The sequence below is a fragment of the Papaver somniferum genome, chromosome 7 (genome assembly GCF_003573695.1).
Source record: "Papaver somniferum cultivar HN1 chromosome 7, ASM357369v1, whole genome shotgun sequence".
In the NCBI taxonomy this organism is placed as follows: Eukaryota; Viridiplantae; Streptophyta; class Magnoliopsida; order Ranunculales; family Papaveraceae; genus Papaver; species Papaver somniferum.
The window spans coordinates 23,714,493-23,786,581 of NC_039364.1; the positions used below are offsets into that span (position 1 = coordinate 23,714,493).

Consider the following 72,089-nt stretch of genomic DNA (forward strand, 5'->3'; position numbering starts at 1 on the left):
CGTCAGGCGTTGATTATACTTACGCCTCAAAACAGGCGTTGATTATACGTACGCCTGATACAGGCGTTGATTATACGTCCGCCCCACGTCAGGCGTTGATTATACGTACGCCTGATACATGCGTTGATTATACGTCCGCCCCACGTCAGGTGTTGATTATACGTACGCCTGATACAGGCGTTGATTATACGTCCGCCCCACGTCAGGCGTTGATTATACAAACGCTTCATTCAGGCGTTGATTATACGTTCGCCACACCAGGCGTAGATTATACAAACGCCCCTTCTCCGAGCGTGAAATATATGTACGCCCCACAACAAGCGTATTCTTTATCAACGCCCCACAAGCAGCGTTAATTATATCTCCGCCCGGCCCAAATGAAGATTATACCAACGCTCCACATGCAAGCGTGGATTATACATCCGCCCGACTAAATATACTCCACTGCCTTAACGTGACACTACAGACTAAACTCAAATTTGATCGTTTGTTTTGGTCTTTGATCTTTGGTTTTGATCGTACCACTGTGGACGCTCTTAGTTACTTACCTATTTTATTTTAATTAAAATGCTAGCAATAAAGACTATCCAAAATTGGTGTGAGAATTATAAATACGAAATATAAAAGAGAAATTTAAAAGATATTGAATTTAAGAAGTATAAATTTTATAAAGAATCTAATTTTTAGAGTTCAATGTATATTTTCTTAAAAGGAATGAAGGATATATTTGTTTCCTCAATTATACTAATTTCTTTAATATTTTAAGTTGGGTCACGTTAAAAATGAATTTATGAATATAAAAAATTCAAGGGTATATTAGAGAGTTCATTGAAAAAGTACGACTATAAACAGAGGCTGGACACAATTTTGAAACAGACGAAAAAGAAATAGAGGACGGTCTTTCAGAAATAGAGGGAGTATATTTTTTCTTTTTGGAGACAACTTGGGCTAGTTGCTTTCACTTTCGGAGACAACTTTGTGCTAGTTGCCTCCGATATGGACACAACTTCAACAAGTTGATTCCACATGGTGGTGGTGGACGCGGTGGTTGCTGGTGGTGATTGGCGGCGGCGGTGGACAGTGGTGGCGGTGGTGGTGGTTAGTGGTGCTTGTCGGTGGTGGTGGTGGCGGCGGAAAGTGGTGGTGGTCGGTGGCGGTAGCGGCCCAAAGTGGTGGTGGTCGGTGGCGGTGGAAGAAAGTGGTGGTGGTTGGCGACGGTGGCGGAAAATGGTGGTGGACGGGGCGGGGATGGACAGTGGTGGTGGTGGTTGGCGGTGGTGGACAGCAGAGGTTGTGTTTTTGAATAGTGTTGGTAGTTTTGTATATACACTATATAAAAGAGGGTATTTTAGTAATGTATTAAGCTTAGGGGTATTTGTAAAGTTCTATTTTTCAAGAGCCTCATAATAGGGGGTATATAGATAATGTTCCTTCATTTTAAGGTCAACGAAGATTAATCAAGTTCCTTTCCATGGCTATATTGACATTTATAGGTTATTTATAGGTTAATTAATCTTTAATCAAGTGATTAAATTTTCATATTGAAGCATTATTAACTGACTATGGGGCACCATTTTTGGAATTTTACTTCGGGGCAACGAATGTTCAAGGCCGGCTCTGACCAGAATGGTGTTTTACACAATCATTTGGGGTTAGATTTGTCAAACCACGTCTAAGATGGGTATAAAAAACGACTAGATGACAACTGATGATGACCGGTCCCATCGAACAGCCGCCCGCTGACCATGCCCGGTCCCGCTATTCCGGATTGGACATCATCGGTTAGGCGGGATGTATGTGGTAGGGGCGTCATCGGGGAAGTGGAATAGACCTAACAATTGCAATCGGTCTTAAAAACGAGACGGATAATTGCTGATAACAGACGAACCTCACGATAAGCGGAGTAACGAGACGGGAAAACCGAACTAATCATTCGGCATCGAGACAGGTTGAGCCGAAAAGTGTTCTTCTTGATCCCACCAAGGACGCTGAGGCGGTCAGGCCACGCCGGCGGGCTATGATGACCGCAGCACTCACGGTCGTTCCAGGTGGCATGCTCACCACCAGGGCGGATTAAAACCCCGCTCGAATATACCTTAAACCCAATGAAAATATGGGATCAAAAAGGTTTTATTATTCGGGTATAAACAACACCGCCATGTAATTTTGGGGATGACCTGTAATGCGTTAATTAAAGAAGGCCTTCTAAAACGCTGATGTTTCCTAATTGTAATGGGTTTCTTTTTACTGGAAAAACTTGAGAATCAAGTTGGGCATGCTTATAAATAAACACCTTGTCTTCAGTACACAAGACACCAAAGTCTATAAAATAAACTAGACTTTCTCAATTGTTTCGTCTCATTAACATGGCAGGACCATCAGTTCAGAAAGTCCAGAATGGTTCGTCTGGTCTTTCTCTCGGTAACCAGATGAGCAGCAATAGTGGTACTAATGGTGGTAGTGCTCGTGGTGATAAGAAAAATACAGGCATTGAAGTAATTGATAAGTCTAAGGATACGCATCATACCTACAAAGTGTTCTATTACACTGATACAATCTTCACCACCGTAACCCGTAGAGCATCTGTGGTCGATCAATGGATTGCGGATCTCTACAAGGATTACGACTTGGGTAAGTTGAATAATATTGTTGTGGGTCTTGATATCGAATGGAGACGAATAAGACGCGGCTACACCGGTACACGAAACAAAGTTGCTGTGTTGCAATTGTGTTTGGATAAACGTTGTCTTATATTTCAGTTCGCGCACTGTGATCAAGTTCCTAAATCACTCAAGGATTTTCTTGGTAATGACAAGTTTATCTTTGTTGGATCTGGGGTCGATGCCGATGCTTACAAGCTTATGGTCGATCACAATTTGATGGTTGCTAGAACTGAAGAAGTTGGCAGTTTGGCTGCTTTTAAGACTGGAGAGAGCCGACTTCACAGAGTTGGGTTGAAGAAATTGGTAAGGGAGTTTCTCCAACAAAATTTGCCAATGAGGAGATGCCTGTTAATCAACTGGGAGAGGGATGTATTAAGAGATGAACAGATTGAATATGCTTGTTTAGATGCTTTTGTTTCGTTTAAACTAGGTGTTGATTTGATGAGTCGAGCCACACAAGTACGCACTTATCAGAACAACAAGAACAACAACCGCCAGCCAGAGATGAATCTGAAAGATTCAGACTTTCCTGAACTTCAAAAGGATGTGGAATAGAAAACTAAGCGGGGGGTTCCTTTGAAGTCTAATGGAGGGAAGACCAACGAAACCAACTACTAATTGAGTACGTTTTTCAGGAATTAGGAATTAGGAGTAATAACATTTCAATTTATTTTTAGAAAATTTTTCTAATATACACCCATTTGATAAGCTGTTTACAAAACTACACCCGTTTTTTTCAATATTTCTAAAATACACCCGTCATCCATAAAACCGTTAAGGCCCACCATCTCGATATCCAACCGTACATCAAATAGTTTTGATCAACGGTTAAGGATCATAGCTATATCCGAAATTCCCGATGTACCCATACCACAATAAAATGGGTGTGAAGAACTCTTGGGTTTTATTTCTCCTCTCTTTCTCTTCGTTTCTTTCTATTTCTCTGGAAATCATTCGAGAACAACAACTGCATCGACATCAAGATTAACGAATACAATATTGTTTGATCTATGCTTATAACTGTAAATCTCTGTTTGGATGTTTGTTCTTTCATCCTCTCCCTCTCTGTGTGGTTATTTGATTTATAAGATTTTGATTTTGTAAATAAATTTGTGATTATGTTTTTTTTTGATCCAATTAAATGAAATCCTTGAATTTAGATCCATTTCGAAACTTGGGTTGCTATCAATTTTGTAAATTTGGGGGTTTTTATAGTGCTGTGGAAGTATTGTGTGGGTTTTAGGGTTTTTTTCGGGGGATTTTGGATTGGGAGTTTACGAAGCAGCAAGCTGCCATTAATTCAAGTTGGTTTTTCTAATGAGATTTTTTAATTGCGGGACAAGATTTTCTGCTGCCGTTAAATCAATTGCAGGTTGAAGGAGCTAATACCCGACTAATGCAACAAAAGGGGGTTATCTCTTCATTGCCCACACAAGTATTTGACAGAAGTCCTAAATGACTAAGGTCTGCCCTGATTTTCCATAGCTAGTAGTCGTGAATTCATGGTTTTGTTCCTAGCAAGGATTAGAAGTAATTTTGGAGCTCAAGACATAAAAGGAGCTGTTGATTGAAGTTTGTGACGGTTTGTGTTGTTTGAATGAGAAACCAACTAGAAAATCAAAAAAAAAGATGGAGTTGGTGATATTAGGGACATTGATGGAGTGTTGTGTTTGAGATAATTTGTGCTTGTTCGACATATTTTACCTGTTGGTGAGGTGAAACTGCGATTGAAGTGAAAGAAGCGGAAACTAGAAGATGGAACAGTCAAGGATGTTTCAGACCTTTTACATCTTAGTCAACTCAGTCAAATTGACCCGATTTAAAGACACCTGACTATTTAACGGCTGTTAGCCGTTTTATTCAAAAAAACGTACGGAATTATCAAAACGGGTGTATTTTAGAAATATGATAAAAAACGGGTGTATTTTAGAAAACACATTATCAAATGGGTGTATATCATGAAAAGCCCCATTGATTAGATTTTCCAACAAATAGTCATACATTGACCAATTATCCTGTGATAAAAACACTCGATCAACTCCCAACTTGTTTTGTGCCCTATGTTTTATGATTGACCAATCATCCCGTGATCTTTAGTGCCCTATGTTTTGTGATTTTTAGTGCCCTATGTTTGTGATTTTTCAATGACTATTAATACGACTGATTTTTCTCTTGCTAAACATCTTCTTATTTGGTTTGTAAACACAAATTGAAAACTTGACACACATACCACCTTTTCTTTTACAATTTTACTGCATAACGTTAAGGTCTAATTGGCCCAGACTTCAGGCATGTTGGCTACTGGTGAAGAGGTTTAGCCCACAGCCTTCGTGAAACCAGGTAAGTTAAGGGGGAAAAAAAGAACCATTTTTTAAGGACCATCGTTTTTTTGGGAGGACCATGATTTTATTTTGTGTAAAAATATTAGAAGTAAATCTAGATCGTCCCTTATCTAGATATTTATATTAATATCTAAATTACCCTCCTGATTAATTTTGGGTGATGATTAGTTAGTGTTAATAATAGTTAGTGTAATGATTAGTGAGATGATTAAGTTAAAGATAGTGAGATTAAAAAATCAGATGATTTTTTTTTTTTAAATAAGTAGAATTATTGAGAGAGTAAAGTTAGAGAAGATGAAAAAGGAAAACATGAAAATGATTGATTTTACCAACCACAACCGGAGGAAGGGTATTTGGGTACCCAGGTATGCTTCAAACTTAGATAATGTTGGTTGAATTGCTCCAAACTTTCAAAAAAAAATGAAAATTTTTATGTAGATTTGGGCCAGTTCGGTTACCATATGTCAAGAACATGTAACCGAACACATCTGAAAGTGTAGTTCGATTACGTTTTCCAAACACGCAGGTTACCGAACTCGCTCGTTAATGGACATTTTGGTCGTACAGTTTAATGTTCGGTTACCTAGGATAAAATGGTAGATAACCGAACTTTGAACTTAACAATTTATTTGGGTAGATCTTGTGTGTTCGGTTAGTTCGCAAACTTCAACGCAACCAAGTTCCCAACCGAACTGCAGGTTAAAAGTAACCTAGTGTTAGAAGTTCGGCTGGTTCGCAAACTTCAACATATTTTGCGAATCAACCGAACTGGGCTTATATATGCATATATGCAATTAGGCAAACGTTCGGTTACTACGAAATTGATTTCTTGGCGAATTAGGTAGAGTTCGGTTACGAAGTTTCAAAGGTAGAGTTCGGTTACAAAGAAAACTTAACATTTTTGCAAACAAACCGAACTTGTGGACTTCTCATTATTTTCGTAAACTAAAGTTCGATGATATCCTTATTTTGCGAAGGAACCGAACTTATGGACTGTGTTGTTCTAATACAAGGAGCTCGGTTAAAAGTATTTTTTTTTGCGAATCAACCGAACTCTGAGTTCGGTTAAGAAAAAATTAATTCGTGATAACCGAACTTTTCTCTGAAAAAAGAAAACCCTCCATTAAACCTCTCTGCAACTTCCATTTTCAACTCATTTTATTGATTACTTCTCATTTATTCAACCAAAAACGAATGACAAGTAATGGGTTTGTGAGAATATCTTTGTTAATGTTTTAAATTATATATATATATATATAGTGGTGGTGGTGATTGGTGGTGGTGGTAATCGGAGGTGGTGGTGGTACTCTGTGGTTGTTGGTGGTGGTGGTAATCGGTGGTTGGTGGTGGTGATAATCGGAGGAGGTGGTGGTGGTAATCGGTGATGGTGGGAGGTGGTGGTGGGAGGAGGTGGTGGTTATATATATATATATAGGTGGTTATTGGGTTGGTTTTAAATTAAATTAGGTTAAGGATAGGTTAGTCATTTCAATGCTTTAGGACACCCCTTATAACTATAGGGAAGGTGGCCTAATAAAACTATGTTCCCCTCTAAAAAATCATGGTCTCTAAAAAATTGTTCGAAAAAAATAAAAATAAAAACTCTTATTTGTTGTAGGGCTTGTAGCCCATGGATGTGCGACCCAATATATTATCTAGAGTCTTCTTCCTACTTGTATATAAAGGCATATATGGATATAACACAGTTGATTTCTAATCTGATAGAAACTTTCTCTGCCTCTTTATTTTCTCTATATTTCCACCGCAAAACGTTATCAGTCACGATTCTCTAACCGAACAACCATTTTTTTTCTTGATCAACTGTGCTCATGGGGAGCAAGAGCTCAGTCGTTGAATTAATTCTTAGTTGGATATTTTCTTCTCAATCAAGTGGAATACGATTGGATCATTGGAGCCTCGATTGTAATGAGTTTCGCCTCGATCGTGTCAATCGTGGAAGATATCTCAAGTATAATTCAACGAATCCCTACTTTTCTTTATGTGAGATCTCCATCATATTTGGTTGTCTTGATTGTTCTGTCATATGCCCCTTTTTGTTTTGACTGCCATGCTTTGATTTTTTTTTTTTTTTATCAATTAGATCTTTGATGTAAACATTGATGACCGTTTTCATTTGATGCCTACGGCCCTACGCATCCGTGGGCTCTTGATTTTGTATGTTTCGCGAGTTAGTTTATGCATTTTTTTGTAATTTGTATATAATTGATTGATTAACCATCACTAGGGATTATATTACTAGGGATTGCCTAGAAATTAATTAGCTACTCACCTATCACTACCAGTACCACATGTCATTGTCTCCATTATCATGAATATAATTTATAATTAGGTGATTCATTTTGTCCTTGTATAATTAGTTGATTAATATGCTTAATAATCATAGATTGCATCATATAATTTTTATGTCACCTGTTGTATCTGCACTTAGATGAATCACATGATGTTTTTCTAGATTTATATTAAAACGTTTTTTTATACTGTTAAATTTTGAAAAGTAGTATTAAAATAATTGATTCATATTTTGTCCTCTACTTTGTGTATGATCGAAATCCATGGTACAAATGTTACCATTTTCCCCCCTCATTTTTATTCGCCTAAACTGTTCTTCGTTGTAAAAGTTTGATAATGATAACTTTTAATGGGTTGGCCTGACGTTATTTGACGACCCACCACTAAGTATGTATGTAACTATAATCGGTGCTTGGACCTTGACTTGACCGGGCCACATGTGTTTATGTTTTGTCATCACATGCGTTTTCATATTTACGGTTACAGTTTCTTTTGCGTTGATTCTTTCTTGCGAATTTTTGTAACGTCCGTAACTGCTATAGTGGGTTATGAATATCATATCATTTTTAACGGTTGGTTGGCTAAGCATTATCCGGGATATGATATGATCATTGATTGATTTGATTGTGTATGTACTAATCTGACCGCGTGAGAGAATCTGCCCGCTGGCGATCCCCTTTCGAGGAGAAAGGAAATCTGGAATAACAAATCCCGTCCCAGATCAATCTATTTGATTCTGAACTATTTCGAACCAGCTCTGTCCGATTTGTTCCAACCAGGCCCGAACCTATCTTGTTCCGTTTTTGTGGTTGGTCCTGCACGTCCGCATGGGCTCCGGTTCTGTGTATGTTTAGATGGAACCAAAATACGAGATATGTAGCTAACGTGGGTTTTTACATTGAATATTTGGTAGGCTTATTCATCTATTTTTAGAACATGTCTAATTCTGTTTTTTTCCTTAAGATAAGCTCGTATTATATAGACAGTCAATTTAAATTATGATTGCTGACCTCGACCATTAAGAATTTTGGTTTTTTTGTTATTTTGTTCATTTGAAATGATGTTGGCTATGGTTGAATGATGTTTATCTTTTATTCAATTGGTTGTACCAACTCGATTCAAATATATTTATTTGGGGTTTAAAAGTACTTGAGCACCATTATTGTGTACTTGATATTTTCTGCCCAAATTTGAATGTTCTGTGGGATGTAATCCGCTTGCTCGACTATTAAAGAGTCGGTCGTTTCAAAAGATGCGTTCAAATAAAATCACATGTATTCCAATTTTTGTGGAAGAACTCACAAAAGATTATATGAGTCAGAAAATTTCCATTTATTTATTTCATCCATGATACTAACGAACCAGTACATGTTGAAGTATGACAACAAGAGAACTATCTTTAGTATATATTCAACCTAAAGTAAATGGTTGACATGTGTAGTGAGATTCTCTTGGCCTATTGAGATAAAGAAATTTCTCAAATTAAGCTAAAAATAGCAAAAATTAAAAATGGAAAGAACCTCGAAGTAATGAGGGTTATACGTACCGACTCATATAAATCATGTGAAAAGGGGCATAAGTATCATGAGACAAAGATGTACTTTTGTCTTTGGTAGTAATAACACCAATACACAAGTATCAATCGAGTATGGGATCAACTAAAATGTAATTGTAGCTCCCATCATAAATGAAAGAGTTGGAAATGCACATGATCATAGGTATTGGTATATACAATGTAATGTGTGTATCATAATAGCAACCAATTTTCACATCAACTTTAATGGCAACAAAGACTTTGCATGGCCAATTGACTATCTTATCAAGCGCAGCACAGCTCATTTTTTTTTCAAGATAGAAGAAAGACGTCGCAAAATCTCTAGATGTACCAAGAGATAAGTACACCTTGTTAAATTCCCAAGTAATCCGTGAAAATGGATATCATGTGGAACATCAAAATGATGAGAATGTAATTGATTGCATCTTTTATAGTCTCTAATACATTTGGAAGGAAATATATTTTAGGGAAACTAATGAGTCAATCTAGTGCAATGTAATTCACTATAATATTTGGATTATTGAATCCATATTGACTCTGACTATGAAATGTTGGAAACTGACTCATACAGGCTTTGGGTATAACCATAAAGAAACTTTGGTTGTGAAATGATGATTGTTTTGAAAGAACTCATACAAATATCACTTTATTTGAGTGAACGAAAATGGGAAAAATATTGACAGAATGCAAAGTGACGGCATATCTCTCAATAAGTGTTTTCTAAATTACTAGATGCACAACCCCCTTCCCATTATGCTTTTAGGTAAGAAAGCATATCACTCATTTTTACAAAGTCTTCAGTAAAACAGGATCGAGACCATCCTATGATGCAAATGGTAAAAATTCCATATTACAAAGAAAACAAGGTGAAATTTAGAAAAATATTCATGCAGAATGCGGACCATTAAAGTGACTGATGGATCTGGTGAATGTTTTGACATTTTGGACTGGTTATAGTTCCCAAGAAATTTGCGTTTTTAAAACTCCTAGCACATATTACGTACACAATGCAAAGTGCAAAGGTGAAGCACCCTTTTTAATGCTAGATAATTTACATCAAAAAGACTTGATGAATATTGCATGTTTAATAAGATCAATATAGAGCATCTTATACCCAATGGTCTCGCAGAGGCTACCATCAAAGGTCACAGATGGTGTCTAAGGAATAGGTTATGCGTACCAACCTATCTTTTATTGCTTTGGGGATATGCAATATTACCCGCATCTTACTTAATTCGTTTTTGAAACCCAATATTAGTCAGCCTTTTTTGCGTACCAGTTGGTAACTGGATTTAAGCCTGACATTCGTGTTCTTACGCATTTTTTTGTACTATATATGTGCCATTACGACTCCACATCGTACTATAATAGGTCTTCAAAACTGTTAAGTAGTCATGTTGGAAATGAGTTCCCAACAATAATCCTCATTTTTAAAACCTTTGGCAGGAGATCTCTTACCGCGATTTGCGGGTTGTGATTTTAATAAGACAGTTTTATCGTCATTAGGGGGAGATAAGAAAACGTATTTTCTAAGGGAACAACATGAATTGTCATGGTGTGTTCCCACTGTGTATCATATTGATTCTTGTACTCCACAAATGTAAATGTGAAGTGACAAAAAATAATCGATTATCAGAATGTACACTGATGTCGCTAAAGTGACAAGTTCACACATACCGGCTGCAAATATTCCTGCAAGGTTAGAAATCCCCAGTATGGGGTACACCATAGACTAAGGTGTTGCAACTGCACTTGGTGGAAGTGTAGTTCAGGCCGTGGATCCATAAAGGAAGATGGAGAGACCACCAGTTTCGATCAATGCTCACCTAGAAAGGAAGTAGATGAGTAAGGCACAACCTAATTTGTATCATTAATGAAATCATCTCATTTAATTGTCTCTGACTATGTCCATGAATCAATACTGGAGGACGCTCCGAAGTTTTAAATGATTCTAGAGAACAATGAAATTCTGACGGATTATGAGAATGCACATGAGTCATGGAAGGATCATGCGTGCACAATGATGATATAATCCACAAATAGTTGCTCCAGAAGCAGAGCACAATGAGATCGAATGATGCTTTATTTTGATTAATTTCAAATAAATAACATATTTGGCCTATACAATCTAGGTAGAACTTGGTTCTTTGACTAATATACAGGTATTTGGTGTGGTAGTGCTAACCAACCAAGTGTAAAGCCTATTGGATATACATGATTAATTTTTCACAAAGCATAATGAGAAGAAAGCAGTCTTAAAGTATAAAGACTCTCCTTGTGGCGCGAGGTTTCTCACAAAGCCCTGGAATTCTTCTCTCGTAATGAACTTTATAGTCCACAACTTAGTTAGCTTGGTAATTTCAAAATGACTTGAAATGCAGCACATGTATGTGGTTGTTGCGTATCTCTGAAAGAATCAAGAGATAGAAGATATTTACAAAAGTACTTGATAGCCTTTTGTTTTCCAATCAAGTGACTCTAAACCACATAGTGCGTTTACAGTTAGATAGAACGCTCACTTTTAGATTGAAGCAATTAGGCGGATGTGGTATACCCGCCTAAGTGACTATTTGATTTGGAGGGGATAGACAAGTAAGTTATTTTTCCTTGCGTATTCACAAGAAAGTTCCTGATTTGGAATTGTAGCTATCTATATCGATGGTAAAGAGGTAATGGGTACTCTTGATGTAATAAGAGACCCTAAAAGCTATTTTAAATCCGAATTTGAGATGAAAAATATGGGGAAAAATCGACTGAATACTGAGCTTGTGGTATATTATTCCACTAGTTTGCATATGTCTAAAGTTCTCAGGCAATTTAACAAAGACATGCATCCTGATAGCACTCCCACGATTAGTCGAGGTTCAAATGTAAGTAAGTCACCATTTCATCTTAAGGAAGATGACGAAGATGTATTGGGAGATGAAATTCCCATATCTATGTACAATATACGCATTTTTGTACTTAGTATAGTACTATACTCGATTAAATTTTACACCCTCATGGAACTTGTTAGCTAGATATAGTTCGGCGCTAACGCAGCGTCTTTAGAATGTACAGTGAATGTAATCATGTACTTAAAATTAACCATTGACATGATTTTGTTTTATCCCTGCAAAGACATAAAAATGATTGCCAAAGGAACTGCAATCCAAAGGTTGTTGATTATGAAGGAACAATAATATCTTCTCCAATGAAATTAATCAAGGGGAGATATGGTAGACTATTTTCTAAGTCATTATCGATATTCAGTTTCAAAAATTACATGACTAAAGGAACTGTGTGGAACAACCCTGAAAGTAATCAGGGTGAGATGCCGACATCAGGGGGAGGATCCAAGGATATGATGTCGACATATTTTACTTCGAAATTGAAGCTGTGTTGTACTCTTTTTCCCTTCGATCGAGAATTTTTTTTCCTAAAGGGTTTTGTTACTCGACAAGGTTTTTAGCGAGACAACACTGAAAACATTAAGTATGTTGAACGTTGAAGACATAAAGATCGTGTTGATATTACTGAAAATATCTGAATCAAAGAAATGAAACGCGATAGTACGATAAGCAACATAACTTCCAAAATCAACAACATGGTCTTATAAACATTCGAGTCACCAAAGTAAAGTGTGATAAACTCCTTTTGACTGCATTAGACTAATGAAAATTGTCTGACATCAGGAGGAGCATCTAATGGTTTGTTGAATAATTTTCCTTCACCGAGGTTGCTTTTCCCCAGAGGGTTTTGTTACTTGGCAAGGTTTTTAATGAGACAACAACAAACACCGGGAATGTAATTTCCCATCTAAGTCTATTGTCTTTCCCACGAGGATTTTGTGCCTTAAGAGTTGTGAAGCAACTAGTCAATTTCAACAGAGCAAAGTGATCATCTGCAACGGATCACCTTTACTTGCATATGTCAAGTTGTACTCTTTTACCTTCATCAAGGTTTTATCCCACTGGGTTTTCCTTGTCAAGGTTTTAATGAGGCAACATATTCGAGTCCAACTATGTTATAGGTTTGCTTAATATTGTACTCTTTTTCTCTAGTTCATGTTTTGTCCCTCTGGGTTTTTCCTGACGAAGTTTTAACGAGGGAATTAACTTAGACTAGTCGGTCCTTGAAGATCGTATTCATGTGATGAACTACATGTAAAGTACAAGATAACATGTGAAGTATCACATGTGAAGAGTTGTACCAAGGTTTTATCCCACTAGGTTTTTCCTTGTCAAAGTTTTAATGAGGCAATTGATTTCGGCACAAGTCATCAAGCTGAGGACGACATTTGAAGAACTATATTCAAAGCACTAAATGTGAAGCCCCGCATATGAAGTTCTACTGGACCGCACAAGGGGAAGTGTTGTAGGGCTTGTAGCCCATGGATGTGCGGCCCAATATATTATCTAGGGTCTTCTTTCTACTTATATATAAAGGTATATATGGATGTAACACAGTTGATTTCTAATCTAATAGAAAATTTCTCTGCCTCTTTATCTTCTCTATATTTCCACCGTAAAATTATTCAATTTTTGGCCCTCTTTGATAGCTTTATGGGATTTTTTATGTTCTTTTGTTAGGCTGGGCATGGATAGTTAAACTTATTTCGGAGATGAAGGAGTAACCTCATTACACCATTATTTACCAAATTTGTACATCGCAACTGACAAGAATTCAAGTCTCTTTCTACACAGACACGCGAAGAGTTGAACGAAGATGATGGCAATGGGAGTGGTTGCAAATCACGTATCTCGAGGAACAAAAGGAGGAGTTGGAAGAGCGAAACTTTTTCTGATCTGCAAGAAAAATAAATATGTTAGATGACGGTAATTTTTGTAAAAGAAAAAAGACAGATTAGCTTGTAGGAAACAGAGTGACAACCTAAAATAACTGATGTGGCATACCAGAATGGTGTTTTATACAATCATTTGCCTTTCCAACGCTTTTGCAAGCCAGCACAATCCGAGCAATACCACTTCCCTCTGGGGTGTTCCCTCAAGCCAACACAACCGAAGTGAAACCATTCTATCTTGCACTAAGAATATTGAATGAAAAAGGATTTAGAATCAAGAGAATTTAAAACGAAAAAGGGGTTAGATTCTGTCTATGATGGGGGTATAAACAACACCGCCATGTAACTTTGGGTATGACCAATCATTGTTCTTCTTAACCCACGTTAGACTTGTCAACAAATTTGATTAAAAGTAAAAACAAATATCAAGGAAAATAGTATTACATACATCTGGGTTGTCACGTGCAACCATCCTCTCCGAAACTAACTTGTTTTTTTTTTTTACTCGGTCAAAAATGGATTGAGCAAAAAGCTAAAAAGCAAAACAGGGGGAGTTCAGACTAGCACTCAGCCGAAAACAAGCTAACCGCCAGAAAGAACTAATTGAAACGAAAATAACTTTGGCCAGTCCATTCTACAGGCAGAATGAAGCCCGGACGACCCTCATAGAATTCAAAGATATCTTCAGCCAGCAAACAAGCTCGCTTGGCTAAAGCATCAGCAGAAAAATTTATCTCTCTATAGCTATGGATATAACGAATATTGGAGAAAAACTTCTTGGCCACTCTCCATTTCTGTCTCAGCTGCCAGGGCAATTCATCCTTCTCAAGGGCTTGGATACAACTCATCGAATCAGAACGAATGCAAATGTTGGTGGCCTTCCAGATCTTAGCTAACAACGCACCATAAATGATTGCACAAGCCTCTGCATAGAAGTTGGTTTGCCAGCCTAGACCAACACAAAGAACGCCAAGCACCGTTGAATTAGCATCCCGAAACATAACCCCCGCACCAGCTTGACCCGGATTACCCATTGACGCACCATCGCAGCAAATCATTATCTCATCCGGATTTGGAGGAAACCATCTAATCTCAAGAGGGATAGAGATCTTGCAAGACCTGTGTTGAACCCGAAAATAGTTCAAATCCTCAAATCTTCTACAGTGTTGAACATATGACCCTTCATTCTAATTGAGTTGTCGCGGATCATTTGGTAAACCCGACCCTTAAAACCAAGCCAATGAATTGGTGCATTCTCAAAGTATGCCTTGTTACGAGTCTTCCACAGCTCCGTGACAATGGCAAGATTTGTGACCAACCACAAATCCTTAATCATCCTACTACGACCTTTTGCATCCTGGTAAGAACTCACTAGATCCTCGTTCGGCTGGATACTGAAGATACCAGCAGCCCAAACCCAGATCCTCCTAGAAAAACCACAGTGCCAAGTAATATGGCTTAAGGTCTCACAATTCTTGCGGCATAAGCGTCACATTGAGGCCAAACTTCTCCCAGTATTCTTAATGATGTTGTCATCAGTTGCACATCATTGCTTGGTCCATATCTTCCAGTACTGCACACCCAAAGAAGGATGCACCACCTTTCTCGAGAACAGAGCTGCACAGGGATGGATATCAGTTGGGGAGTTGATAGCTGCCTTAGCAGATTTGACCGAAAAAACACCTTTTTTATCCAGGTCCCAAATCTTATAATCATCACCCCCAGCAATAATTGGCAAGTTATCCTCATAAATGTTACAACGAAGCATCAAATTTCTTGTAGCTTGAGAGATTGCCCAAATACCATCGGCAATAATATTGCACACTTTTGCCTGAAAATCCTTAGGCCCTTTGGAAGAAATGCCAAGCTTCTTGGCAATCGAAAAATCACCACACCAACTATCAAAGAAAAGGGAAGGGTTCTCACCATTGCCTATGATTGATCTTGTGTGTTTTTGCACAAAATTGAAAACCAATCTAATACCTGGAAAGACAGACGAACCCAGCTTGTAGTCAATCAAATTGCCATTACTCTTGAAGTATTTAGCTTCCAGAAACCTTGCCCAAATCTTGTCAGAATCTCTTATAGAGACCCAAATCTTCATCAGCATTGCTTTGTTGACATCTAACAGCTTTTTGATACCAAGCCCTCCTTTCACTCTTCTTGCAACACAAGCTGTCATAACGAACTGTGAAGTATTTACGCTTCTCCGCATCTCCAGACCAAAGGAAATTTCTAATGGCCTTCTCAACTTGCTTGATGGCCATACGTGGCCATTTATAAACAGCCATGGAATGAATAATATAGCTCGAAATCACATCCTTAATCAGCACCAGTCTAGCTTGAAAAGAGAGGAGCTGACCTTTCCAACCCACAAGCTTGTCCCTGATCTTCTCCACCACATGAAGAACATGAATGATCCTAACAATGCCAGGATTTAGCTGAATACCAAGGTATCTGTCAGGGAAGTAGGCTCTCCTCATTCCCAAAAAATTTGAAATTGCCACAGCTCTCGATTTAGATCCACCTCCATAGTAAAATTGACTCTTGGAAAAATTCACACACTGGCCAGAGGCCCTTTTGTACATGCCCAAAATAGTAACCAGATTTTGAAGACTTTGCAGATTTCCCCTGCAGAAAATAAGAATGTCATACTCAAAAAGCAGATGGGAAGGAGCAATACCTTTCTTTCTGACCATATAGTGCATACTACGACGAGCAAAGAGCTTGGACAGATTACGGCTCAGAACATCTTCAATAAGAACAAAAATCAGAGGATAAAGAGGATCACCTTTCCTTAAACCTCTAGAGATGCTAAAGAAACCTTTCGGGCTACCATTCACCATGATCTAAATTTTGGCTGAGTTGAGAATGCTAAGAATCCAAGCACACCAGTTGTCAGAAAAACCATATTGGCGAAAAACTTCAGCAATAAACTCCCAACTCACTGTGTCAAAAGCTTGAGCAATATCAAGTTTGAGGCCAATATTACCATACCTTCTGCTACTACTAATCTTATTGATCATCTCGGAAGCCAAAGCAATGTTTTCATGAATGTTTCTACCTTTCATAAAAGCCACTTGCTCCTCCGAAATCAAATTGTTAAGCACAAAGCTCAGCCTTGAAGCCATTATCTTCGTGATGATTTTGAAAAAGAAATTGCTCAAGCCAATTGGCCTAAAGTCTTTAACAACATCAGATTTGCTATTCTTAGGGATGAGCACAATGAAACTTGAGTTAATTCCATTGGGAATTTTCCGCATCTCCCAGAAATTGACAATAGCCTAGCAAAGGTCTGCAGAAATTGTATCCCAGCAAATTCTGTAGAAATTCCCAGAGAATCCATCAGGGCCAGGCAGAGTCAGCACCCAAATCGAACACAACAACTCTAATCTCTTCCAAATTTGGGATGGCATCCATGAGAATACTCTCCTGAGAAGAAATACGCTCATGATAAAAATCAAACAACTTTGAATCGATACAAGTATCCCCACCATTGAACTTATCCTTGTAATGATTGACAAGAAAATCTTTAATGTTATCCTGCAAAAACAAAGTAGAGTTAATAGAAACTTTGAGATCCGAGATAGTGTTTTGGCTTCTCCTCATGCGAATGCTATTGTGAAAAAATCTAGTGTTTTGGTCCCCTTCTTCCAGCCAAGTAACTCTCGACTTCATACGAAGCATAGAAGTCAGGTCCATCCTCACATCATCAGCTGCTTTCTTGGCATCGTCCACCCTAGTGAATTGTAATTCATCAGCTGGATCACAATCAAGCAGGTCCATTTCTGCGTCCAGCTTAAGCTCTGCTTGTTTCAATCTAAACTGAACATCTCCAAACACCGTTCTGTTCCAAACTTTCAACACATCTTTAAGTCTTCTAAGCTTGCTGGAAAATACAAAAGGAGGGGCACCAACCATACTCAAATTCCAGGTATCTTTAACCAAGTTCATAAAACTTGGATGCGACATCCACATTTTCTGAATTCTAAAAGGAGCTCTTTTCGGTCTTGGACTTTGAAAAGCAAAACCAATAAGAGGAGAATGATCAGAGCAGATTCTAGGCAAAGCCTTACATCTCCAATTATCATATTTGAAGAACCAAGCATCATTGACCACGGCTCTATCATGTTTGGAAACAATTCTTCTACTACCTTTCTGGCGGTTAGACCAGGTGTATTTCTTGCCCAAAGAGTCTACCTCCACCAAACTATTATCTGAAATCCAACTTGTGAATTCATTCATATAAACCTCTTTGATTGGAATTCCACCCTTCTTTTCTTCCATGCGTAACACACAGTTGAAATCTCCCAAAACCAGCCAAGGAAGCGAAGTAGAGCCCAAATCCAATTGACGCCACATCATTTTCCTTGTGACTGGGTTGTAAGAAGCATGAACTGCTGTAATAATATTACCCTCCACTTCAATGGTAATAACCTGTTTGGAAGAAGAAAGAATGACCGGTCTTGTTAACGAAGTCTTCCACATAACCCAAATATTGTCTTTATCATCACCAGACTCACTCGTAACAACATCCTCAGAGAAGTCGACCAATCTCAAAGATCTGACAAAACGAGCAGTGCAGAAAACCTGCGCCTCTGCAATACAAATAATATCTGGTTTGTGCAAATTCTGAAGCTCTTTTAACTTGGCCTTTGCACCATCTTTAGCCAAGCCTTGAGCATTCCAAAAGAAGACACGCATTAAATAACCAAGTTTGTAGAAGGGATTGCCGAACCCTTTTCCTCCCCCTTGCCAGAATTGTTAGCTTGCTTGCTAGTTTTTTTCTTCGTTACAGCTTTGTTTGGCTTCTTGTTAGCCATATTTGCTAACTTCTTTTTCCCTGCCAGATCTTTTTTGACTCTATCTTCCTCATCTTTGGCAGCCCCCCACTCCAAAACTGCAGTCTCATCTTCCACCAAGCTGGTCGCACTACTAGATTGTAGAACAGGTTGTAAGGTATCAGAATCAATTGTCACCACATCAGCACCAATCAAGAAATTATTAGAAACCACAAGAGGCTCGGCAGGTTTGATAGGAGAAACCCTTCTAGCTGTTTTAGCAAGGGAGCTAAAACCTACACCTTCAATATGCTCTTTCAGAGAATCTGTATCTGCTGTGACTGCAATCTCAGTAGCTGGAACAACAACGTCTTGTATTTCAGAACTCCTTGGCTCAGGATGGTGATTCTTCTCAGTGATTGATCTTCTCACGTTCTGAAGCTTAGCTAAATCCAAACCCTGCTCTGTTTTAGCTAACTCTGCAGCTCTTGCCAAGTTAATCGCCTTCCTCTTCTGTTCCTCATAGAAGACAAAGAGTAATTCTTCCTCTTTATCTAAGTTTGAAGCATCAGCTCCCTTATTGTTCTCACCATCAACACTTGCAGCGTCTGGCAAAGACTCAGCAGCTGCATCTACAACAACATCATTTACAGCAACCTCATCTACAACAACATCATCTACATCAACATCATCTACAGCACCAACCTGCACTTGCTGAGTTGCAGTATCAACGACCTGGTCTTTCTGAGCTGTAGTATCAACAATTTCTACTTCATCCCCATTAGAGCTAGCAGAGTCACTAGGGAAAAGCGTATGTATCCCTTCAAAACCCACACCAGAAGCTGGTTTTTTAGTGATTTCAGTCATCTTATCTTTATCCTGCCAAGTTGACTTCGTGTATTCCTTCTTTTTCCAAACGTTTTTCAGCTCATCCAATTCAATTTGCAGAGTTGCTCTCTTCACCTGATCAGTTTCTTGGTCATACATCCTCTTCAAGTCCTTATACTTCTTGTTTCTGCAATTTTCTTCCACATGCCCAATTGTTTTGCAATGTTCACAGAAATCAGGTTTGTTATAGATCTCATAATCAACATAGAAACCCTTAGGCAACTCCTCATCATATATGATAATATTACCAAGCGGTTTGGAGAAGTCTATATCAATGAGCACAGCAGCAAAGTACCCATATTCGTGCTTTAGAGTTCTAGGATCGACAGCAACTGGCTTGCCAAGACCCCGGGCAATTCTGAACAGAATTTCTTCCTCCCAGTATTCAAGATGCAGATATGGGAAACGAACCCAAACAACAACTCTTGAATTCTTTTCCGACTCAGGGTTGAACATGGGAGTCCATGGCAACACCTTCAGCAGTTGATTTTTAACCTTCCAAGGACCTTCATAGCTGACACGCTTACGATCTGCCTCATTGAACATCTTGATAATGAAATATCCCCTTACCCATGGGATGAACTGAACTTGGCCAGTTAGACTCCATTGATTACACAAGATCTGCTTAGCTTCCTCAAATTGCAGACCAAGGGTTCTGAAATTGAAGCGACCCACAAGACTATATTTCCAAACTTCTTTAGAACGAGAACTTAAATCTTTTGGAATTTTAATTACAATCTCACCTGTTGAGGAACGAACAGGGGGGTATGATAGTGAATCTGCATCTATAGATGACATCTCATGGCTTCTTTTCTTGACTATGGTAGCATATAAGCGAATACCCACATCAGATCTGCCTCCATTGATGGATCTGTTGCCTATTTCGGGTAAACCATCATTGTTTGGATTGTTTGCTACAGTAGCAGCTGGGTTTTTCGAATTTTGCTGGGTGAAATCTTTTCTTGTTCTCGACTTGGAACGGGAACGATTCTTTTGATGATTAAAGTTAATATTCGTATGAGGTTTCACTCGTATATCAGGTGGTAAAGATCGAAAATGTTCCTCCATGGGAGGCACAAAAAAGTGCAGAAAAAAGAACGAGGAAGAAGAGAGAACAGGAGAGAGAAAGTCGGACCAAACCCTAAAATTTTGCTTTTTCTCTTTAAAAAGGAAATCAACACGAGGACTTCCCAAGAGGTCACCCATCTTAGTACTACTCTCGCCGAAACTAACTTGGTTGCAAAAACAGTATGTGGGTTCATTTGGATCCACTGGCAAATCTAGATCCATGCTTGGTGTCTCTGCTGGTACACTACTTCTGCTGCTGCTGCGGCTGCTGAGCGAGTTCTGCATTAAGTAATGTCAGATGCAACTCAAGGAAACTAACTAAGATGTTTTGCAGCAACAGAATAAAATAGATTAGAAAAGGAGTAAGGCCAAGAATATATAGATAAGAAGATAAAAATGTTTTCCACTGCCTACGAAATACGTACAAAAAGCTTGTTAATCAAACTATTTAACGAGGTCGACGTTTCATATCTGTTATTATAAACTAATATTCTTTTGCAAGAGTGGTCAGCTCACATACTCGAATTGCTTTTAAGAGAGACAGAATCATGTAAGATTTTGTAATAGAATTACATCTTTCGAGGTTGATAACCATTAAATAGCATGATGATACTAGAAAAATGGAATATGCAAACCTACATCAACTACAAGCTTAGTGTACCTGAGCAGTACTACTTTACTGGAATTTCGAACATTTAGAAGGATAAACGTCAAAGAAAGAAAGTGAAAAAGTGGGGTACAACAACCACACCCAATATTTCGATTAGCAATTTGTATGGACTAACTCCAATATACTTTCAAGAGAATCAACTAGATTCAATCTTAATAAAGTATATCAAAAAGTTCTAATATCTCTATTTCACAATGTAATCAGCAAATCGAACAGATAGAAATCCGTGAGCCTGATTATTATGTGAAATAACTTGAACGGTACCAAAGACCAATGTTCAAGTGTCAATCAATGTAAATCAACAACCAAAGGTTGGATATTCTAATTGATTGATCTTAACGCACAACCTGTGATATTTCAATTATATAACAAAATATAATGCGGAAAAGAAATAACACAGACACCAGAATTTTGTTAACGAGGAAACCGCAAATGCATAAAAATCCCGGGACCTAGTCCAGATTGAACACACACTGTATTAAGCCGCTACAGACACTAGCACACTACAAACTAACTTCGGTCTGGACTGTAGTTGAACCCCAATCAATCTCACACTGATCCAAGGTACAGTTGCGCTCCTTACGTCTCTGATCCCAGCAGGATACTACGCACTTGATTCCCTGAGCTTATCTCACCCACAACTAAGAGTTGCTACGACCCAAAGTCGAAGACTATAATAAACAAATCTGTATCACACAGAAAAGTCTACGATAATAGATAAATCTGTCTCCCACAGAAATACCTACAAGTTTTGTTCCGTCTTTTGATAAATCAAGGTGAACAGGAACCAATTGATAAACCGGACTTATATTCCCGAAGATTATCCTAGTATTATCAATCACCTCACAATAATCTTAATCGATGCGGCGAAAGAAGATATTGTGGAATCACAAACGATGAAACGAAGATGTTTGTGACTACTTTTATATCTTGCCTATCAGAGATATTAATCTCAAGCCAATCGTTACGATTGTACTTAACATGATAGAATCAGCAAGATCAGATCACACAACTACAAGAAAGTAGTATCGGTCTGGCTTCACAATCCCAATGAAGTCTTCAAGTCGTTAACCTACAGGTTCTCGATAAGAAACCTAAGGTTAAAGGAGAATCGACTCTAGCTTATACAACTAGTATCACACAGGAGGTGTGGGTATTAGGTTTCCCAGTTGCTAGAGTTCTCTCTTATATAGTCTTTCAAATCAGGGTTTGCAATCAATGTTAGCTTAATAACAAAGCATTCAATATTCACCGTTAGATGAAAACCTGATTATATTCAAGATAATATCTTTCAACCGTTGGATCGAAAACTTAGCTTGTTACACACAAATGAAATGCACGAATTTGGTTTGTGTAACCGTACCCAAACATGTACATTTGTTGGTTCAACAATAGTTAACCAAATGGTTAGCCATATGAGCACTTTCATATCAACCATATTCTTCTTCACCATAACTAGTTCAAATGACTCAAATGAACTAGTTAGAGAGTTGTTCAATTGTATAAATCTTATAGAAGTATACAAGACACAATAGAAGCAAAAACGATTTGATTCACTCGAATCGATTCATGAACTTTATAGTCACGGTTTGCAAATTGCATTCCTTAGTTAATATAAATATAAGTTCACAAATAATCGTCTTTAGATATAACCAACTCAAGTACGCAGACTTAGTTCGCGGACTTAAGTTCCCGGAAGGAGTTCACAAACTCCAGCAGATATTCTCCGGATGAGAACTTCCTCCAGTTCGCGGACTGAGTTCACAACTCTTGTTCCAGTTTTCCTGATCAGCAAAGTACCCATACTTTGGTTCAAGGAATAAGGACTTATACATATATGTGTTACCACACAATGCTTATATCCAACATTGGTTATATAATCTAAACTCCCATTTCAATCATTGAAACATTCTTAGAGGACGTTATATAGTTGTTATTCACAAACCATTTTTCGTCAAAGCAATTTTTAAAGTGATTGAAACATAACATGACTTTCGTCACTAGGTAAAGACGAACTTGACCAAAGCGAAAGCTTACCAACACGTATTTCGACCAATAGATAGGCGAGATAAACTCGACTCGAAATAGAAAATGTGTATAATCAAAGTCTATATAGCAAAACGAATTTTGTCTCAAAATATGAGATAGAGTAGATAGACTTTTGAGTGATAGATAAGTTCAAGTATCCACATACCTTTTAGTCGATGAAGTTCCACCAGTTCCTTGAGTAGTTCTTCGTCTTGTATGATGATTGCCATGGAGTTCTTGAGCTCAATTACACTTTCTATCCTAGTCCGAGACTTAGGTATAGTAGACTAGAAATCAAGACTTATAGTTTTGATCACTAACATTGACAAACCTGCTTGAGATAGCAACACATGCGAGTTCGACCGAGCAGTGCTCTAACATAAAGATACATACTTCTTACGTCCTCCTTTACCAGTACCAGTATCGCCAGAATTCACACTAGTATCAGGGTTCACGACAGTTGTTCGAGAAGCATCTGCAACATCTCTCTTTGTCTTTTTTTTTGGTCGTTTTTTTTTCTTCGTTTGGAGGGACGAATCGGTGCGACATGGGGAAACATCTCTCTCTGTCAAAAGCCATATTTCCATGTAATTAAGGTCATACTTCTGTGACTCACAACATGGATGTTGGATGGTGACATGCCAATCTACCCAGCATTCAGAAATTTTGAAGGAAAAAAAAATGAAGAAAAAAAGGATATGAGTACCTCGTCTTTGCTCTTCATCAAATTTTCTCAGATATTGATCAAGTTATTGAATATGCTCATCCACCTATGGCATGATAAATTCAATTTTTTCGGATAATAGTCTGAAACAAGATAGATGGAAGAATGACATATACTGGATGATCGCTATTCATTGTAACTTAAAAACCTTGAGATTGTTCTGACTGCACTATTGCATTAAGGTCCTGTTCGATCTAAAGTAGATACTATAAGGATTCATAACCAGATAATGCATGTCTCAACAAGAAAAGCTAAGTATATCAAATGGTTGCTTTCTACAACTGTGAAACATGCTATGATAAAGCCTGGTCAAAAAATTGATGCAATGAATAATTTGGGCATGTGAAAATTAAATTAGTTTACTGAATTCCCGATATTCCTGAATTGAATAATTCAAGAATAATTGTATATGGACGACCTTTCTTTTCAAAATTGGAGATTAAAATAAAAATCCAAGAAAAATATTTAACTTCCAAGAAAGCCCTAGTTATTAAATATATGGAATGTTAAACATAGAGGAAATATATGCTCACGGATACAGACTGATATATGATAACATATTAAAGGGAATTATTTAAAGGATTTTATTAAAAGCTTGATCAAAATGATATTAGCAAAGTGACATACAAATATGCCTGGTGATGGAATCACCGAGGCCATAAGAACTTAAAAAACTAACTTTGATGGAGATAGTAAGTAACCCTAGATGGAGATAGTAGCTAACTCTAATGACATATTCTTCTAGAGAAGTTATTGCTCAAAACTGGTGAATATATTCCATGATCTGGAATCCAGTTTTTGGGATATAAGATCAATGGTTTTCTGTATGGGTCTTCCGCACAGAAAAGTATGACCAACTTATATCCGCCTTTATACAGAAGTTTTTCCCAAGGCACAAAACATCGTCTATTAGGACACAAATCTGTACTTTTGCTCAATAAGAGGGAGAATATTTATATAGGTATTTAGAAAGGTTCAATGAATTAATATCTCAATGTCCTCATCATGGTTTAGATATGGTTAGGTTAGTTCAGATCCTCTACGAGGGTTTAGATTATTCAACAACAACCATGGTTGATTCTTTATGCACAGGTGGGTTTGAGAATAAAAATGTTGATGAGGCAATGACATTTTTGAATGAAATCGCCGATAAGACCCAACAATGGGAAAATAGTAGGGAACCCCAGAAAACAATTCTTCTAAGTAGAGGAAAGGTCAATAGGGTAGAAGGATCTTATGAGTCAGATGCTAAAATAGCATCCATAGCAAAAAGGTTAGAAGCTTTAGAATTAGGTCATTCTAGTGGTAATAGTGGTAGAATAGAGCCTTTTTGGGAAGGCCATACTGTTGAGGAGCAAGCCAATGCTATTTATAACAACACTAGATTCGATAACCGTCATAAGTTTGACCCATATTCAGAAACCTATAACCCTGACTGGAGAAACCATCCCAACCTTTCTTGGTCTAAGGGCCAGAATCAAGGTTAGTCTAGTAACTCTCAGGTTCCCCCAGGTTTTGGCTATACTAAGAATCTTTCAGCTCCGACACAGTTTCAGATCCCTTCAGATAAGAAAATCATGAGTTTAGAAGAGTCTCTTGCCTTGTTAACTCAGAACACTTTAGAATTTTAGCAATCAGTTGCACGAGGATTAGATGAAAATAAAAAGATGGTACAAGCTAACTCTCAGGCTATTTCCGAGTTGAAAACCTAGGTTAGTCATATAAATGAGACAATGAGAGAAAAATGAAAGTTTCATAATCAACCACAACCCAACCCTAGGGGAGTCCATCAAATATCTTTAGCTGGTGATAAATCATCAAACCATGTGAACTCGAGGTTACCATGCGTTGGTTGGTGACCATGGACGACTAAGTTTTTCATCTAATATGGAAGGGTGGTCGTTGATTGTCGCACGCCTTCATTTTGGCATCCATGAGGGGAAGGCCGGCATGGTATGGTTTAGGCGCGGCAAGGTGGCTGACACGGCATGCCATTGGCACATGTGGCATGGTCGGCATGCCTTGGCGCGGTTTTGGCGTTGGGCCAAAGGTTACCATGCGTTGGTTGGTGACCTTGGATGGTTAAGATTTGCATCTAAGATGGAAGGGTGGTCGTTGATTGTCGCACGCCTTCGTTTTGGCAGCCGTGAATGGAAGGCCGACATGGTATGGTTTAGGCGCGACAAGGTGGCTGGAACGGCATGCCATTGGCACATGTGGCATGGTTGGCATGGTTGGCATGCCTTGGCGCGGTTTAGGCGTGGCCAAAACTAGGGTTTTGGCATTGGGCTAAAGGTTACCATGTGTTGGATGGCGACCTTGGACGGCTAAGATCTGCATCTCAGATGGAAGGGTGGCCATTGATTGTTGCAACTCTTCGTTTTGGCATCCAGCGGCATGTAACGGGGCCGACATGGCTGTGGCATGGAATCGTGGCTGTCATTGTTTGCCATTGGCACGGTGGCGCGACTGGCATGGTTGGCATGCCTTGGCGCGGAGGTGTGGCTGGCACGGCATGTCATTGGCACATGTGGTGTAGCTGGTATGGTTGGCATGCCTTGGCATGGAGACATGGCTGGCATGGTTTTCCATTGGCACGGTGGCACGGCTGGCATGGGTGGCACGCTTTGGCACGGAGACGTGGCTGGCATGGTTTTCCATTGGCACGGTGGTGCGGCTGGCATGGTTGGCATGCCTTGGCGCGGAGACGTGGCTGTCATGGTTTGCCATTGGCACGGTGGCGCGGCTGGCATGGTTGGTATGCTTTGGCGCGGAGACGTGGCTGGCATGGTTTTCCATTGGAACGGTGGTGCGGCTGGCATGGTTGGCATGCCTTGGCGCAGAGACATGGCTGCCATGGTTTTCCATTGGCACGGTGGTGCGGCTGGCATGGTTGACATGCCTTGGCGCGGAGATGTGGATGGCATGGTTTGCCATTGGCACGGTGGTATAAGAATTTAGGTTTTGGTGTACAAAGGTGATGTCGGTCAATACTAAGGGTTCTATCGTGGAACATGACACATATATATGTAAAAAAAAGGTACCCTGGTAGTTCTTACGTAGGCGTGTTGAATGATTCAATAAATGCGCTAGTGATCCTAGTGACGTCATGTCAGATGTAAGGTTTTACGATTTTAACCCTAAGCTAAAAACCACCATCAACAGGATGAAAAATAAATGCAGGTGGATGAAAAATATTTGGGAGCCTATCATCTTCAAAGTGATCATAGAGTCAATATTATTGATTTCCTTAAAACTTTAATATTAAAATGGGGATAGAAGCAACACTAATATTTGACTGATGTTAGCAGAACTATTCTGTCTAAAACCAATCTTTCTTCGATTCATGTTTTTTATGTTGTTTTCATTGGCACATGATTACCACCTAAAGGTGTGATACAACAGATAAAGAAAATTCAATATTCTTTTTGATGGGGTCATAATGCAGATTAAAAAAATAAAACATTACATGTTGTAGGTTGGAAGAAAATACATAAACACAAAGGTGACAGAGGTATGAGAACTACACTTTTAAGGTCAATAAATTAATTATACAGTAATTTGGAGTTCTCCTTTGTTGTTGTTTTAGGGTAAAAACTGATTCGGCTGGTTTTGGTAAATTTGGGTGTGCCTCCGAGAAACGAATCTAAAGCCTAAACAAATGCACTGCACGGGAGTACTTTAGATTCGAGAGATCAATCTGTACAATTATGGCCTAAACAAGAAATGGTTGTTCCAGTTTTGCTTCGGTCACAAAATGAAGCAGAAGGGTTGATCTTAGGAAGGGAAGCGAAGAAGGTGTTGAGATCAGAGTGGTTAATTTTGAAGGTGTGGTTATTTTATGACTTGTATCAGAATATGGAACTGGTTTGCGGAATGCAAGCTATCAGTTCTTAGTATTTTTCTGGATACTTGTGTTGATAACCAAAAACTCTGTTGTTGATTGAAATAGGTTGAAAACCTATTTATACAAGTCATGATTGAGCACCCCTGATCTCGTAGGAAGTGGAGACAGTTAAGTAGTGGAGAAGTGGAGTTATGTAAAAAGTGGTGATCATCACGTTTTCATCATGAGGGAAGAATGGTAAGCCTTATACCCACTACTTTCTTACTGCTACTAACCGTTCGCCCTTTACTGACACTTTCTCGTAATGGGCGCGTTGCATGATGCACGCTCTAAGCCGCCATACCAATACCCCAGTGAGCATCCCCCAGTTTGTGACATGTTTGATGTCTCGAGTATTTTCGTGGAAAATATGCAGCAGGTTGTTGAGTGGGTCTTGTTTGCAAGACCTAATTATTCTGACGAATCACGCGCAAGTTAGGTAGCGGGTAGTCATGTGTGACGAGCCAAGTCATGAAGCTTTCCACAAAGAATAGCATGTGACACTATTAGGTTAAATAACTAAGTTATTTGTGAAGCTGATACTCATAAAATGTCGTATGTATTTGATGCATGTAAAGCATCGCTTTTAAGCAACCAGCTCAAAATAATTGATGCATGTAAAGCATCGTTGTATAAAGCTCGCTTAAATCAGTCGCAGAGCTTAATATCTTAAAGGAAGCGTGACCGAGAATTTTCATGAAGCTTCCATGAGCCATTCACGCGCGCCAAAGGCAGGCCGGTCGGTCTCTATAAGAGAGTGATGGCTGGCGACTATGGTGACATCTCATTGGACGACCGAGATGATTTGCGGCAGTTAATGGCTGCCTTGAAATTCATGTAAGCGGCTCGACCATCACCTTTTGGACGATCGTTTGGGATCCATATGGGGAGGTCGTGGCTTAGCCGATCACGGCTTATGGAAGGGGAGTGTCCGTTGAACATGGCCTCATCTTATTGGCTACCTAAAATAGGAGTTAGGCCGGCCAATTCATCTAGCGAGGTTGGGCGTCCGAGATGATTTGCGGCAGTTAATGGATGCGGTTGATTTAATTTAGGTTTTAAAATGCCGCGCGACCAACCTACTTTGGGTAAACTTTTGGTGGCTCTGCTTGCGAGTTGGAAGAATTCCGTTTGGCCAAGTAGTGGGACCGCCGGTGTGTATGGTGATGCTTTTCCGGTCGCGTTAGGGAGCGGCTAAGCTTGATAAATCGAGTGGCCAAATCGTACGACGGTGATCGTTTTAAGACTGTCATGGGCAGTCTATATTAAATTCCTTAAGGAATTTAGGCGCATCGATCAGCCAACTTCCATTTTTATTTAAAAGTGTGTGTGGCGGGTTTAAAGCGATCTGATTGGTCGATGGGAAAGGGGTTCCGACAAGCAGCAATATGGAACGTGGCCAGCCGGCCATAGGTGGCGCCTGCTGAAGCCAATCGGTCGTCCAAGTGGCGCGGCCACGCCTCCTTTTGCCACTGCTCTTACTTTCCGCGGTTCCTCTTTATTTCTTGTTTCCTGATTTTGGTAAGATCTTGCTCCTACTAATCCATGGCGGATTAATTTCCTAGCTTATCTAGGTTTGGTCTCGACCAATAGAATTCGAGATATCGCTCGAGGCGCAAAAACCTAATTTTTGCAGATAGGTAAAATTAGGTTAGAAAATTGGATTTCGTGAGATGACACAAAATAAAACAATTTTCGATAAATTATCTGTACATTGGCACAAGAAATCTCTTTATCAGAGAGTGGTACAATTTGCGTGTTCCTGAGTATTTTCATGCAGATCTTAATACTGACACTTCGGGAAATTCATGCTACTCCGCTGCGAGTGAAAAGTAATTGTCATGTCGTGCCAATATTAAGAGTTCAGCTGGGGAACATAACATAGGAAAATAATCGACAGGCTGTACATTAGTGAATAATGCAAGCGGGAGTTTACTAAAATTTATAGAATATTTGGGATTGTTGTTACATGTACCATTCTGGATAAATTTTATATACATATACTGAATTGTTCAATACATATGTAAGTAAAGAGTCCTGGGCACTCATCACTCTTAAATGGTTTAGCTTCTTTGCAAAACGACGACGCATTAAATACAGGGTTTTACAATTTTAGTCCTGAACTAAAAACCACCATCAACAATTGCAACAAGTATTTTCTCATTTTGGTTTCTTTTACAAATACTTTTAAAAAAAGAGGTGGCTAAAGATACTTAGTTTGGTCTAAAATTAATTCTGGGAAATTTACTGCAAAATCTCATTGTAAATTTCTAGCAAATGATATTCAACCTATTTCTGTTATAAAACATATCTCCTAGAATTCAGGTGTTCACATGGAAGCTATTGCATAATGAAGTTACAATTGAGTTTTAATATCTTCAAATTTGTTAACAACATCGATGTCAGTTGCACTTTTTATGGCCATAAGTAACTATATAACATTTTTTTCTCTCCAGAAATCACTGTTCTAAAATGATTTTTGATATGTCTCCCAGATTTCTAAATATCTCTGACAGTAGTGATCCGATAATTATCATACAACACTTTTTAAAAGAAGATGCATATCAGAATTTCCAATGGGTTCATCTATCCTTTGGAATATTTAGAAATCGTATGATGATATGATTTTCAAGAATGATACTTTTTCCAATGATTATTAAGCTGTCCTTTCAAGACTTCAGTTTATTCAGTCATCATCCTATGGATATATACCCAACTATATCCTTAAATGATCATCAGCAAAAACCAAAGAAATTTTATTTCAAGATCAATATTGATGCATCTTTCTCTACTAACCAAGGTGTTGTTGCATCCATTGCTTTTGACAGTCGCGACAGATTTTTAGGCTGGGGCTTATGCATATGATCACGTTGTTTACTTGACAAATAAACTTCAATTATCAAAATTTATCATAGAAGGAGATATCTCCAATATCCCTGGTGCTATCGCTGGTGAGTTTTAGGATATCCCTGGAATAATTAGAGAAACTATTCGGTGTATTAGAAACAAGAGACACAGCTTTATAGACATTAAGTTTATTGTAGTTCCTAGGCCTATCGACTATATATCCCATGAGTTGTGTCAACTTGTATTTAACGAACATGTAACTAGAGATTAGTTTACACATGCCCCTCCATCATGTATTTTTTTCTACTTCCACTTCTTTGAGGAGTAAGTAATCATGTATTTAATGAACCTATTGATGATCTATATTCCTTTTTATCTCTCTCCTAAAAGAAAAAAGAAAAACATTGACGGGAAAAAGAAAAACATAGGCGTCTTCTTGTTCGGGTCTGATCTTTGATCAGATCCGAGAATAGATTTCCCTGCATATTTTTAAGTTATTGTTTTAATAGCTTTTTGTTATAATCCTGTTTTTATAAGAAACCCGATTTAGAGATTTGAAATTTGAAGCTTTCTCATTATGACTTGAAAAATTTTAGGGAGGTTTTTATTTTTATTTTTTTTATCATATATCTGTTTGTTTCATCAATATGTGTGACTGGTGCATTTGAAATAATTAGTTGGTGGCGGTGGCGATTCGTTTAAGGTTTTGTTATTCAACTGCTAAACTTTCATCAAAGGTTTCAAATGCATTTGTTAAAGCTTTAACTAATGACTACCAAAAAGATTTGGATGCGTACGGGTAGATCAGTTTTGATAAAATCCGATTATCTATAAAAGATTAAAGATTTACTCAACCATCTATAAGTCAAATCCTGATGGTGATTTCCATTAGATCTAGTCAGTATCAATTATGTGTGGAGCTTTGTAATCTTAATCTAGTATATTTAGTTTCTTGTTTAGAGAATAATTTTATCTTAACATATAGGTATTCTATACAATTCAAGGAATTTAAATCTTTTTGAAAGTATATTTCGTTGCTTTATAGAAGAGCTTATATTTTTTCGATTTTTTTTTTGTGTTCTTTTCTTGGAGGTCGGGCCTTATGCTCTTCTGGCCCTATTTTTTGTTTTTCGTTTCCTTTTATCGATAAGATTATCGTTTAAGGCAACCCTCCCCTTTTCTCTCTCTTTTCTCTCTGAACCAAAGAAGGGAGAAAAAATAACTACTTTCTTCAAAACTTAGATCCTTGATTCGTCCGGTTTTGATTTGATTTTTCAAATTTATCGAACCGGGTCGAGTCTGTTTCCTTGTATATATTTATTTTCCAATAAAAAAATATTTGTTTCTAAATAATTTTTACGGTTTTCTGGTCGGTCTGATGGTTTCACAATACTATCAAGACTTGTTTTCATATTCTCTAATTAGGTTTTTTTGGTGGACTTGGATTTGAATTGTTATCAAGCATGTTCGAAATAAAAACGATCTACTTCGTCAGATATGGAGATCGTTTCTAAAGAAATTAATTTGGGCATGTTACTTCCTTTTTACGGAAGCATATGATATCTTTGATGATCAAGAAACAAAATAGTTTAAAACTATTATAAGGATTTCCAATCTTTCAATGGGATGCAGAAGTTTAATACGATTTTCATATCTCGAATCTTTAAGTTTCGATTGTGTATCTTGTACTATCTGTATTGCCCTGTTTATTGATCTAATTGATCATTGTAATCCTTCAAACTACAATTCGAATGAGGTAGTCTAATAAATAAAATTTAGGAGCTTCCTGTTTTCATTAAAAAAAGAAAAATATTATCGTTTAGAATTTCATTTAAAATATGGTAATAAAAAGAAAAGGGGTTATTTTGTTTTTGGTACTCATGTTTTGTCCAACTTTTGAGTTTGATCTAACATTTATCCAGCTTGGCGTTTGGTACTTGAAAAAAACGTTGACCCACGTTGACTAGGGTAGTGTTTGACTTCCGTTTGATAATTATTATAAAAATTAAATAAAGTCTAATTAGTATTGTAGTTTACCGTTTTAGCCTCTTACATTACCAAAAACGTCTCCCCAACTACCAAAATTATTTTCTACTTCACTTCTTCCGCCTCCAGGACTCCCACAAACAAGACACGAATTCTTCTCCTCTGCTACAGCCGTCTCGATTCTTCAGAATCTACACTATTTTTTTCAGAGACAAATTGGATTTAGTTATGGTACAATTTGTATTTAGTTAGGGTTTTGATGTTTTGAAAAATTGAGGTTTTAAATGAGAAGTTATATTACGGTTTCGATCCATCTTCGGGTTTCAATTTTGATTCATGACAGAATCAATCAAATGGGAGTTTCAGTAAGCGATTCAATTAGCAATTTTGTTTAAATAATATGAAATTAGAAATGTTGTTGCAGTCCTGAAGATGGGTGAGATGAATCTAAATTTGGTGAAATTGATTCAACAAATCTATTGGGAGAAGGTTAGGGTTTGAAGAATCTGAAGAAGATATCAGGGAAAAAATTGAGATGTTGTGATTTGTTATTGAGAGATAGGGATATTGTTCTTGAGAAGAGTTTTTGTGCAATGGATTTGCTGCTAGTAATTGGTCTGTTCGGAGATATGAAAGCGGTTTGTCGCAATGTGGTGAATCAGAAAGCATAAAATTGAAGAGATGTGATGGTGGATGGAAGATTCAGATGGTGTTGCTGAGCTCATAAAGTAGATGGCAGTGTAATGGTTTCAGCTGGAATTGCAAAAGAAGTTGCAGAGAACAAGAGTTGGTGTTGCTGCAATGGAGAAGGAATAAAGTTGGTGATGTTGTTTATGAGTTGAGCAAATGAAGTTACAGGTTTCTGAATGATCGAACTGCAGGAGTGTTGCGAGTGCTGAATATATGAATGATAAGAGTTGTATATGAATGATAATTGATAAGAGTTGTTTTTGAATGAATGATTGTGCAGGAAGGGATTCGAACCAAATGGCTTGGAATTATGGCCGGAATTGATCAGATTTCATATATAACTCTGTCTGATTTATGTATCGGCGAGTAGACTCAGTCGATTCAGCAAATGAAGCTAAGGGTACAAGAGTAAATTTGTTTCGTTATTAGATTTTATTTAATTCTTTTTGTAATTACTTAACAAAAGTCAATACTTAACATAGTCAACTCGAGTCAACGTTTTTTTCCAGGTACCAAACACCAACTTGGAAAAATGTCAGACCAAACTCAAAAGTTGGACAAAACCTAAGTACCAAGAACAAAATAATAATTTCTTCCTTCAAAAAATAAAATAAAAAAAGATCTTTGTGATTCGGATTAAACATAGTTAGTTAAGAATTGACGGTCCTGTTGGTTTTAGTTTTATGAGTTCAATTAACTTCCTTCCTCTTTTCCACTAAATTTTAGCAAAATGATAATTTATTTTGACGGTTACTTTCAGTTTAAGCTTAAACTACCATCCAATTCAAATTTCCCCTCTCCCTTTGTGAAAATCATCGGATGGTACTGCTATATGATGAAGAGGTTTGTGGGCATCCTCCAAAATATGTGGAGTTCTAGAGTGATTTCATTTTTATTCTTTTCTTGGCTTACTACTATCAATAGAAAACAATCTAACTTTCTCTCATTCTACTCTATGTTTATTCCGATTTACAAATATTGTCGATTTAAAGAAATGGGGGCAAACTCTATCTATCACCTCCTCTATAAAAATGTTCCAAGTTTGAATTAGAAGGTCTCTTGATTCTTGATATATTTCTTGCCAGCATTCGCTATTTTAAAGAAAATGATTCTCAATTTTGCCAAATTATGTGGGCACCAAAGACTCAAATACCAAATTGGTTTGTCGTTAAGGAAATTCCACCAGGAAGTCATTAAAGTTAAATGGGAAAGACCTGATATTGGATGGATCAAGATAAATTTTGATGGTTCGGTGAAATATAAATCCGGAATGGGAAGCATTGGCGGAGTTGTAAGGAACCATAAAGGCGATTTCCTACTTGGATACTCAGAACCAATAGGGAAAACAACAAGCACCATTGCAGAAATAGCTGCGTTTCAGCGTGGCCTTGATTTGGTTCTTGAAAATGGCTTGCAAAATGTTTGGTTTGAGGGGGACGAAAAAAGATTGCTTGAAATTATTGCAAACCAGATACCAGTTGGACCTGAAGAAATACAAAGACGAGTGAAACTTATAAATTTGATTTTACCTGAATTGAATAGTTATAAGATGACTCATATTTACAGGGAAGGTAATAGAACTGCTGATACATTTGCAAGAATGGGCCACAAATTGAACAAACCTTGCATTTGGCGATCTCGTCCTCCTCAAGAGGTTTTGCGTCATGTTCAGAACGATGCTAAGGGCATAATTAACCAACGAATTAGAAGAAGATTTAACTAGATTTATGCAAGTATTAAATCTAACTAAGATGTACATTTCTATCTTTGATAAGCTTACTCGAATTCGCCCTGATGGCAACATTAATCAAGCGCCTAGGGGAAATTGTTAATTAAGTGCGCGTCCATATTTGTTTATAATGTGCATGTAAAATTGGATAAACTTCTGTAACAAACAGACCGATGAAATATTTACACGTTTTTTTTCTTCTAATATATTATTACTCACTCAAGAATCACATAGCTAGATTGTCTTATCATCCACAAAGGGTAACTGATCCCATGGATAAAACATAGAATAATGTATGTACAAGCCTTTAGAACCAATCTTGAAAAGGAATGGATGGCTTATTGAGGTGCAAGAAGAACCAATCCGATACTAGAAATCTGCCAATTCAATACTACAATTACATTCTAAACCAAAATATTCGAAGTAGGAGAGATTTTTTTTTTTTTTTTGAAAATTAATATATTGATGCAAAACAGAATTACAGAAGACTATCAAATATGTTGGTTGTCCTTATCTCAGTTTGAGAAACTGTGATACGAGAACCTTCCAACAGATTATTATCCTCAGAAAGTAAATACAAAGCATTTGAAACTAAAAAACAGGAATCATAAGCTAAAGCGCAGTGAATGAAAGATGGCATATGTATCTAATGTTGTTTGTGATGCCCCTGATGTCTTGCTTGTTTTGCCAGTTCATCTGCTACCTTGTTACTACTTCTATGGTTGAAAGAAAAGCCCAAAAAAAATTCACATGATAGCAAAACCATTCTGGCTTCAGAGATTATGGCTTGGTTCCTCCATTGAATTGTGTTTGTCTTCCCTTGCACAAAATCTATCACCCCTTTACAATCTTCTTCAATCCAAAAGTGTTTACAATGCATCTTTGTTTCCCATCTCGCTGCTTCTAGAAGAGTCAGAGCTTCTGCCTCTTCAGGGCTGGAGGCATAGAAAGTTCCTGATCCAGTTTGGATGGTTGAGCCTGTTTCAGAACGAAGGATGAGTCTATACCCTGCAAGATTATTTTCATCAACTCATGAAGCATCGAAATTGATTTTATAACAGTTAGTGTCAGGTGGAGTCCATCTTTTGACAGTATTGGTTGTCTGAATCATGGATTGGACTGGTGTTGTTCCTAAGTTAGACATATTCCTTGTGTCTAGTTCAGAGTATGCATCCAATGAATTAGGTGATCAGAATCTAAGGTGTCGCAGCACTGCTAAAGATGTTTGTAAACTAGTGTTAGATTTGGTTTCAAAGATCCTCATATACCTTTCTTTCCAAATAATCCAACATTTCGTAGCTACAATTTCGGTCACTTTATCATTCGATTTTCCTGCAATCCAGTTAGAATATAAACTTATGAAGGGACTGTCAGAAGTTAGATTGAAATTTAATCCAGCCAGTGGAGGGAGCATCCAAACTGACTTAGCATAGTGACAATCAAAGAAAATGTGTTTCAGAGATTCACATTGATGATTACAAAAGATGCAATGAGTGTCTATGTTATCCCTATATTGACCAAGTAACTTTCTAACAGGTAAGGCATTATTAATACATTTCCATAGGAAAATCTTGATTCTCTGTGAAATATTCAAATTCCAGAAAGCAGTCCAAAAAGTAATAGAAGATGGAGTATTCTGATTAGATTGTATTGTCTGATTTGTCTCATTGTTCTGCAATTTAGCATACAAAGATTTCACCGTAACCTTCCCATTCTTTGTTAAGAGCCATCTTAAGGTATCTGTTTTCATATTTCCATTTGAGTCTGGGAAAAGCTTTATCTTTAAAATTGCATCTGAGAAAGATTGGGGAAAGTTATTTCTAACTTTTTCCGAGTTCCACTTCTGCGTGGTTGAGTCAATTAATTCAGTTACAAGTGTTAACGAGTTTAGTTTAGAGCCACAAATAGTTTCAAGATTATCCTTTAAGCCTGGAATCCATTTATCTGTCCAGATATTTATCATGTTTCCGTCTCCACCTCCCAACAGCTAAATCTATGAATGAGTGTTATTCCTTGCTTTAAGCATTTCCATATCCAGCTTTCATTGTAGTGCTTTTTATTATGAAAAACTGAAGTATTTCTGAAATATTTGTTTTTAAGTAATCTAGCCCAAAGTGCGTGTTGCTCAGAGGCCAACCTCCAAGCTAATTTTGCTATCATAGACAAATTCATTTTATTTGCTTTTTTAAACTCTAGACCCCTGAGACTAGTGGTCTGCAAAGAAAGTCAAAACCTTTCAGGTAGCATCCACCAAATATTTTTTTTTCCTCACCAGAAGTCGCGCTGGATTGCGTTAATCCTTTTAGTGACTTTTTTGGGAAGGATGAAACAACCCATTTGATATATGGGTAAGCTACTCGGAACTGGTTTATTTAGTACGAACCTACCTGGTTGATTTAGGGAAGGTCCATTAAAGCTTTGAACTCTAGATTCCATCTTATGAACGACATTATCGAGGAGAGATTTGAAACTGCTTAAATAGAGTAAATCAAATTGTACTTATCTTCACTAGTATAAAGACATCCAAGAAAAGAAAAGCCAAATCAGTGCAACGCTGAAAGCCAGTCAGTTTGCTTACTTTACTTGTCCAACAGTTCTTTCCTTCTGAGTTGATTTCACCAGCATTGGGATCAATTATGTTTTCTTATGATTCTTGGATGAATATGTGCAGCTAAATATTCATCAACCCAGAACCACCTAAAAGGGCTTCTTTTTGATTTTATTTTCTCTCCTTTTTACCAGGTTTATTTATTTGCTGATGCCTATGTATACTTGCACATAAATTCGAAATTTGAATGCATGGACTATCGAAGTATATTACAGATTAAATGTGCAAAAATGAAATAAATAAGAATCTCTTTATTTGATTTCCTCTGCGGCTTCCTTCATTATTGTTCCCTTTTGCTTAAAGAATTGGTGAGGCTTCAAAATTGTGCTTGGGAGAAGAAAAAATGTTAAACCAAGAAACACTCAGATTACAAAGGATGTTATTGCTGTGCAACGACAGTATCCCAATCCTCCTAATGTTGTAATTTTCATTCCGCTTATACCTTATGGGGCCATGAGTCTTTCGATTGTATAGGAGAGAGACTCTGACTAGTCCGCTCTGAATAATAATGTTTTAAGTGTGTCTAGTACATTATAATCTGGATCAAGCTTTTGCTGCCAACCCGACAACAACAACAAAAAGTCAACCAACATGTTCGATAAGTAAATAGATACATCTTCAAAGTTTTGACAGTTTTTGAAAACACAGTAACTATATCAGCAACCTTCACTGCCATTCCACATGCAGATATACAAAAAAGTACATAACACTCGGCCACTAAAACAAATTTACTCGGATACTATAATTTTATCAATTTTTCATTCATCTCTTTTATCAGCATACATGACTAATGAATTCATTGAACCTTGCAAAATTAGCACCACCCTGAGCACCAGAGTAGGAATAAGATGCAGCAAAGATAAAATTGAGTCTCTCTTTGTAGAGAACATGAATATGATCATGCTCAACCATATCAAACCATTTTCCATTTGCATGTCTTTTTAGGACAGAGATCAAGTCAAAATTATCTAGCAAGGTTCATTATGGATGACATTGAGGTAAGTTAAGTGCAAGAGATTACCTCAAGAACCAAGGTGGTTACCATTGCAGTACAAACATTTCCATCGATATTGACTTTATGTCGCCGAACCTTCTCAAGCAATTGCTGCATGCACTCTCCTGGATGGAGATTACCACCTTCTTCCATACCCCAGAAACTGAATGTCTTCTCCAATTCCTGTTAGACAGCACCACAATTTTTTGGTATGCTATCTCTTTTTTCAACATAGAACTAGATACTTAAAGCTATACATTTTTTTGCTTGGAATAACCTTTTTTTTTTTTTCTAACATGGATGATTTAAAGAGTTACCTCTATGAATGCCTCAGGGTCCGGGCACTTCTGTTTTCTAGATAAACTAAGTGTGCACTTGGCAGCCGTGCGTCCATCACGAAGGGCAACAGCTTTAAAAAGATCTAATAAATTTAATCTGTCATTTTTAGAGAGTTCAGCTGTCATGCCTACGTCAAGGAAAACCACGTGAGGTTTAGATTTGAAAAGCCCTTCTGGTGAATGCTTGTTCTTAGCCACTCTAACAAGTATATTTCCTGGATGCATATCTGCATGGATAAAATTGTCAACCTGAAAAATAAAGAAGACTAGATCTCATAAAGTATTCCAAATAAATTGTAAAACTTGATAAAGGGTAGCAATCAACTTCGACGAATATTTAATACCAGTAGCATCTTGAGAAGTGCATGAGTCCCAATGTGTGCAAGAGCACTTTTTATCTGGTTGTTCCCTTCCAGTTCATCGACAAAGTGAGAAACACTTTCTCCATGCTCATAAGTCTCCACTAAAACAGCAGGATGCACAAGCGGGTACAAGGGTTTAGGGAAAGAAACATCTTTAGATCTGCGAAAATTATATATAAAACGGCTTAAATGAGCAGCTTCCCTTGCAAGATCAACCTGAGACATCATAAAAACAGCAAACTGCTGCACACTTTCATCCAGTCTCAACCACTTCAAAGTCGGCACTAAAGTTGAGATTTTAACTACAGTATTAATGATTACAAAATCCCTCCTGATTGCTTCACCAACTCCAGGATGCCTAACCTTTACAGCAACAGAAGGTTTAATCTTTTGACCAGGATAGCAGAACCTCAGAGTAGCTCGATGCACCTGGGCAACACTTCCAGAAGCTACAGGTTCCTCCTCAAAATTCTCGAAAACTTCAGGAAGTTTCCTACCAAATGCATTCTCAATAGTTCTTTTCGTGCATGCAAAGCTATGTGCTGGGGCGTTACTGTGGAGCTTTGTAAGCTCAGTGCACAAATCACTGGGGAAAAGATCAGGTCGTGTAGCTGCCCATTGACCCAATTTTATAAAAGCTGGACCCGCCCTTTCTAATGTACGATGGACAATTTGCAGCCACATTTTCCTAAACTGAACACCAAAAGAATCCGCAAACGGAGCCATCGCGATGCTGGGAGAGAACAAAATTGCCAAATACAATGCTCTCAACAAAATAACGAACACTTCAATGATTGAAAACAAGAATGATGTGAAATAAACATGGCCATCCTGTGCATGCATGTATAAATTATTCACTGGGAAACTTCCGGCATCTGCAAATGCCCTCTGTGTCCATGCTACTTCTCCAATAATGAGACCAATGATGCTAGGAGCTATCAAATTCGATCTGGTTAAAGCCAGGCTCACAGCACAAGCAATCCTACTTATCGGTGGAAAAACTGGCCTCCGGTATGAACATATGTGAGATATATGCTTCCAAGCAATTTGGGCATGATATGTCACTGTTTTACTGGCACAAAGAACTGAGAACCTCTTAGAGGAACAATATATGTTTTCCTTCGACTTTGTTTCATAGAATGTCTTTGCAAACTGCCCTCTACTAGAGAACCTATGTGTGAAGGAAGGCAGTCCAGCGTTCCTCCATGCCTTTGAACTTCTAAAAGACTGCTTCTCTTGTTTGCTTTAAGGAAATGTGCAGCTTTTTTTATGTTTCGAAATGCCGAAAACCTACATTTCAGCCAAAAGTGTCAGAAGCTAAAACGACAGACAAATCGCAGACACCACAATATCTTGATGTTTCCAATAGCCTGATTATAACGTGATTACTGGGTGACCTAATTTATAGTTCCCATACACAGAAATATTGAATAAGGTTTACTATGGTGTGCTACAAATCACAGCAGTTCTTTGTGATCTTCCACCTATATCGCATTAAAGTAGGAGATATGGCTTACGAAGTTGCAGAAAAATGCTCTTTTAACCAGCGGGAGATTAGTTAAGAAATGGAATAATTTAATTATAAAGGGTTATAAACTGGAAAACAAAATGATCCCGAACAAAGCCAAAGAGGAAGAAGACCCATACAATAAGATCCCTACGTTAGATCAATATTGCGTATATGATAATCATGCATTATCACACAAAAAATTCTGGCAGCTGAGCAAACAAAGAGATCCTTCAAGATCTTCACATCAAACTTATGAATCCCATGTTAAATGTTTTTCATGTCTGCTGGAATATCCTCTGAAATGCTAGATTAAATTTTTAATACTTTACCTATGACAGTACTCAAAGCATGACTAACTAAGGACACAATGTAATGTGATTACTTCAGCACCTCGCAGCTTTCATGAAGCATTATTTCTCACAAATTGATTAAGACCAAATTCAACAAAGAAAAAAATGCCAAATAGAATCAACCAAAAAAACAGATTAGAATTCATTTCTTACACTTAATCAACAACTCCTGAGCTACTTCAGTAGCTACACGCATAAAAATTGCCTCTCTAGTAGACTGGTAAAGTTGTCATATGATAATACCAAATGGATTACGTAACAAAGGACTGTATAGTTCCCAAGTTTTTCGACACCGAGCAAATCAAAAATAAATTGATGCCAATTTAAATGGTTAATCAATCCCCATCCTATAAAAAACCCAACAAAATATAGCCAAGAAACCTAAATGGGCGGATATAATCGGACTAAGCTTACTTAAATCGGGATAAACCTTAATTGATTCAAAAACCCTAATAACTAGAGAAGTATGGGATATTGAAACTTATACAGAAACAGGGAGATACTTACATGGACATGGTAGAAGGATGCTACGAATAAGATACGCCTATGATGAAACTGGATTCCTGCTGACATTTTTTGACTCAGGCCTTGCTAGGCTCCTTGTTATTCATTCTTTTTCTCTTTTCGATTTGTTAGGTTTCTATTTGACAGGAAGAAAATGAAAACTTGGAGAAATTTTTGAGAGAGAAATCAGGGATTGTGAAGGCGTCAGATAGGGAGTTTATTAGATCTTCAAAGGATGTTTCTGTTCTCTGTCTCTTTCTTTGCAGGTGAAATGATTCACTTTTTTTTTTCTTTCTGCGTTCACAGAGAAGACCATACTTGTCCAGAAAAAGGTATTGCTATTTGTGGTGCGTCTTTTGAAGCAGTTGGCTCGATTGGGTTTCTCAGTGACCACGTTGCCTTCTGTTTAGAAAACAGTAAGCTGACTGAGAAGGCTGGTTCCTGTGGAGCACTGTAGTCGATTTCGGCCGAAACAACCGGAATCTCGGCGATATTTCCGGTTTCGGACTTAGGGGAGCCGATATCTACATTCTCGCCGCAACGAGATCTCACTGGAAAAATCGCCGGAATTGTTCAATCTCGACTGCATTTTCGGCCGGAATTTCGTTGGGTTTTATCTGTTTCAAAGTTCTCGTTCAATTGAAACTACTCAATTTTCATCCATTATAATATGGATTTTCTTTTTATTATTAAAACTCAAACAACACTAATTCTTGAGAGAGAGAAACAGAAACAAACAACAAAAACACCATACGCAAATCAGTATCACCACTACCGGATCGATCACAAGAGAGTCAGAGACCACCATTGTAGAACAAAAGTTTCATATGTTTGGTTCTCTAATTAGTGAGGAATTTTTTTCTAATCTAACACCATCATCACCCCTGTTAACATTAAAAATATCTCACCACTGATCTCCTTTTTCCTCTTTTTAATTTTTTCCAAAATCATTATCCATCAAACATGCTCAAAGCTTTGAGTAAACAACTCCCATGAAAAATTTTGAGAGAAAGAGAAATTCAATTCTTAGAAAAAAAATGAGAAAGTTAATGGCATACTCTATCTTCTCTTTCCTCTCTTCTTTTCTTACTGCTAGGTGCTAGCAACCCTGGTTTCAAATGAAAGTTAATAGTATACAGGATGTTGAGGATCTCACGGTAACATGAGAGTTAAGTGCCACATGTAATTATATTAAGTTTGTATGGGTACAAATGTGCAAACTGTCCACTTTAAACGATTACTAGTGCACCGAAATTCCGGCCGAGTATCTCGGCGAGACATTGTTGTCTCGGTGTCTCGGATCCAGACGAGACAAGCCGAGAAGCGAGATTAACCACATTGCTGTGGAGTATGCCGAAAAGTTCCGTGCCATACTAGGTGGCTTGGAAAACTAAGTACGCCATTATGGGAAAATGGTTTAGAAGTATATTTTTTATCTAGGGACAGGATCTCTAGCGCCGACGATAATTCTCAATGGTTGGCGATTCAGTCAATTTCGTGCGGTGGAAAATCTATTTCCAACGGTTGTTTCTATGTCGCATATAAAATGTCAAATTTCAAATTTTATGTTTACACCAAAACTTTTACACAAAACTTTTCTCCTTTTCTCTAAGTCAAAATTTCCCAAAAATTTTCGAATGGCTGAGTTTCAAACTCAACTTTATTTTTTTGGAGTTGTACTTGAAGTTATTGTTAACAAGATATGTGATAGTTATAAAAATAAAAATAAAAAGTAAAAAGCAAAAAAATCTTCAAGTTTTGGATACTAAAACTAAGTCAAACCTGCAGCTAAAAAGCAAAGAAGAGTTCAACGCAAAGACAAAGTAAATTTGAAAGTTCACAACATTATTCGGAGGAACAAAAGAAAATCTCCTCAAAAGTGCATCGAATGAAAGTTTATCGAAATGAAGCAAACTATAAAGTCAACAGTTGTCAGAGATTTTTAGTGAAGTCTTTATTTAAGTTTTTATTATCCTTTGTACCTTGTAAAATAGCATAGTATTATTAGTTAATTTGAAGCTCATATAGTATTATATAAAAAGGTGCATAAGATTTGATATTTTCATAAGTTACATACCAAGTTGCTTCCTTGAGAAGCTGTGAATGTAGTAGCAAGTGTGTCAGTTAAAACACACCTTGAGCATGGATGATTAGTTGATCCAACATATTCCTCTTCTTTTAAAAAGAAGGAATCAATCACGATCATTTAAACACAGAACTCTTGAAAAGACTACCAAAGGAAGATCGGATTCTCTAAGTAAAGTTCTCTTAATAAGAGAGCATCTCCGAATACACTAGGAAAATTAATAATAAGGGAATCTCCATGAAATATGAGTGTAATAGAGAAATCTTGGATTCCAATACAACAATTGTTGGTGACATAGTCAAAGTATCAACTGATACTATCATAGATGATGTTGGTTTTTATCTACTCTATATGGGAATGTCATCAAATTACATAATGATTGGTCAAACTGGAAAGGATAAACACAAGCAGAATAAAATTTTCTCACAAAACTACATGGCTTTGGTATTGCAACTCGAACATTCGTTAGTATAACCCTTATTGGTTGCATGTGGGTGTTCACACATAGTGAGAAAAGTAAAGTTCAATAATGGTACAAAGTTTTTCATAGAAACTCTAGATTCATCACAAGAAAGCATATTCCATGTGTTACATGTAACTGTCATTTTTCGGTATTTAATTAAGTTGGGTAGTCCTTGAAAGACTCGACGTGCATCTAGTGATTGTGTTTGCTCTGCATCTGTATGAAAAACTGTATATAGATGCTTGCATGAAGGTCTGTAAAAGTTTTCAGTGATCAGCAAAACACCATATCCTAGGTATATGAACCATCTTATATGCCCATGAACTATGGATTTGCTAAATTAGATACATTATCTACTTAATTGGAACTCCTGATGAGCTCGTCAAAGTATAAAAAAAGCTTAAAACAGGAGTTTGAGATGAGAATCTCGGTAAAACAAGATTGCAATCTATTAATAAAATATTGTAGCTAACAGTCAATAAATTTCGTCAACCTTGAAGGTTTAGACATGTGTAAATGGAAAAGCTAACATGATTACACATTCATTCGATCTCTTAATTTTAAAACTGATAGGTTTATATCTCAACAAAGGAGATGTATCGATTTGTGGTTTATATCATACAAAATGTGTAAATATTAAATTAGCATGAATATGCTATAGATAACCGGTATTAGGTTTGCAGTAAACATGTAAGTCTGTTTTTACCCAGCACTAGTAATGAGATGTTGGTCCCAAAAAAACTCCTCCATCTATGTGGTACCATTAAGCTTGATATTTTACATAAAAAATCGCGTAATGTCTCCCGTAAATAAAAGCTATACTGTTTATGTTTTTGATTTTTCATCAGGTTTATTATAGCATTTAAATATTCTCCTAGTTAGTAGTTTGGAAGTAAAAGACAATTGTTATTCCTCCGGTCGGTCACGATTGTTCTGACAATGAAGAATAAAAAAGCTAGTACAATCGGAAGATCATTAAGAAATTGCACTGAAGAAAATCAGAACGAGTTTCTCAACTAAAAGAATCTTCTGAAGACATTACAAGATGGTTCGTGATCTCTATGCACTATTATAAAAAAAATGATCAACTGAGAAGGCTAATCATCAAGGGGAACAAATTCGTGGAAGACTATAGATATTGGACACTTTGGACTTTTACGCTTTGTATTCTTTTTCCTTAGTCAAGTTTTTATCCCACTGGGTTTTCCTTGTCATGGGTTTTAATGAGGCAATCGAGTCCATTGGTATTCTTAGTTCAAAATGTTGTACTCTTTTCCCTTCATCCTGTTTTTTGTCCCTTTGGGTTTTTTTAGGCAATGCTTAAAGAGGCAACGTCTGCAGGTCTATCATTGTTCTGAGTACTCATGATTTCTTACGCTCAGGTTTTGCTTTCTGGATTTTCCTGATGAGGTTTTTAATGAGTTAAAAATTAGAACGATGATATCATCATATCATAGAGTTTTTTAGACACGGTTATCAAATAATTGCTTGTGTGATTTGGTTCAGGATTTTACTGTACGTGGTTTTTCCTGACAAGATTTTAACAAAGCATGATCACCATCATTAACATCGTTATGAGCTTCCGCCGTTCAAGATTTTATCCAAGTGGTTTTCATGACAAGGTTTCAAGGAGATGGAATTTTACGACGGGAAATATCATCTGAAGCTCCGCATATAGTACTCATTTTCTTTGGTCTAGTTTTTATCTTACTTGATTTTCTTTGAGGAAAAGTTTTAACGAGGAAACATACTTAGGTCGGTGATCATCCAGGGGGAGGGGGAATGTTGTAAAAAGTTTGTTGTTAGATATGTACGACTCACAACTAAGTTTCGATCAGTTGCAGCTGAAATATGTTTGAGTAAACACTATACAATATTAGCACGTGAACTGATATTGTATTGTGTACATTTTCTCATCAACTTGATACCCGCTATAAATAGTCGAGTAGTGAACGAATAATAAGTCTCTTCTGTTTCTTATACGTTTCATTCTTCTTACGTATTTATTTCATGTATAAAATACTAGCATGTGTCGTAGCGACACTGCTTCAACCTGACCTACGACTGATGCAAAAAACAAAAACAAAATCGTCTTTTTAATCATCTAATTCTAAGAGAATTCTCTATCTTGTTTCAAGCCAAAATAATGTCCATGCGTACATAATATTATTAGCCATATACATCACTAAAAATCCAACAACTGTTAAAGGGCCCATGCCCATGGGTGTGCGGTCCAGATTTGGTGTCTTTTGGTTTTCCCCTTTCTATGTATACATATGTATTATGTCCGTGTAACCAAGAGAATACTGATTAATAGAGAATCCTTCTCCTTCTCCACTTCTTTCTTTTTTCCTATCTTTTATACTAAAACACGTTATCATGCCCGATGTTATACCGCAAAGCGATTGATTTTTTTTTTTTTTTTGCTTCTAAATGGATGATAAACACAAGTTATTTGAATCAAATACATTACGTTGGAATCAATGGAATCGTCATCCCTAAATCAGATAAGTTGGATCTATTTTTTTCTATATTTTTATTGAATTGATTTTGGCAAATCCCATATTAAAGCGATTGATTAAATTTTCTAATATTATTTGTTTGCTTGTTTGTATTGCCATTGATTTTGTTAAAATCCGTTGATTGTAAATCACTAGCAATTGATTTGATTTTTTGAATCTGGTTTTCTGGGTTGATTGTATTGAATTGTATTTGTTGCCATCGTAGCTATTAGATGATGATTGATCGGATTTTATGATAGCTAGTAATATTAATCAAATCTAAATCTACAATGATGATTGACGGTATTTTACTATACAAAACAGACACTAATCCGTCCATATGTGCGTTAACTTTTGTGAAAGAAAATCTTCCGCGAAATCGTGAAAGAAAGTCTATTCGCTTTCTCGTGAATTTGGAAAGAAATCTTACGCCGGTCCAACAGGTCCAACCAGTCCAACCAGTCCGGACCTGTCTATACCAAACCGAACTGGTTCAATCCATCCCAACTCGACCCGGTCCGGTCCATCCCAACTCGAACCGGTCTGGTCCAGCCCAAACCGTCCCGGTCAGGGCCATCCTGTCCTATTCCATCCCGGTTCTGGTGTCCTGTTCCGGCATGGTTTTAGGCTGTGCACGGACAAGTTTGTTCCAGTTCTATCTATATACAGGGAGAACCAAAATTTGAGGTATTTAACTAACTAATATTGGTTTTTTACACTGAATATTTGTTGGGCTTATCTGTTTAGTTGTTTTTGGAACATGTATAGTTATGTTTTTTTTGTTAAGATAAGTGCATATCATATAAACGGTCAACTTAAATTATGATTGTTGATCTCGACCATTAAGAATTTTGGTTTTATTGTTATTTTGTTCTCTTGAACATGATATTGGCTAGTTGAATGATATTTATTTTTTTGTTCAATTGGTTGTACAAACTCAATTCCAATGTATTCATTTGGGGATTAGAAGTACTTGAGCACCATTATTGGATACTTGATATTTTCCCTAAATTTGAATGTTCCGTGGGATGTAATCCACTGGATCGACTATTAAGAGTCGGTATTTTCAAAAGATACATTGCAAATAAAATCACAAGTACCCCAAATTTTATGGAAGAACTCATAAAAGATGATATATGAGTCAGAAAATTTTCATTTCTCTACTTCGTCCATGATACTAGCGAACCAGTATATGTTGAAATATGACAACAAGAGAACTATTTTTAGTAATATATTCAACCTAAAGTAAGTGGTTGACATGTGTACTGAGATTCTCTTGACCTATTGAGATAAAGAAATTTCTCAAATTAAGCTAAATGTAGCAAAATTGAAAACGGAAAGAACCCCAAAGTAATGAGGGTTAGACGTACCGACTCATATAAAGCATGTGAAAAGGGACATATATATCATGAGACAAAAATATATTTTTTTTCTCCAGCAATAATGATACGAAAGTGTAGGTATCAATTGAACATGGGATCAGCTAAAATGCAATTTTAGCTCCCATCATAAATAAAACAGTTGGAAATGCAGCTGGTCATAGGTGTTGGTATATACAATGTAGTGTGTACGTGTATCATAATAACAACCAATTTTCACATCAAATTTAATGGCAACAAGAACTTTGCCTGGTCAATTGACTATCTTATCGAGCGCATCACTGCTCATTTTTTTTTCAAGATAGAACAAAGACGTCGCAAAATCTCTAGATGTATCAAGAGATAATCACACCTTGTTAAATTCCCAAGTAACCCGTGCAAATGGATATCATGTGGAACATCAAAATGATGAGAATGTACTTGATTGCATCTTTTATAGTCTCTAATATATTTGGAAGGAAATATATTTTAGAGAAACTAATGAGTCAATCTAGTGCAATGTAATTCACTATAATATTTGGATTATTGAATCCATATTGACTCCGACGATGAAATGTTGGAAACTGACTCATACAAGCTTTGGGCATAACCGTAAAGAAACTTTGGTTGTGACATGATGATTGTTTTGAAAGAACTAATACAAATATCACTTTATTTGAGTGAACGAAAATGGGAAAAAGATTGACAGAATGCAAAGTGATGGCATATCTCTCAATAAGTGTTTTCTAAATTACTAGATGCACAACCCCCCTTCCCATTGTGCTTTTAGGTAAGAAAGCATATCACTCATTTTTACAAAGGCTTCAGTAAAACATGATCGATACCATCATAAGATGCAAATGGTAAAAATTCCATATTACAAAGAAAACAAGGTGAAATTTAAAAAATTATTCACGCAGAATGCGGACCATTAAAGTGACTGATGGATCTGGTGAATGTTTTGACATTTTGGACTAGTTATAGTTCCCAAGAAATTTGCGTTTGAAAACTCCTAGCACATATTACACAATGCAAAGTGCAAAGGCTAACCACCCTTGTTAATGCTAGAGAATTTACATCAAAAGGACTTGATGAATATTGCATGTTTAATAGGATCAATATAGAGCATCTTATACCCAATGGTCACGCAGAGGCTACCATCAAAGGTTATAGATGGTGCCTAAGGAATAGGTTATGCGTACCAAACTATCTTTTATTACTTTGGGGATATGCAATATTACACGCATCTTACTTAATTCGTTTTTATAACCCAATATTAGTCAATCTTTTCTGCGTACCAGTTGGTAACTGAATTTAATCCTGACATTTGTGTTCTTAAGCATTTTTGGTTGCACGATATATGTGTCATTACGACTCCACATCGTACTATGATGGGTCTTAAAAAATGATTAAGTAATTTTGTTGGATATTTACTCTCAACAATTATTCGCATTTTAAAACCTTTGGCAGGAGGTCTCTTACTACTAGATTTGTAGGTTATCACTTTAATGAGACAGTCGTCCTGTCGTTAGGGGGATATAATAAAAGGTATTTTATAAGGGAATGACATGAATTGTCGTGGTGTGTTTCCACTGTGTCTCATATTGATTATTGTACTCCACAAATGTAAATGTGAAGTGACAAATAATAATATACACTAATGTCTCTAAAGTGACAAGATCACACATACCAGATGCAAATATTTCGGCAAGGTTAAAAATCCTCAGTATGGGGTACACTATAGACTAAGGTGTTGCAACTACACTTGGTGGAAGTGTAGTTGAGGCTGTGGCTCCATAAAGGAATATGGAGAGACCACCAGGTTCGATCAATGATCACCTAGAAAGGAAGTAGATGAGTAATGCACAACCTAATTTGTATCATTAATGAAATCATCTCATTTGATTGTGTCTGACTATATCCATGAATCAATAATGGAGGACGCTCCGAAGTTTTAAATGATTCTAGAGAACAATGAAATCCTGACAGATTATGAGAATGCACATGAGTCAATGGAAGGATCATGCGTGCACAGTGATGATATAATCCATAAATAGTTGCTTCAGAATTAGAGCACAATGCTATCGAACCATGCTTTATTTTGATTAATTTCAAATAAATAGCATATTTGGCCTACACAATCCAGGTAGAACTTAGTTCTTTGGCAAATATACAGATATTTGGTGTGGTAGTGCTAACCAACCAAGTGTAAAGCCTATGGACATACATAATTAATTTGTCGTAAAGCATAATGAGAAGAAAGTAGTCTTGAAATACAAAGACTCGCCTTGTGGCGCGAGGTTTCTCACAAAGCCCTGGAATTGTTCTCTTGTAACGAACGTTATAGAGTTCCGCTACTTAGTTAGCTTGGTAATTTCAAAAGGACTTGAAATGCAGCATATGCATGTGGTTGTTACGTATCTCTAAAAGAATCAAGAGATAGAAGATATTTACAAAATTACTTGATAGACTTTTGTTGCCCAAATCAAATGACTCTAAACCACAGGGTGCGTTTACAGTTAGATATAACGCCCACCTATACATTCAAGCAATCAGGCGGATGTGGTATACCCGTTTAAGTGGCTATTTGATTTGGAGAGAATAAACAAGTAAGTTATTTTTCCTTGCGTATTCATAAGAAAGTTCCTGATTTGGAATTGTAGCTATTTATGTTGATGGTACAGACATGATGTGTACTCTTGATATAATAAGATTCCTTAAAAGCTATTTAAAATTCGAATTTGAGATGAAAAATCTAGGGAAAGCTCGATCGAATACTGAGCTTGTGGTATATTATTCCACAAGTTTGCATGTGTCTAAAGTTGTCAGGCAATTTAACAAAGACATGCATCCTGATAGCACTCCCATGATTAGTCGAGGTTCAAATGTAAGTAAGTAACCATTTCGTCCAAAAGAATATGACGAAGATGTTTTGGGATATGAAATTCTCATATCTAAGTACAATAGACGCATTGTTGTACTTAGTATAATAATGTACTCGATTAAATTTTACATCCTCAGAGAACTTGTTATCTAAATATAGCTCAGCGCCAACGCAATGTCATTGGAATGGTATAATGCAAGTAATCATATACTTAAAAGTAACCATTGACATGAGTTTGTTTTATCCCTACAAAGACATTAAAAGGAATGCTAATGAAAGTGCAATCCAAAAGTTGTTGATTATGAAGGAACAATAATCTCTTCTCCGACTAAAGTAATCAGAGGGAGATATGATAGATTATTTTCTAAGTCATTACCAATATTCAGTTTCGAAAAATAATCTGTTAAGCAACGTAACTTCCAGAATCAACAACATGGTCTTATAAGCTTTCAAGTCACCAAGGTACAGTGTGATAAACTCCTTTTGAATCCATTAGACTAATGAAAAATGTCTGACATCAGGGGGAGCATCGAATGGTGTGTTGAACTATTTTCCTTCACCGATGTTACTTTTATCCCACAGGGTTTTTGATGATTATTTTCAATGATGTTGTAGTAAGATGGTTCGTTCAAGACTTGTGAAAGTAGATTTTCTAGACTTAAATTTTATAAATGATAATAATAAACTCAAATAAAAAGGTGATATGAATATTGTAGAGATACTGGGGCTAGGATTCCACCATTGGTCGATATTAGTGATTTAATAAAACAATAATTTCGCAACTCAACATTCAAATTGATTCTAATTTCCTAGACATGTAGATTTTTAAAAGAATAGATGTTAATCCAAGCATAGAATATCAAAACTCTAAAGCAAGCATATTCTATCAAGAGAAAATACACCTAACTAATCAAAATCATATAATCCATTTTTAGTTCAATGCACAAATCATAATAGAATTGCTATAATTAATTTAAAATAAGGATATACCATTTTTACCGAAATAAAAGATTCCTCCATCGCCCCAAGGGTTGGGTTTAGCTCTTCATCATGGAAACACGCTCAAAATTCTTTTTTATTGCTCAAAGGTGGTGTACAAATGATGAAATGGGAGAGAAATCAATTAAAACCGGGTTTGTAACTGTTATAAGTGTTACTACCGAAATGTTACAGGGAACGATAGAACCTAACCGTCGTTTTCACTGTAGCAAAACGACTGCCTCTGTGGGTCAATGTTCTTCGGTTCTTCAGCTTCAGCAGCAGAAATGGCAGTTTCCTGAAACTCGATTATTTACGTCTCTATAGCGTTCTAAACCATCCCAAACTCTCCATCCCCCCTCTGTGATTCCCCAGAACCCTATATATACACAACTGCTTCAAAATATCTCGTAATAACTCCTCCAAATTCTCACAGTAAAGAAAATATTATTTCACGGGAATATTTCCTTTTTATTTCTTTTCACGCTGCCGATTGTGTTGAAACTTTCCAAACTCAAAGATTTAACGTGCTAGATGATCTCCTACACTCTGAATACATACGCCAATTCCCAGGAGCAAACAGATAACACGGGGAAGAGAAAAAGAATCCCGTGAAAAACCTTATTTCTCTGTTTTCTTTTAACCAATTACCCGGCCAAATATGTACGATTCTAAGGCCCATACCAGGCTTGTTTCATCCAATATAGTGATCCCAAACAAACTCAGTCATTGAGTCCACTTCAAACACGTCAAAGTTTCGATTGGAAATTATGCCAGAAGAATACAATGCTTTCCCGCCAAAATTTGTTTCAAACGAAGGTGAAGATGGAGTGCCCATATCCAGTTCTTGGGTGCGAATAAACATGGGTGCTGAGAATGAATTTGGGCTGTAGACAGCCATGGGTGCTCCTTAGCCAAATCTGGGGTCCGTATAGCAAATGTCCTCCGGGGTGCCCCGAGCAACTTTTCGAGCCGAATTTTCCAAAAATGTTTATGTCCCAAAAATACCTACAAATACAAAAAACACCATAATAAGTACGAAATCGAGTACTAACAGTACAGGAAATTGAGCATAACTTTGACACAAAAATGTGTCTATCAAATGCTCTCAAACTTATTATTTGCTAGTCCTCGAGCAAAGCTAATCTAGAAAATAAAATCCTAACTCACTAGGTGGCCCTAGTGACCGAGTTAATCTCGGGAGGGTTTACCAGAGGTGTACCCACAAAACCATGACTTCTAATTGGTTACAAGTATCCAAAGAGCTATGAGGACATACATATTCTCAACCTATCTCCAAGTAACTAGAATGCCACAGAAATTTAAGGTGCCAGCTCTAAAGCTGAACAAAGAATTATGGAGACACATCCGTAACACTGCTAGATAAAGAGATATCCGCTACACAGCTAGATAAACATTGTAAGATGCATCCGCTTTACAGCCGGATAAGATTATGAGAGAGATAAAAATGAGAGGGACATCTGCTACACAGCTGGACTAATTACGTGTGATGAGTTGAACCAGTGTTACAAAGATCTTATGCCAGATAGAAAGCGGACTAACAAAGCAACCAATATGCATCTCTCTTTGACTCTCTCATAGTGCTCAGTAGAAACAACGTCTTCTTCGGCTTCAACTGTTGATGATAAACTCTCGAACCTCGTAGAACCTTGACAATTTAAATTTTCTCCTTAATTTATTGTTTGAAACTTCCTTATAGATTTATACTTCCCTATGGCCTTATTGAACAAAACGTAACGATGATTTTTTTTTTCAACAGAAAAAACAAGATAAAAATTTACATGGCCATGAGAGAAGGACTTTAGAACTTGTATCTTCGAAATTTGTAATGTCTTGGTATCATGAACTTCAACAACTTATATCGTTTGATTTTCTTTGCTCTTATAACTTCTTGTAACTAACTTTTATTTTTTTGAATTATTCTTTTCTATTGTTGTTGTTAAACCTTAAACGTCTTCAACTTTCTTCATAGATTTTGATGTCGCTCCGTTAGTTGATGATGATAAGTTTCTACTGAGAGAGAGTCGTAATCCAGTAACTAAGACTACATTGTGAGGTTTCTTTGTCTTTCTGGCATTTCCTTCTGGCCTAATTGTATCTCCATCATGGATGGTAAGATCCATCACGATTACCCTCTAAAAGGAACATGTTCTCTCCTGAATGTCAAAGATCTCAATGTCTTTTTCTCTAATGTCTCAGTAGATTGTTATCCCTAGCATTCCAATTTCCATATTTTTGGTGAGAAACAATATGTAAACTTAGCTAATCGGATACTATGTGACGCTAGAATTTTCTCCCTTACCCCCAAACTTAAATCTAACATTGTCCTCAATGTTCTAAAGATGAAACTAAAAACATGAACAAGGAGAAACAGTTACCACTTGAGGGAAAAGAAATAAGGAAGGCTATTACCATAAGCATGAGCGTAGGTGCCTCCTAGGAAATGTTAAATTTAAAGGCTTTAGAGTACCCCAGAAATACCCCGGAGGAACCCCGAAAAAAGTGCGGAAAATGCCCCATAGGAAACTTGCTATATGGACCCTTGATTTTGGATAAGGGGTAACCTAATTACTAAGGGGTGACCCATTTCCAAGCAGCTGCTAAAGGGACACCAGGTCTGGTTAAGGGGACACCACATTCAAAGTTCAAATAATGGAATTTGGCGGGAAAACTAAGTTCACGTCTGATAATTCTCTGTTGGATTTCTGGGCAGTTTTGAGGGAGATTAAATCCCTGAAATCAATTGGGCTAGGCCTGTTAAGAATAAACAGATCGTATGCAAGTGATTTTATCGATCAACTTGGGCTGGAATGGCTGGGAGAAGCGATCAAAGTCCAAACAGAATACGTGTTCTCTGTGAAGTTTTCAAATATATTTTTAGAGATTCTGGGAGAGTTTTACGTTGAAGTAAAGTGTATCTAGTCTTGTTTAAGGATTAGGAGAAGTTTGGAGCGTAAGAAATTGCCAGAATACGCGTACAAAGCAACAGAAAAGAGATTTCTCTCTCAACTGCACGTGAAGAAAAAAGGGAGATAAACTCGGATTTAATCGAGTTATTTGGACCCTATTGGTATATAAAGGCTGGTGGGAAGTGAGAGAAGGTGGGATGAAGAAGTTTGGGGAAGTTTAAAGACCACAGAGACGCAGCAGAGAGGCTGGAAGACGAAGAACAGGAAGCTGCAGGAAAGCTTCCTGCTGCTGCTCGAGGAGGAAGAAGAAGACGAAGAACGGACCCTCCAGGACCGTCGTTCTTCAACAGTGCTAGCAGCAGTAGACCTGCGTCGTTATTCAACAGCAGAATACCAGCGTCGCTTATCAACAGCAGCACCGAGGTATCGTTCTTTTCTGGACGCTTAAAGAGGGTCGTAGTTTCACTGTATTATATTTTTCACTCTTTTAATCATATTTTGAGCATCAAGTATGTATTTTGAGAACATGATTATCATGAGTAGCTAAACCCCAATACTGGGATGATGGAGGAAGTTGTTTTTCAGCCATGTGGTTATTTAAATAATTCTTAATTCACTTTTTGCACCGATTTTAATTGATTTATGATTTCAATTAATTACTTGTGATTTTGTTTGATGGAACATGCTTAGTCCTAGGGATTCTTGATGTGCCATGCTTATAATATACAAGTAATATTTTATGGAATCTAATTTGGCAAAGATAGAGTTAATACTTGTTTTATTTTGAGCTATAATCGCCTAGGATTATTTTTTGAGCCACTTGAATATGAAACACATTGGAATCCTGAGTCCTGGTTCCTCTTGATCTTGTGACAAATTGTGTATATATTTTTGTTTTAAAAATCTTTTCAAGTCCGAGTAACGAACTCTTATTTACCGCAATCGAAATACTACAACAAAATGGCGCCGCCGACGCGGACTTGTATATAGATTTGGTTTTAGGTTTAATTTTTTATTTATTTATTATTATTTGTTCCTTTTTACGTTTCTTTTTGTGTCTTTGATTTACAGGTTCGAAGTGGAATACTAAGGACTTGGGAACAAAAAGCTTAAAGCTAAAAGCTAAAAGCTAAAAGAGAAGAAAAAAAAAGACATATTTTTTTTTAGGATTTAATTTTATTTTTATTATTAATATTTTTTTTTATATAGCTTTTATATATATTTTTTTAGAATTTGTAAATAGGCTTTATTTTTCATAATTTTTGTAATTTTTGGACTTTTTATTTGGACTTTATTCTGGACTTTGGACATTATTTTTAAAAACCCTACGGAAGGGTTATAAATTAAAAAAAAATTAAATACAAACTGTTTGCAGGGAAGGACGACGATTACTATATCGTCTCGGCCCCTCGGGTTCGCACACGTCATAGGAGTCGTGGCCCGAGTCGACGACAACGGTTCATCGCCCGTCTGGTACGGGAGGTAAGTCCAACCGAAACACCCGCGAATCTCCTGCAAGCGGGTTACTGTCTGCCTTAAGGTGATAATTGTTTGAGGACGAACCGGACTGTTTTTAATTTCCTAGTAAAGGGCAAGGCCTGGCCAAATCAAGATAAGGACTCGGATTTCATCACCGTTTCCTTCTTGCCCGCCTTAGGAAAACGAAACCAAACGCGAACCTAAGCCTAAAATTTTGAATAGAACGAGACCAATAGGGTAACGAGCTTAATAGGAAACTCGTTCGAAAAATATTGGTTGCTCTTTAAGCACATTTCAAAGTTCATGATGGTTTCTGTGAGTTGAATGCGTGACTGCGCCGCCTTGTGATAGCGGTGAGGCCTTGGGTATCAAAGCTCCACTGAGCTTCCCTCGCCTCGATTCAACTTACATTAGCTCGGATTGATTCCAGAGGGGTGTGCTCAAATTATAACGAATTCCTTTTCGAAGGAATAGAAGCTGGTCTAGAAAACAATCTAAGTGGAGCCATCATGCTTTTTGTTTGCTAGAAATATTTAGGTTTGTTTTGGTGGAGTCGAGTCGGCCTTGTTTGTGATTGTGTAGAATTCCCCTGCAATTAAGAATGTCGAACTGGTATGATAGAAGCCAATACAATGAATATCGACCTGAATTTGAATATGGACATCATCAGTATTATGACCATAGTGAGAATAGTGGTTGGGGACGCCAACCTTTTCAAGGTTATGGTTCATACCATGGTGATCCCAATTACTATCCGCACGCGCATCAGTCATACGAGCAAGAAGATTATAGTACTAGTTCTTCGTCTCTAGAGGATACAATCAAACTATTGAAAAGTAGTCCTTATTATGATCCTTCAGTTCCTATTCCTTCTCTAGAAGAGACTCTTAGGAATTTAGCTGAGTCATCACGTCAGTTAGCTGAATCGACGTATAAATTAGATGAGGTGAATAACGTAGATATGGACGAAAGAACTGCAACAACAACTGAATCTGTAGAACATATCCTCAATAGATTAACTCAAAACTTAGATCCTACACTAAGGGAACTTTCTTTGGAAGAGACCCTTGAGAGGATAGCTGAGTCGACACGTAGACTTGAGTTAGAGACGAACGAAAGTATTGCTCGAAATAACTTGAATTGCCAATATAGTGTATCCAATAATACCCTTGAGAATGAAGATACTTTTTCACATAATCAAGATAACGAGGTTATAATTGGTAACACTACTTATTTAGATAAGGTTCAATCATCTTCGTACTATTATGATGATGAGGATAGTAGTGATGAAGAATCTGAAATATGTAGGAATAGTAATCAGGAATCTAGTAATCCAATTGAGCTTTATAATGATTATATTATTTCTAGTTCAAATCCAAATAATTATTATGATTATTCACCTATTCAAAAGGACGAGGATTTGATTAGGGATTCCACCGTTTTAGACGATGTAGTATGTCCTGTTTACGAATCCGATAAAGGTTTAGAGGAACCAGGTTATCTTGAGACTACTGTTTTCGAGTCGAACGATTTAGAAACTGTAATCGATGATGGTTTCGAGGAACGGTTTTACCCTGAGAATACTGTTTCAGAGTCGTACGATTTAGAAACAATAGTCTTAGATGAACTCGTAGAGATTAATGAGGATACACTGCAATATTACAACTTAGAAGAATCAATTGCCCATTTTCAGGAATCTGATGACCTAGAAATTAGGGAGATTGTGGCTAGTCTAACTAGAGACACTGAAAACTCTAAGTTTGGGGGTGATTATCACTTTCCTAGTGCTTTACCTTTAACTCTCAGAAAGTCCCCTCACATAGGACTTGATATCCATGCCTCAACCATCTTACAAGATTATCTTCATACTAGGTTTCCCGAACCTAATGATGTCATGAAAAAAGTTCAGTCGTTAGAAACCCATCCTCTGGTTGATGTGGTTTGCCCAGGCTATGATACCCAGATTGACTTTGTTTTCCCACCAAATAGTTTTCTTCCAATTGTGGGAACGTATAAATTTCAAATGTGTCACTTATTAAGTTCTGAGACTAAGCCTAAGTACTTTAGGAAATTAGAATCGACACATTTGCTTCAGAATGACCACTACTCTGACTGTGGTCAACTATGTAAGTCATACCTAATTGACTTAGAGGATCCTAAATTATTTAGGTTATTTTGTGATTCCAGGTTCTTATCTGAGTTTTTCCAGACTCTAGGACCTAATAATTTGGATCCTACCTATGAGGAAATGCATCCGAGGAAAATAGTCTATTTAGACCCCTTCATAAAACCTGAACCTGAACCGCAATTAGCGATAGTTATCCAGAAACTAGGTAAGGGAATGCCAGTATTGTACATTTTCTTGGTTTACTGCAGTTTCCTTTTGTCAGCTCTTTTTGGTTTTAAAGACCCACAGTTATTCCGGCTACTGTTATACGGTTCGAGTTGACTAAACCTTTTCTATGTCTGGCTGAAGACTTTAAACTTAGCACTTCTTGGGAGGTAACCCAAACTCATGCAACCAGGTAATATCTTTCCTTAACTCTTTTGCTTCGAATGGTAATAGTTTCTCCTTGTTCATGTTTTTAATTTTATCTTTAGAACATTGAGGACAATGTTAGGTTTAAGTTTGGGGGTATGGGAGAAACTTTTTAGTTGCAGTATGAATAAATAAACTCCAGAGCCTAGAAATTTATGCTTATTTAGGATGGCACTAACCAATCTAAGTGGATGGAAGCATTTTGATTGTAGGAGTTTGAGGAACCAATCTGATTAGATGGAAACATCTAAAGAGTCTATTCATAAAAGCACAGAGCTCAGGTGTTAGAAATAACATGATAGTTTCACCATATCTCGTTGAGTCCTTTTCACTTCTATTTTTATTTTATTTTGTTTTTAAACTATGTTTCTCTAAGTGATAGGTGGGGCCCACGATTCAAGTTGTTACCAATGCTAGGGTGAATTAGAGTGATTGAGATACCATGAAGAAAAAAAAAAAAAAGTTGAAAAAAAAGTTGAAAAAAAATTGAAAAAAAAAAAGAAGAAAGAAATTGAGACCAGACCATTTGACCAAAAGGAATAAATTCAATAAAGTCGACCACTGGTACCCTTGTATATGCCAGTTGTGTTGACCTAGAGTTAGGTTATCGACCACTGGTACCCTTGTATATGCCAGTGTGTTGATATTAGTCAGACTAGTATCTCAATCCATTAGGATAGGTTCATTTTGGCGGAGGCCTTCAGACAGATATGGGAAACGTCGTTCACTTAGTAAACATCAAAACCATCTATGTTTTCTATATCCATCTTCTTGATCTTTCCATGTGATTAGTTTGACTCCGAATATGATGTCCATAGTGCAACTATCTGAGTAGAGCTCTGTCACTTTATATGAATTTTAGTATGCTTGAGTGCAAACTCGTGTACAGCAATTGGAATTTCGCATCAGGGTACTTCTTCATGTAGTCAATAAGTATGCAACCCAAGGAGATTCTTTAGTGCCTTCCAAGGTTCTGCGTAGATAGCTAAGGTCTGGAGTACAGGTTTTGTGGGTATATCTCTGGTAAGCCCTCCCGAGACTATAACTCGGCCACTAGGGCCACCTAGGGGTTTAAAGGCTTATTGCATACGCTAAATGCAATCGACGATGCCTGCGACAGTGAGTTAGAATTTTATTTTGTAGTTTTGATTTGCTCGGGACTAGCAAATAATAAGTTTGGGGGTATTTGATAGACGCATTTATGTGTCTAATATAGCTCATTTGTATATATTGTTAGTGCTCAATTTTGTACTTATTTGGTTATTTTATTTATTTGTAGGTGTTTTTAGAAGAATAAGGATTTGCGGCGAAATTGGCTGAAAATGCGGCGTTTGGACCTCCGTTGATAGAGTACCGGAAGCGCCCCAGAAGTGTACCGGAAGTACCCCAGAAATACCCCGGAGGAACCCCGAAAAAAGTGCGGAAAATGCCCCAGAGGACACTTGCTATACGGACCCTTGATTTTGGATAAGGGGTAACCTAATTACTAAGGGGTGACCCATTTCCAAGCAGCTGCTAAAGGGACACCAGGTCTGGTTAAGGGGACACCACATTCAAAGTTCAAATAATGGAATTTGGCGGGAAAACTAAGTTCACGTCTGATAATTCTCTGTTGGATTTCTGGGCAGTTTTGAGGGAGATTAAATCCCTGAAATCAATTGGGCTAGGCCTGTTAATAATAAACAGATCGTATGCAAGTGATTTTATCGATCAACTTGGGCTGGAATGGCTGGGAGAAGCGATCAAAGTCCAAACAGAATACGTGTTCTCTGTGAAGTTTTCAAATATATTTTTAGAGATTCTGGGAGAGTTTTACGTTGAAGTAAAGTGTATCTAGTCTTGTTTAAGGATTAGGAGAATTTTGGAGCGTAAGAAATTGCCAGAAGACGCGTACAAAGCAACAGAAAAGAGATTTCTCTCTCAACTGCACGTGAAGAAAAAAGGGAGATAAACTCGGATTTAATCGAGTTATTTGGACCCTATTGGTATATAAAGGCTGGTGGGAAGTGAGAGAAAGTTTTATCAAGAGTTAGGGGTCGATTGGGAGGCCAGCAGAGAGGCGCAGGAGGAGTTGCAGGAATTGTACCTGCTGCTGCTGCTGCCATTAACAAAGCTCGAAGAACACGAAGAACACACCAGCATAGACAGTCGTTTATCAACAGTGTCAACGACTAGCATCCGAGGGTCTTAAAACAGCAGCGTCAACAACAGCCGTGAGGTATCGTTTTTACAGCAGTGGTATTCTATCGTTTTTCTCTGGACGCTTAAAGAGGGTCGTAGTTTCACTGTATTATATTTTTCACTCTTTTAATCATATTTTGAGCATCAAGTATGTATTTTAAGAACATGATTATTATGAGTAGCTAAACCCCAATACTGGGATGATGGAGGAAGCTGTTTTTCAGCCATGTGGTTATTTAAATAATTCTTAATTCACTTTTTGCACCGATTTTAATTGATTTATGATTTCAATTAATTACTTGTGATTTTGTTTGATGGAACATGCTTAGTCCTAGGGATTCTTGATGTTCCATGCTTATCATATACAAGTAATATTTTATGGAATCTAATTTGGCAAAGATAGAGTTAATACTTGTTTTATTTTGAGCTATAATCGCCTAGAATTATTTTCTGAGCCACTTGAATATGAAACACATTGGAATCCTGAGTCCTGGTTCCTCTTGATCCTGTGATAATTTTGTATATATTTTTGTTTTTAAATCTATTCAAGTCCGAGCATCGAATCCGTATTTACCGCAAATTTAATACTACAACAAAATGGCGCCGCCGACGCGGACTTGTATATAGATTTGTTTTTAGGTTTAATTTTTTTATTTATTTATTATTATTTGTTCCTTTTTACGTTTCTTTTTGTGTCTTTGATTTACAGGTTCGAAGTGGAATACTAAGGACTTGGGAACAAAAAGCTTAAAGCTAAAAGCTAAAAGCTAAAAGAGAAGAGAAAAAAGACATAATTTTTTTTTTAGGATTTAATTTTATTTTTATTATTATTTTTATTTATTTTTGTATATAGCTTTTATATATTTTTTTTAGAATTTGTAAATAGGCTTTATTTTTCATAATTTTTGTAATTTTTGGACTTTTTATTTGGACTTTATTCTGGACTTTGGACATTATTTTTAAAAACCCTACGGAAGGGTTATAAATTAAAAAAAATTAAATACAAACTGTTTGCAGGGAAGGACGACGATTACTATATCGTCTCGGCCCCTCGGGTTCGCACACGGCATAGGAGTCGTGGCCCGAGTCGACAACAACGGTTCATCGCCCGTCTGGTACGGGAGGTAAGTCCAACCGAAACACCCGCGAATCTCCTGCAAGCGGGTTACTGTCTGCCTTAAGGTGATAATTGTTTGAGGACGAACCGGACTGTTTTTAATTTCCTAGTAAAGGGCAAGGCCTGGCCAAATCAAGATAAGGACTCGGATTTCATCACCGTTTCCTTCTTGCCCGCCTTAGGAAAACGAAACCAAACGCGAACCTAAGACTAAAATTTTGAATAGAACGAGACCAATAGGGTAACGAGCTTAATAGGAAACTCGTTCGAAAAATATTGGTTGCTCTTTAAGCACATTTCAAAGTTCATGATGGTTTCTGTGAGTTGAATGCGTGACTGCGCCGCCTTGTGATAGCGGTGAGGCCTTGGGTATCAAATCTCCACTGAGCTTCCCTCGCCTCGATTCAACTTACATTAGCTCGGATTGATTCCAGAGGGGTGTGCTCAAATTGTAACGAATTCCTTTTCGAAGGAATAGAAGCTGGTCTAGAAAACAATCTAAGTGGAGCCATCATGCTTTTTGTTTGCTAGAAATATTTAGGTTTGTTTTGGTGGAGTCGAGTCGGCCTTGTTTGTGATTGTGTAGATTTTCCCTGCAATTAAGAATGTCGAACTGGTATGATAGAAGCCAATACAATGAATATCGACCTGAATTTGAATATGGACATCATCAGTATTATGACCATAGTGAGAATAGTGGTTGGGGACGCCAACCTTTTCAAGGTTATGGTTCATACCATGGTGATCCCAATTACTATCCGCACGCGCATCAGTCATACGAGCAAGAAGATTATAGTACTAGTTCTTCGTCTCTAGAGGATACAATCAAACTATTGAAAAGTAGTCCTTATTATGATCCTTCAGTTCCTATTCCTTCTCTAGAAGAGACTCTTAGGAATTTAGCTGAGTCATCACGTCAGTTAGCTGAATCGACGTATAAATTAGATGAGGTGAATAACGTAGATATGGACGAAAGAACTGCAACAACAACTGAATCTGTAGAAGATATCCTCAATAGATTAACTCAAAACTTAGATCCTACACTAAGGGAGCTTTCTTTGGAAGAGACCCTTGAGAGGATAGCTGAGTCGACACGTAGACTTGAGTTAGAGACGAACGAAAGTATTGCTCGAAATAACTTGAATTGCCAATATAGTGTATCCAATAATACTCTTGAGAATGAAGATACTTTTTCACATAATCAAGATAACGAGGTTATAATTGGTAACACTACTTATTTAGATAAGGTTCAATCATCTTCGTACTATTATGATGATGAGGATAGTAGTGATGAAGAATCTGAAATATGTAGGCATAGTAATCAGGAATCTAGTAATCCAATTGAGCTTTATAATGATTATATTATTTCTAGTTCAAATCCAAATAATTATTATGATTATTCACCTATTCAAAAGGACGAGGATTTGATTAGGGATTCCACCGTTTTAGACGATGTAGTATGTCCTGTTTACGAATCCGATAAAGGTTTAGAGGAACCGGTTTATCTTGAGACTACTGTTTTCGAGTCGAACGATTTAGAAACTGTAATCGATGATGGTTTCGAGGAACGGTTTTACCCTGAGAATACTGTTTCAGAGTCGTACGATTTAGAAACAATAGTCTTAGATGAACTCGTAGAGATTAATGAGGATACACTGCAATATTACAACTTAGAAGAATCAATTGCCCATTTTCAGGAATCTGATGACCTAGAAATTAGGGAGATTGTGGCTAGTCTAACTAGAGACACTGAAAACTCTAAGTTTGGGGGTGATTATCACTTTCCTAGTGCTTTACCTTTAACTCTCAGAAAGTCCCCTCACATAGGACGTGATATCCATGCCTCCACCATCTTACAAGATTATCTTCATACTAGGTTTCCCGAACCTAATGATGTCATGAAAAAAGTTCAGTCGTTAGAAACCCATCCTCTGGTTGATGTGGTTTGCCCAGGCTATGATACCCAGATTGACTTTGTTTTCCCACCAAATAGTTTTCTTCCAATTGTGGGAACGTATAGATTTCAAATGTGTTACTTATTAAGTTCTGAGACTAAGCCTAAGTACTTTAGGAAATTAGAATCGACACATTTATTTCAGAATGACCACTACTCTGACTGTGGTCAACTATGTAAGTCATACCTAATTGACTTAGAGGATCCTAAATTATTTAGGTTATTTTGTGATTCCAGGTTCTTATCTGAGTTTTTCCAGACTCTAGGACCTAATAATTTGGATCCTACCTATGAGGAAATGCATCCGAGGAAAATAGTCTATTTAGACCCCTTCATAGAACCTGAACCTGAACCGCAATTAGCGATAGTTATCCAGAAACTAGGTAAGGGCATGCTAGTCTTGTACATTTTCTTGGTTCACTGCAGTTTCCTTTTGTCAGCTCTTTTTGGTTTTAAAGACCCACAGTTATTCCGGCTACTGTTATACGGTTCGAGTTGACTAATCCTTGCTTAGTCTGGCTGAAGACTTTAAACTTAGCACTTCTTGGGAGGTAACCCAATATTTATGCGACACGGTAATATCTTTCCTTATCTCTTTTGCTTCAAATGGTAACAGTTTCTCCTTGTTCATGCTTTTAATTTCATCTTTAGAACATTGAGGACAATGTTAGATTTAAGTTTGGGGGTATGGGAGAAACTTTTTAGTTGCAGTATGAATAAATAAACTCCAGAGCCTATAAATTTATGCGTATTTAGGATGGCACTAACCAATCTAAGTGGATGGAAGCATTTTGGTTGTAGGAGTTGAGGAACCAATCTGAATAGATGGAAACATCTAAAGAGTCTATTCATAAAAGCACAGAGCTCAGGTGTTAGAAATAACATGATAGTTGCACCATATCTCGTTGAGTCCTTTTCACTTCTATTTTTATTTTGTTTTTAAACTATGTTTCTCTAAGTGATAGGTGGGGCCCACGATTCAAGTTGTTACCAATGCTAGGGTGAATTAGAGTGATTGAGATACCATGAAAAAAAAAATTGAGACCAGACCATTTGACCAAAAGGAATAAATTCAATAAAGTCGACCACTGGTACCCTTGTATATGCCAGTTGTGTTGACCTAGAGTTAGGTTATCGACCACTAGTACCCTTGTATATGCCAGTGTGTTGATATTAGTCAGACTAGTATCTCAATCCATTAGGATAGGTTCATTTTGGCGGAGGCCTTCAGACAGATATGGGAAACGTCGTTCACTTAGTAAACATCAAAACCATCTATGTTTTTCTATATCCATCTTCTTGATCTAACCATGTGATTAGTTTTGACTCCGAATATGATGTCCATAGTGCAACTATCTGAGTAGAGCTCTGTCACTTTATATGAATTTTAGTATGCTTGAGTGCAAACTCGTGTACAGCAATTGGAATTTCGCATCAGGGTACTTCTTCCTGTAGTCAATAAGTATGCCAACCAAGGAGATTCTTTAGTACCTTCCAAGGTTCTGCGTAGATAGCTAAGGTCTGGAGTACAGGTTTTGTGGGTATATCTCTGGTAAGCCCTCCCGAGACTATAACTCGGCCACTAGGGCCACCTAGGGGTTTAAAGGCTTATTGCATACGCTAAATGCAATCGACGATGCCTGCGACAGTGAGTTAGGATTTTATTTTGTAGTTTTGATTTGCTCGGGACTAGCAAATAATAAGTTTGGGGGTATTTGATAGACGCATTTATGTGTCTAATATAGCTCATTTGTATATATTGTTAGTGCTCAATTTTGTACTTATTTGGTTATTTTATTTATTTGTAGGTGTTTTTAGAAGAATAAGGATTTGCGGCGAAATTGGCTGAAAATGCGGCGTTTGGACCTCCGTTGATAGAGTACCGGAAGCGCCCCAGAAGTGTACCGTAAGTACCCCAGAAATACCCCGGAGGAACCCCGGAAAAAGTGCGGAAAATGCCCCAGAGGACACTTGCTATACGGATCCTTGATTTTGGATAAGGGGTAACCTAATTACTAAGGGGTGACCCATTTCCAGGCAGTTGCTAAAGGGAGACCAGCCACAGATAAGGGGAGATCAACTTCTCAAATTTAAAAGCAAATTTTGGCGGGAAAATGCATGCATCGTCTGGCAGATTTTGGTTCGATTATTGGAGGAGTTTTAATGCGATTAAACACCGGAAATCAGTTGGGATAATCCTGTTAGACCTAAACAGACCCTATGCAAGTGATTGGGCTGATCGAATTGGGCTGGAATGGCCGTGAGAAGCGATCAAAGTCCAAACAGAATATGTGTTCTCTGTGAAGTTTTCAAATATATTTAGAGATTCTGGGAGAGTTTTACGTTGAAGTAAAGTGTATCTAGTCTTGTTTAAGGATTAGGAGAATTTTGGAGCGTAAGAAATTGCCAGAAGACGCGTACAAAGCAACAGAAAAGAGATTTCTCTCTCAACTGCACGTGAAGAAAAAAGGGAGATAAACTCGGATTTAATCGAGTTATTTGGACCCTATTGGTATATAAAGGCTGGTGGGAAGTGAGAGAAAGTTTTATCAAGAAGTTTGGGGAAGTTTAGAGACCACAGAGACGCAGCAGAGAGGCTGGAAGACGAAGAACAGGAAGCTGCAGGAAAGCTTCCTGCTGCTGCTCGAGGAGGGAGAAGAAGACGAAGAACGGACCCTCCAGGACCGTCGTTCTTCAACAGTGCTAGCAGCAGTAGACCTTCGTCGTTCTTCAACAGCAGAACACCAGCGTCGCTTATCAACAGCAGCGCTAAGGTATCGTTCTTTTATGGACGCTTAAAGAGGGTCGTAGTTTCACTGTATTACATTTTTCACTCTTTTAATCATATTTTGAGCATCAAGTATGTATTTTGAGAACATGATTATCATGAGTAGCTAAACCCCAATACTGGGATGATGGAGGAAGTTGTTTTTCAGCCATGTGGTTATTTAAATAATTCTTAATTCACTTTTTGCACCGATTTTAATTGATTTATGATTTCAATTAATTACTTGTGATTTTGTTTGATGGAACATGCTTAGTCCTAGGGATTCTTGATGTGCCATGCTTATAATATACAAGTAATATTTTATGGAATCTAATTTGGCAAAGATAGAGTTAATACTTGTTTTATTTTGAGCTATAATCGCCTAGGATTATTTTCTGAGCCACTTGAATATGAAACACATTGGAATCCTGAGTCCTGGTTCCTCTTGATCTTGTGACAATTTTGTACATATTTTTGTTTTTAAATCTATTCAAGTCCGAGCATCGAATCCGTATTTACCGCAAATTTAAGACTACAACAAAATGGCGCCGCTGCCGGGGACTTGTATATAGATTTGTTTTTAGGTTTAATTTTTTTATTTATTTATTATTATTTGTTCCTTTTTACGTTTCTTTTTGTGTCTTTGATTTACAGGTTCGAAGTGGAATACTAAGGACTTGGGAACAAAAAGCTTAAAGCTAAAAGCTAAAAGCTAAAAGAGAAAAAAGACATAATTTTTTTTAGGATTTAATTTTATTTTTATTATTATTTTTATTTATTTTTGTATATAGCTTTTATATATTTTTTTTTAGAATTTGTAAATAGGCTTTATTTTTCATAATTTTTGTAATTTTTGGACTTTTTATTTGGACTTTATTCTGGACTTTGGACATTATTTTTAAAAACCCTACGGAAGGGTTATAAATTAAAAAAAAATTTAAATACAAACTGTTTGCAGGGAAGGACGACGATTACTATATCGTCTCGGCCCCTCGGGTTCGCACACGGCATAGGAGTCGTGGCCCGAGTCGACAACAACGGTTCATCGCCCGTCTGGTACGGGAGGTAAGTCCAATCGAAACACCCGCGAATCTCCTGCAAGCGGGTTACTGTCTGCCTTAAGGTGATAATTGTTTGAGGACGAACCGGACTGTCTTTATTTTCCTAGTAAAGGGCAAGGCCTGGCCTAAACAAGATAAGGACTCGGATTTCATCACCGTTTCCTTCTTGCCCGCCTTAGGAAAACGAAACCAAACGCGAACCTAAGCCTAAAATTTTGAATAGAACGAGACCAATAGGGTAACGAGCTTAATAGGAAACTCGTTCGAAAAATATTGGTTGCTCTTTAAGCACATTTCAAAGTTCATGATGGTTTCTATGAGTTGAATGCGTGACTGCGCCGCCTTGTGATAGCGGTGAGGCCTTGGGTATCAAAGCTCCACTGAGCTTCCCTCGCCTCAATTCAACTTACATTAGCTCGGATTGATTCCATAGGGGTGTGCTCAAATTGTAACGAATTCCTTTTCGAAGGAATAGAAGCTGGTCTAGAAAACAATCTAAGTGGAGCCATCATGCTTTTTGTTTGCTAGATTCTATAGGTTTGATTTGGTCGAGTCGGACTTGTTTGTGATTGCGTAGAATTCCCCTGCAATTAAGAATGTCGAACTGGTATGATAGAAGCCAATACAATGAATATCGACCTGAATTTGAATATGGACATCATCAGTATTATGACCATAGTGAGAATAGTGGCTGGGGACGCCAACCTTTTCAAGGTTATGGTTCATACCATGGTGAGCCCAATTACTATCCGCACGCGCATCAGTCATACGGTCAAGAAGATTATAGTACTAGTTCTTCGTCTCTAGAGGATACAATCAAACTATTGAAAAGTAGTCCTTATTATGATCCTTCAGTTCCTATTCCTTCTCTAGAAGAGACTCTTAGTAATTTAGCTGAGTCTTCACGTCAGTTAGCTGAATCGACGTATAAATTAGATGAGGTGAATAACGTAGTTATGGACGAAAGAACTGCAACAAAAACTGAATCTGTAGAAGATATCCTCAATAGATTAACTCAAAACTTAGATCCTACACTAAGGGAACTTTCTTTGGAAGAGACCCTTGAGAGGATAGCTGAGTCGACACGTAGACTTGAGTTAGAGACGAACGAAAGTATTGCTCGAAATAACTTGAATTGCCAATATAGTGTATCCAATAATACCCTTGAGAATGAAGATACTTTTTCACATAATCAAGATAACGAGGTTATAATTGGTAACACTACTTATTTAGATAAGGTTCAATCATCTTCGTACTATTATGATGATGAGGATAGTAGTGATGAAGAATCTGAAATATGTGGGCATAGTGATCAGGAATCTAGTAATCCAATTGAGCTGTATAGTGATTATATTATTTCTAGTTCAAATCCAAATAATTTTTATGATTATTCACCTATTCAAAAGGACGAGGACTTGATTAGGGATACTATCGTTTTAGACGATGTAGTTTTTCCTTTTGATTACGAAGCCGATAGTGGTTTAGAGGAACGGGTTCATTTCGAAAATACTGTTTTAGAGTCTAGCGACTTAGAAACAATAGTCTTGGAAGAAGAAGATAGACCCGTAGATATGAGTAAAGATGCACTACCTGATAATAACTTAGAAGAATCTCTTGAATATTTTAAGAACTCTGAAGATACGGAAATTCAAGAAATAATTAGTGGTGTATCTAGAGACACTGAAAACTCTAAGTTTGGGGGTGATTATCACTTCCCTAGTGCCTTACCTTTAACTCTCAGAAAGTCCTCACACTTAGGACTTGATATATGTGCCTCAACCATTTTACAAGATTACCTTCATACTCGTTTTCCCGAGCCTAATGATGTCCAGGAAGAAGTTCAGTCGTTAGAAACCCATCCTCTGGTTGATGTGGTTTGCCCAGGCTATGATCCCCAGATTGACTTTGTTTTCTCACCAAATAGTTTTCTTCCAACTGTGGGAACGTTTAGATTTCAAATGTGTCACTTATTAAGTTCTAAGACTAAGCCTAAGTACTTTAGGAAATTAGAATCGACACATTTGCTTCAGAATGACCACTACTCTGACTGTGGTCAACTATGTAAGTCATACCTAATTGACTTAGAGGATCCTAAATTATTTAGGTTATTTTGTGATTCCAGGTTCTTATCTGAGTTTTTCCAGACTCTAGGACCTAATAATTTGAATCCTACCTATGAGGAAATGCATCCGAGGAAAATAGTCTATTTAGACCCCTTCATGGAACCTGAACCTGAACCGCAATTAGCGATAGTTATCCAGAAACTAGGTAAGGGCATGCTAGTCTTGTACATTTTCTTGGTTCACTGCAGTTTCCTTTTGTCAGCTCTTTTTGGTTTTAAAGACCCACAGTTATTCCGGCTATTGTTATACGGTTCGAGTTGACTAAACCTTTTCTATGTCTGGCTGAAGACTTTAAACTTAGCACTTCTTGGGAGGTAACCCAAACTCATGCAACCAGGTAATATCTTTCCTTAACTCTTTTTCTTCGAATGGTAATAGTTTCTCCTTGTTCATGTTTTTAATTTTATCTTTAGAACATTGAGGACAATGTTAGGTTTAAGTTTGGGGGTATGGGAGAAACTTTTTAGTTGCAATAAATAAACTCCAGAGCCTAGAAATTTATGCCTATTGAGGATTGCACTAACTAATCTAAGTGGATGGAAGCATTTTGATTGTAGGAGTTTGAGGAACCAATCTGATTAGATGGAAACATCTAAAGAGTCTATTCATAAAAGCACAGAGCTCAGGTGTTAGAAATAACATGATAGTTTCACCATATCTCGTTGAGTCCTTTTCACTTCTATTTTTATTTTATTTTGTTTTTAAACTATGTTTCTCTAAGTGATAGGTGGGGCCCACGATTCAAGTTGTTACCAATGCTAGGGTGAATTAGAGTGATTGAGATACCATGAAAAAAAAAGTTGAAAAAGAAAAAGAGATGAAAAAAAAAAGATGAAAAAAAAATGGTAGTTACCAAAAAGTAGAAAAAAAAAAAAAAATTTGAGACCAGACCATTTGACCAAAAGGAATAAATTCAATAAAGTCGACCACTGGTACCCTTGTATATGCCAGTTGTGTTGACCTAGAGTTAGGTTATCGACCACTGGTACCCTTGTATATGCCAGTGTGTTGATATTAGTCAGACTAGTATCTCAATCCATTAGGATAGGTTCATTTTGGCGGAGGCCTTCAGACAGATATGGGAAACGTCGTTCACTTAGTAAACATCAAAACCATCTATGTTTTCTATATCCATCTTCTTGATCTATCCATGTGATTAGTTTTGACTCCGAATATGATGTCCATAGTGAAACTATCTGAGTAGAGCTCTGTCACTTTATATGAATTTTAGTATGCTTGAGTGCAAACTCGTGTACAGCAATTGGAATTTCGCATCAGGGTACTTCTTCCTGTAGTCAATAAGTATGCCAACCAAGGAGATTCTTTAGTGCCTTCCAAGGTTCTGCGTAGATATCTAAGGTCTGGAGTACAGGTTTTGTGGGTATATCTCTGGTAAGCCCTCCCGAGACTATAACTCGGCCACTAGGGCCACCTAGGGGTTTAAAGGCTTATTGCATACGCTAAATGCAATCGACGATGCCTGCGACAGTGAGTTATGATTTTATTTTGTAGTTTTGATTTGCTCGGGACTAGCAAATAATAAGTTTGGGGGTATTTGATAGACGCATTTATGTGTCTAATATATCTCAATTGTATATAGTGTTAGCACCCATTTTTGTACTTATTTGGTTATTTTATATATTTGTAGGTGTTTTCAGAAGAATAAGGATTTGCGGCGAAATTGGCTGAAAATGCGGCGTTTGAACCTCCATTGATAGAGTGCCGGAAGCGCCCCAGAAGTGTACCGGAAGTACCCCAGAAATACCCCGGAGGAACCCCGAAAAAAGTGCGGAAAATGCCCCAGAGGAAACTTGCTATATGGACCCTTGATTTTGGATAAGGGGTAACCTAATTACTAAGGGATGACCCATTTCCAAGCAGCTGCTAAAGGGACACCAGGTCTGGTTAAGGGGACACCACATTCAAAGTTCAAATAATGGAATTTGGCGGGAAAACTAAGTTCACGTCTGATAATTCTCTGTTGGATTTCTGGGCAGTTTTGAGGGAGATTAAATCCCTGAAATCAATTGGGCTAGGCCTGTTAAGAATAAA

The 72,089-nt window shown here is 37.3% G+C and overlaps 6 protein-coding genes and 1 pseudogene across 6 annotated transcripts; 1 reads left to right on the forward strand and 6 right to left on the reverse strand.

Moving 5' to 3' along the window:
- Window positions 1-2,366: 2,366 nt before the first annotated feature.
- Window positions 2,367-3,218, forward strand: LOC113294361 (Werner Syndrome-like exonuclease). The gene has a single exon (XM_026542751.1). It carries the CDS (start codon window positions 2,367-2,369, stop codon window positions 3,216-3,218), a length of 852 nt encoding a protein of 283 aa, XP_026398536.1.
- Window positions 3,219-14,252: 11,034 nt separating this feature from the next.
- Window positions 14,253-14,687, reverse strand: LOC113294362. Its single transcript, XM_026542752.1, has one exon. The coding sequence runs from the start codon at window positions 14,685-14,687 to the stop codon at window positions 14,253-14,255; it is 435 nt and encodes a 144-aa protein (XP_026398537.1).
- A 107-nt stretch (window positions 14,688-14,794) lies between these two features.
- On the reverse strand, window positions 14,795-16,499 carry LOC113294363. Its single transcript, XM_026542753.1, has 3 exons — window positions 15,746-16,499; window positions 15,228-15,636; window positions 14,795-15,080 (listed from the first exon to the last, which is right to left on the reverse strand). Exons 1-3 carry the CDS (start codon window positions 16,497-16,499, stop codon window positions 14,795-14,797), a joined length of 1,449 nt encoding a protein of 482 aa, XP_026398538.1.
- A 499-nt stretch (window positions 16,500-16,998) lies between these two features.
- Window positions 16,999-18,357, reverse strand: LOC113294364. The gene has a single exon (XM_026542754.1). It carries the CDS (start codon window positions 18,355-18,357, stop codon window positions 16,999-17,001), a length of 1,359 nt encoding a protein of 452 aa, XP_026398539.1.
- Window positions 18,358-24,724: 6,367 nt separating this feature from the next.
- On the reverse strand, window positions 24,725-24,824 carry LOC113300791 (annotated as a pseudogene).
- A 10,604-nt stretch (window positions 24,825-35,428) lies between these two features.
- LOC113294367 lies at window positions 35,429-36,913 on the reverse strand. The gene is made up of 3 exons (XM_026542758.1): window positions 36,430-36,913; window positions 35,824-35,958; window positions 35,429-35,541 (listed from the first exon to the last, which is right to left on the reverse strand). Exons 1-3 carry the CDS (start codon window positions 36,911-36,913, stop codon window positions 35,429-35,431), a joined length of 732 nt encoding a protein of 243 aa, XP_026398543.1.
- An 883-nt stretch (window positions 36,914-37,796) lies between these two features.
- Window positions 37,797-52,787, reverse strand: LOC113294368 (probable serine/threonine-protein kinase abkC). Its single transcript, XM_026542759.1, has 5 exons — window positions 52,672-52,787; window positions 39,235-40,495; window positions 38,870-39,139; window positions 38,580-38,735; window positions 37,797-38,112 (listed from the first exon to the last, which is right to left on the reverse strand). Exons 1-5 carry the CDS (start codon window positions 52,785-52,787, stop codon window positions 38,047-38,049), a joined length of 1,869 nt encoding a protein of 622 aa, XP_026398544.1. The 3' UTR covers window positions 37,797-38,046.
- Window positions 52,788-72,089: the final 19,302 nt, after the last annotated feature.

Excerpts from the sequence above, each read along its gene's own strand:
- LOC113294368 (XM_026542759.1), bottom strand. The coding sequence starts at position 52,787 with ATGGCTGTCTACAGCCCAAATTCATTCTCAGCACCCATGTTTATTCGC. Across the intron at positions 39,140-39,234 it reads CACTTCTCAAGATGCTACTG|GTTGACAATTTTATCCATGC; the intron begins GTATTAAATATT and ends TTTATTTTTCAG. Across the intron at positions 38,736-38,869 it reads ACCCTGAGGCATTCATAGAG|GAATTGGAGAAGACATTCAG; the intron begins GTAACTCTTTAA and ends GCTGTCTAACAG.
- LOC113294361 (XM_026542751.1), top strand. The coding sequence starts at position 2,367 with ATGGCAGGACCATCAGTTCAGAAAGTCCAGAATGGTTCGTCTGGTCTT.
- LOC113294363 (XM_026542753.1), bottom strand. The coding sequence starts at position 16,499 with ATGGTGAATGGTAGCCCGAAAGGTTTCTTTAGCATCTCTAGAGGTTTA. Across the intron at positions 15,637-15,745 it reads CAATGCTGATGAAGATTTGG|GTATTAGATTGGTTTTCAAT; the intron begins GTCTCTATAAGA and ends CTGTCTTTCCAG. Across the intron at positions 15,081-15,227 it reads CATCCTTCTTTGGGTGTGCA|GAGGATCTGGGTTTGGGCTG; the intron begins GTACTGGAAGAT and ends TGGTTTTTCTAG.
- LOC113294367 (XM_026542758.1), bottom strand. The coding sequence starts at position 36,913 with ATGATAAATATCTGGACAGATAAATGGATTCCAGGCTTAAAGGATAAT. Across the intron at positions 35,959-36,429 it reads AGACACTCATTGCATCTTTT|GGTATAGACTCATCCTTCGT; the intron begins GTAATCATCAAT and ends ATAATCTTGCAG. Across the intron at positions 35,542-35,823 it reads ATGGGAAACAAAGATGCATT|TTTCAAATGCTTTGTATTTA; the intron begins GTAAACACTTTT and ends CCTGTTTTTTAG.
- LOC113294362 (XM_026542752.1), bottom strand. The coding sequence starts at position 14,687 with ATGGGTAATCCGGGTCAAGCTGGTGCGGGGGTTATGTTTCGGGATGCT.
- LOC113294364 (XM_026542754.1), bottom strand. The coding sequence starts at position 18,357 with ATGCGTGTCTTCTTTTGGAATGCTCAAGGCTTGGCTAAAGATGGTGCA.